Genomic DNA, 69,803 nt, shown 5'->3' on the forward strand with positions numbered 1-69,803 from the left:
TCAAAGCAGGGATTGTCTAGAGGGATTGTCCATCCTCTCCCCTTGTGCCCTTGGGTGAGCAGTGGATGCCTTCTGGGGAAGGCAGGACACAATGCTGGGGAGGCAAGTGCTCCCTCCATTCTATTCCAGTCCTCCTTTCCACAGGGCTGGTGGATGCTCTCTGGTGACACCATGACCATCCATGACCATTTGGCCCTGCTGTCACATCCTACTCCCTGTCCGGGTGCTCAGCCATGGCATCCATCACGTGCAGCCTAAGCACTCCTTCTTAAATTTTCTTTGGAAAATCCATTTCTTAATGGATTACTGCTGGGCCTGAAATGGTGGTGCAGGCATTGTGTTTAATTTCAAACATAATCGTATACAACTATTCCCAAAGTAGCATCAGAGTTTCACTTAGTTGCATTTTAACCTCCAAAGCCCCCAGCAGTGCCTGACCCCCTCCTGGCTGGAGGAACACCCAGAGCATCCCCGAGGGATGAAGGCAGCCCCGTGCCCGTGGGGGTGACGAGGGCAGCGGGGGCCGCGTCCTGGCGCACGCCCCGTGAGGAAGCCGTGGGCGGTGTGAGGTGACTTATGAAGCTGAGCAGCCTCCCAGCGCCACGACTTCCCCCTGCACCCTGTCAGGGAGTGTTTCAGCAGCCTGTGACGGCAGCCAGGCCTCCATGGCCTGGCACTGAGCCCCCTGCATCCTCCCTGTCTCAGGGCTGGCCTCGCTGCTGCTCCACCAGGAAAACACCAGGTACCAGGGGAGGGAAGCGGGGCAGCTGGGCTTGTGCTCAGGGTTTTTGGTGGTGACAGCAGGCAGGAAGGAGAGGGACACAGTGGAGGGTGCTGTGACTCCTCAGGCTCCGTTCCCCTAACCTTATTCCCCTCTCCTCCCAGCCCAGGAGCTACAGAAGATGATGTGCCTGCCCGCCTCCCCACCGGCGCTGGCATTGAGGACATGCCTGGGGTTCGGGCTCTGCGTGCTGCTCTGCCTTGGGATGGGTAAGCAGGAGCCAGGATGGGAGTGTGGGAAGGGGCTGGGAACCAGCAGCAGCACCCATGCGATGGTCAACAGGGGATGGTGGCCCTCAGGACACTCCTGGTGCCTTCTGCCAGGGCTGAGCCTAGGGTTTGGGGCAGCTGGCACTTCACTGAGGAGCCCTCAGCTCTCAGCTTCCCAGGCCCATTGCACCAGGCTGCTGGCTCCCAGACAGGCATGGTGATCTCCCATCCCAGCCAGGGTGAGAAAAATGAGAGTTATCTTGGTCAGCTGATGTCTGTGGGGAGCACATGGCACAACCCTTGGGCTTCGGTTTCAGTGGCGGCGTGGTTTCTGCAGCTTTTTGGGTGGCTAAAAGTGGGTGCATGGTGGAAAAGACTGGCAAAGGTGGTAGCTTGGAGTGCTCTGCACCTCCCGGGCAGCTCAGCACAAAGCAGAGTTCTTTCTCCAACAGCACAAATCCCCATTGAAGTCCTGCCTGGGCTGTCCCCTGTCCTTTTCTGAGGACGTGCCATAAAGCTCACACAGATCACTCCTCGCCTCAAAAGGCTTGGGATGAGTCTTCTCAGATGTGTGAAATGTTAACCTGGAAACCACACAAAATTCACTTCTGAGCTGGAGTTCATTGTGGATGCAAAATAAGTTGTGCTTATTGGCATTTTAGTGTTTCATTCCCGCTAAGGATGCTCTAGAGCAAACCTGGGCTGAACTGGGGCTTTCATTAAAAATCAAATGATGCAAAATTAGGAGCTTTTCATGCTCCTATTGTAAAACTGGGAGGTATTTGATGCTGGGTTTCAGTTTGAGTTTCAGTCTCAGAATTTTAAGATAAAACTTGGAGAATTTAGCAGGGAGTGAATTGCAGAGCTCACTTGTAAAGAAAGCAATGACCTCAAATGTCGCTCTGGGATCTCTGCTCTTCCGTCTTCCCCTCACTCCTTCCCCTACCTCTGTGCTTGCAAAGAATCTGTCAAGCACAAATATATTTTGCTTGTATTTGCATCAGGCACTCTATCATGAGCAGAACTGTTTCTCTCACAGTATTTTAAAAGCTTGTGGTATGTTAATAATGTAATTACAATAATATGGTAATTTGCCAGTCATGTAATTTCTCTGAAAATTATTCTGGTTCCTTGGCTAAAGAATGTATAGTTGGATGTATAGTTTGATGCATACTAATATCCACTACTAGAAATAGGAGTTTGATAAAAAAACTGAGTGTTCATCTAGTTGTATTTTTGGGGCACAATTTTTAGATGCTTCTCAAGCAACAAGTCAGTGGAAGTCCTGGTGCCTCAGGAGCAGGTGCTTGGCAGACTGATAACAGCAGGACAGCTGATGCACTTACTTTCCTTTCTGTCTGTACTCTCACACACTCTGAACCCTTTCTCTCCAAAGATCAGCATTCCTACATCAGTGCTTCTGGAAAATACATGGTGCAGTACCCACTAAGGATTGGATTTTAAAAGCTTTACTGGTGCTTGTGGGTGATGCCTCCTCAAGGCTGCCCACAGGGACCACAAGGACCGAGTTCTGACCTTGTTGTGGCAAAATAGTGGAGCCTTGGGTGTCTGCCATCAGCCTGGCAATGACTTTCCACGCAATACTGAGTGAGTCACCACATTTACAGGCCTGACCCCACATGGGACTGCTCATGACCACATCAAGGCACAGTCAGGGCTGGCTCCCAGACCCCGTGTCCTTAGTTTGGCCCAGGTGTCCTGATGCTGGCACACCTCCCTGATGTAGCACTGCAAAAGGTCAGGTAACATTCCAGGATGGAAACAAGTGCCCTCTGTAAAGCCCATGTGAGTAAAATAGTAACAGAGGGATGCCAGCCTGAATTTTCATGTCATAGCAGTGGAAAGCATTAATGGGGGGCTTAATTAAAAGGGATTTAAAGGTTGTCTTTCATCAGAAAGGTTGAAGGTTGATTTGAAGTTGTCTTTCATAGGAATTTCATGTATGTGCAAATACCCATTTATTTTCCTTTGAATTGAATTTTGCTACTCTGACATTGGCCTGAAATGCCAGTGTAATTTAGAGCTGCTTCTGGCATGTCATCTGCTGCTGGAGACACTGACATCCATGAGCACCCCCTTGTCTCAGCAGACAGTGGCAGAACAGCTTTGGTTAACAGCACAAACTTTTTTATTTATTATCTGAATGCACTGCTGGTATCCCCATGGGCTTGGTTTTGTCCTGCCATTGCACCTTCACACCTACCTACAAATTTTAGGATGTTCTCAGTCCCAATTTGTTATCCTAGAAAAATATAGCTTGAAGTGCCTCAGTATGACCTTTCCCTGCCCTGTGTGCAAACAAAGCATAGGCACTGACTTCACGGACCCAGCAAGCCCAGCTTTATGTCCATGGAGTATTTAAAAACTTCCCTGGAGTCTTTTCTTCCAGCTGGGGACCACTTATCTCTTGGTTTCTTCCCAGGGGTGAAATTTTTTGAGAAGTTTTGAAGAAAATTCCCTACAGCTTTTCTAAGTTACTGGAGAGTTGGGAAGGGAGGGGGAATATCCACTTCAGTCAGCGAGCAGTGGCTCACAAGTAACTCATTCCGGGAATCCCCTTCCCTTGTGTTGTTCCCAGTAAAGAGCTCGGAGTGGAGCTGGGTTTCAGAAAGGGACAGTGAGGGCTGAGAAAGATTCCCTGTTCTGTGGCCACCCCTAAATACTGAAGTGTCTAGCAATGAGCTTTAGGTGTCTGATTTCCGTGCCAGCTCTGCTATGGGCTGTGCTGGGGCAGATTTCACGGTGGAGATGGCAGAAATTTTTCTTTACGTTCCGGATTTGCCCACTTGATCAGTGGATGCAAATTGAGTTTCTGACTTATTCCTCTTCATGCCTTCATCTGTTGTTTTAATTTCTTTTTCGGATGAGTTTCTGTCTGCTGTTCCAGACACGTGGGAAAAAAAAGGTCTTTCGAAACCAAGGGCAGCGGATCTAAGGAACTCCTTTTTCATCCAGAGTGAAACCTGCTGTAAGAGCTTGTCTGGAGAAACAGAAACCCACCTAAAGCCTGCTGCTTTTTGCTTCTAGAGACTGTTTTACTTCTTCTGTTGAGTGCTTCTTAGAGGAAAGAATTCTTTAGGAAAAAAAGCACAGAAAATTAAACTTAGACAAACTACATTTTTACACACAAAATAGAGTTAAAAGCATAAATGCCAAGTTTGTGTGGCTATGGGTCAAATGTTCCTTTCACCCACATCATTTCCTTTTTCCAGTTAGATTGGAATGAACCCAGATAGCTGCAGTGACCTCATGTTGCTCTGACTGCAACAGCTTTTTTGCATTTCTTGGATCACTAAGACATTTGTATCCTTGTTGCCGTGTGCATGTTGGACATTCCTGCATTTAAACATGCAAGGTTTGGAGTGCACACTTTTATTAATTGGGGTAGATTAGCAGCAGAAGATGCCACCCTTAGGCCCTCTCACCTTTCCTGTTCATCACTGCCTTGATTCTGAGCTCCAAGTGTGGTTTGATGGGGGTAATTAATCTGATATAAATGACTGATGTTATCCCTCTGCCTCTCTTGTGGTGAGTTAGTTTTTTTCAGAACCAGTTTGCTTTTACACCTGTGCTGTGCGCCCTGGAGGGGGACGGACGCAGACGGGAGTCACAGTTGAGGGGTACAAACAGGTCATTGCCACCAAGAGATGCAATCCTGCTCCTCTCTGACTGTGTGATCCTCCTCTTCTTTGCACATGTCTGATCCCTGGATTATCTACTTCACCTTCCAGCTTAGCAGAAACTTTCCTTTTTTTTTAAGACTGATATATTGAACCAGACTCTGGAGAACCCTGTAAGGGAGAACATGTGGGACTGGAAGGGAAAGGGGAGCCAGATCCCTTCTGCTTGCATGGGGAAGGCATGAGATCATTATGAGTTTGTTGTCTGGCTGCATCCTGAGGTTGTGCCAGGCTGGGGGAGAATTTCCATATTCAGAGAAATTCTCATGGAATTACAGACTTTGTGTTGGAAAGGACCTTAAAGCTTAATTTGTTTTAACCTCCCTGCCATGGACCTCACTTCCACTAGATCAGGTGGCTCAGAGTCCTACCCAAAATGGCCTTGAACACCTTCAGGGCTTGGACATCCACAACTTCCCTGGGCAATCTGAGCCAGCACCTCACCCCCCTCACAATAAATAATTTCTTCCTAATATTTCATCTAAACCTTCCCTCCTTCAGCTTGAAGCCATTCTCCCTTGTCCTATTGCTACATGCCCTTGTGAAAAGTTCCTCTCCAGCCTTCTTTAAGCTCCTTTTAAGCACTGGAAGGCTGCTCTAAGGTCTCCCTGGAACCTTCTCTTCTCCAGGGTGAAGGTTTCTCCTTCCTTTTAAGCATGTGTTTCCCAGTATAAATGCTGTGCACATGTGGATGTGGTATCTTCTGTAGGGTGGCAAGGCAGATGTGCTGGATGCAGTGAAGTCTGTTCACTTGGCAGAAGGAGGTCAGTTTTGTTTTAAAATAGATTAACTTTATGTTTAATTGTAGCTGTTCTGTCCCCTTTGGAGGGGCATCACCATTGGGAGTCTCAGGAGTTCATTTGAGAATATGTAAATCGTTCCCAACTCGGAAATGCCACAGGCTTTGCTTCTGCTTTTTCACTGTTATGCTTTTAAAATATCATTGGTCCCAGGGGACTCCCTGACTGAAAAGAAAGTGCTGACTGATGGCTAATGGTGGCATTTCTACCTGCCCTGAGCTAAAAGGACATCCACCTTTTGGTGAGCTCCAGTTTTATCTATCACATAAAAAGTTGTTAGAAAAGACAACTGAAGGAAGTCTCTCTGCACACCACTGCTCTCCTCTTAGCAGGTACCCTCTGGTGTCCTTCTGAGTGCCCTGCAGACAGGGATGTGATCCCCGTGGAAGTGCTTCAGAGAGAGCAGAGCTCGCTGTCAGACACAAGTTCCTAAAAGGAGAGAGCCCTTCCCTGCCCTGCCCTGCTCTCAGAGCTCCAGCAGCCCCTGCCCAAGGCTCTCCTTCCTCTCCCTCTACAGCTTCTGGAGCTTCCAGACCCCTGTGGGCTGCTCTGCTCTGGTTTCCTGAGGGTCCCAATGGTTAATTACCATTCTCCATGCCGAGCTCTTATCTAGGGCTGTGTCATCTCTCTGACTGCCGGGGCTGTCTGCAGAGCATCCGTGAGTCACAGCCTGAGCACAGACCAGTTTTTCTAACAAGATAATAGCTGGCAGGCCTGCAGCGTTGGTAGCTGCACTGGTTAGTGTTGCTATGGCTGTGGGCAAGCACTTCAGCAGGAAAAAAAATTAAAATTTGTAATTTTTCGACTTTGAAGTGGGCTTATGTGAGAGGTATCATACTTGATTTTCCTAGTTGCTGGCTACTTTCACCTTCTATCAGTTTCAAGAGAGGGCTGGCTGCTTGGGGAGCATGTGAGACAGAGATTTAGTAAGCACTGAAGAAAACTACAGCCTTAAGCAGTGGGGAGGACCTCAATTTCAGAAACTGCTGAGAGGACAGTAGCATGCATGGCAGTGGTACTGCAGGAATTAGGAAAATTATCTGAGAACATCTTCAGCTGGAAGATAAATATAGAGGAAGTACAAAGTGATCCTGTCAGCAAGAGACAGAGACTGCAGGGGAAAAAATTAACAAATTTATTTTTGTCTGTCTTTGTGGCAAATCTCCCCCACCAGCCCGCCTTACACAAATGCCACATCTAGTTTCTGCTCCCAAACCAGGAAACCAAAAGAGTGCTGAGCAAGATGTAGGAATTTGATCTCTAAAGGAACCAAAATATGCAAATTTTCTGAGGACATCCAGATTTAGGGGCCATCCCAGCCCTTTTTTATTCTAGCAGGGTCACAAGGGCTGGGAATGGGAAAAGGGAGAAGGTTCAGAAAGTCTCTTCTTTTGCTCGTTTCTCCAAGTCAAAGACGTCCTTCTGTCCCCACGGCCGTGTGTCCCTGCTGGTTTGCAGGGGACAAAGCGAGCTCTCTATCCTCTCCTCCCACTCTGCAGCAGGGAGAAAGCTCTAAAACATGATCTAGTCCCCATCTCCGAGTGATTCTGGTTCCATATCCAGCTCCTCGCTTGGATCTGACCTCCTGGCTGGTGCCAAGCTGAGGAAATTGCCAGTGATTTGTGCAGAGTCGCGATTTTACTCATGTAACAAGCACAGCAGACTGGACATACCCGGGCAGGGCAGCTGGTTTGTCCCAGGCTGACTCAGAAAGCAGATTTGTATCTCCTCAAGTACCGAAACCTGAGCTGGAGCAAGAGGTGTCAGCTGGCTGGAGCTGCCCCAGTGAGCCCCTCTGCCAAAGTATTTCAGATTTCCTCTTGTCTTCTCAGATGCTATTGAAGATCACCCTCTGGTTTTCAGAGCCACTTCATGGCTTCAGGGATTTCTTCACTAAGGTGAAGATGTGCAAGCACACACAAAATAAAACAGAGTTACAATGGAATGAAGGAGTGGGACACCAAAACACCCTGTGAGTGTTATAATAACTGCCAAATCAACAGTACAGAGCTGGGAAAACCAGGGTTAATCTTTTGTTTAGAAGGAATGTGGAAGCATAAAGATGGGAAGTGCATAAAACCATGTCTGGGGTATCCCAAGGTTACAGCACAGAAGAAAGCAACAATGAACTTTTAGAAAAACTTGTTCAGACCATTTCCCTACCTCAGAGCTGCCATGCCATCATCATGCACTAGGATTAATCCTGTCACTTAACTGCTGCAGGCACACTTGAGTAGTGTGAGTAGGTACAGGGAATTCAGGGGAATCACTGCCAAACAAAGTTCATTGCTGGTTTCCTTTGGGACGCCTTCTTTTCTCCTCCCCTCTCCAAACCACATTTGGGATGCTTAAGGGAACTTGACCTAAACAAAGCATCAGGATTTGCAGCTGCTTTCCTTCACCAAAGCAGCCCAGAGCAGCAGCAGGAGGCCTGTGGTTTGTGATGAGATGTTGGGCTTGGGGTTGTGCAAGGGGAAAGGGCCACTCCTCCTTTCCGTGTCTGCCAAGACCTCTCTTTGCATGCCTGAACTTGCTGGATGGAGTCTGTGAAGAAGGAGCCTCAGAGGCTTGCCAGGCACTCATGCCTGGGTTAATCTGCAGTCACAGACTCTGTGAAGAGGACAGGCAGCAGGGCCTTAGAGCACCCACTTTTCTCTGTTTCATCCCATCTTCCTTAGTGCACAGGGTCTTTTCAATGAAGCACGTGGAGGACAGTGGTTTTATGCACTTCTGAACCAGTGTCTCCACATAGAGGTTATCTGGGCATCTAGCAGGGTCTTTCTGTCATCAGTGTGTTCCCAGGAGTCACTGATTTAAACACAAAGCTTTTCACGTGTAGCACAGGACATTTGCTGGCTTTTGGCTCCATGGAAAGCCTGGGGAAGGTCTCATTCCTCGTTGGTAAAATCACCTGGGATAAAGACAAGATCAAGGGGGAGTGTCTAGTCTTTTAAGGATTCAGCTTTTCAATATGTCTTGATTTTTTGACTTGTTGTTTGTTTTGCTTGGAAATCCCTGTAAAAAACTGCATTGCCCTCAAAGGATAAATCATGCAAGTTTGAGGTGAATGTGCTGTTCACAGAAAATGAGGGGTATGAGCTGCAGAATTACCTGCAGAGTGGCAACCCCAGGTGCATCGTCCTAGGCAAAGCCAGTGATGCCATTAATTTGCAAGCAGAGATACCAGCTGCTGTTGCAAAAATAAATAGGGGACCAGAAGGAAAAAAAAGCAAAGCAAGGCTCAGAAGGGCAGAGAAACAGGGAATGCAGGGGAAAAAGAATGGCTTTGGAACTTCTGTTCACCAGGACTTATCTGGAGGTTTCCAACAGTTTGAGGGTGCTTCTCCAGGGCATTGCTAGGTCTTTAGCTGCCTTTTACTGTCAAATCTCTCTGCAAGACTTCTGTGCCAGAGGAAATCTGCTCTCATGCACTGTCTGACTGCATGTGTGGTCAGGATAACTCTGTGGCTGGGGAATTTCTGAGTCAAGGCTTGGGCAAAGAGTGCAGGAAATAAGGTTACAGGCTCAACAGCTCTCCTGACTCTGGGAGCTGACAAGAAGGAACAATTCTCTTCAAGACTCCTTTCTGTTCCAGTTAGCCCCGCTGTATGGGGCATCTGCAGCACAGGCAAACTTTGAATGAAGAAAGCTTTTCTGCCCAGGGAAGAGAAAGTCAGCCCTTCCATCAGTTCAGCATTGCCATGGGCTTCCAATGATGGAGTGATATGTGTCCACAGCAAGAGAGTGGGTGGGCTTCAGAGGGGTGGGAAGAGGAGGGATCTTTTTCTAGAAAAGTCATTAAAAATGATTTCCATGGCGAATACCTTCCCCACAGCCTGGCTGCAGAGAGCATTCAGCACAGAAACAGCACAGAACTGGATTTTCATTTTTGCTTTGCAGTTCACCTCTAAAGTGAAAGGGGACTTTTGTAGGGCTGAATGACTCTTCATGGACTTTGGTTCCTTCAGGCTTGCAGCAGTCAGGTTGCAGTTTCAAGGGTGCAGAGCCTTTTAAGGGTAGTCATGACATCAGCAGGAGTTTCCAGCCCCTGCACATGTACTCCCGAGAAAGTTTTTGTTCTCCTTTTGGTTGCAAAGGAGACTCTGAGGGGCAAGGTAGGGAGAACCTCATGCAACTCATGATGTGATGTCACCCTGACATTTACTATACACCTACTCTTCCCCTATTGCTGCAAAAGGAAATAGAAAATGATCTTTATCAGTCCCAAAGTTTGACTGGATGTTTGACTGGCTGCTCTTTCGAGTCTCTCCAATAATAGTAAGAGCTGCACTGTGACAACAAGCGAAGATGTGGTCAAAGATAAAAACACATGTACACACAAACACACACAGAGGTGCAGGAGAAGCAACTTCAACAATCACAGCCTGAGGTGGGCTGCTTTTCAGGTGAAAAGAAGGAAATTCTTTCTCACACAGCATGTAATCAAACTGCACAAGTCATTGCCAGAGGGTGTTGTGAATGCCAAAAATATATGTGCATTCCTGAAAGGGCATTGCTGAAAGGGCATTCCTGAAAGGGCAAGAACTCTTCCTGTAGGGTAGGTCTAGTAGTAGCAATTTAAATGCTGATGTCAAGAAATCCTGAATTTCAGGCTCCAAAGGTTGGCAAGACAAGGCAGATTTTCTCCTGCGTGGAAGAATTAGTTTTTCTCTCATTTGGTTACCAGTTGATGGCTGACAGAGGTCAGTCTGCTGAGCAGCTCCTGGCCTGCCCCAGCTTGGCTGCTCAGGATCTGCAATGCATTAGAAGGGAAAGTACAGTAAGGGGGGGAAATAATGAACCTTTCCCTTTGGAAGGCCACTGGAGTGGCTGAATAGAGGGAAACCCGTTAAATAAGAAGTTGCTAATTTAATTACGTATTCTATCTTATTTAACTAATATTAAAACATTCCATAGTGTCTACAGGACATCCACAGTATTTTTTTGTGTGTTTCCTACAGATTTAATGTCAAGTATGCAAGTGGTACAGGGGTGGGTGTGCAGCAGGGGAAGGGAGTGAAATTTATTTCACAGAATCAGAGAATCATTTAAGTTGGAAAAGACCTTTAAGTTCTTTGAGCCCTTTAACTCAGTCCTGCCAAGTCCATCAATTAACCATATCCCCAAGTGCCACATCTACATGTCTGTTAAATGTTCTGTCCCAGGCTTTGTGTCTGGGCTTTACTCCAGCTGTGGAGAGGCACTGGCTGAGCATCTGCTTGTCTCCCTCCAGCACTGGCAGCTGTAGGATTGAGAGCAAGTCACCGGGCTGTGCCACAGGGGTCTTGCTGTGACAGTGGCCCCAGGGTCCGTGAGTCACCCCAGGGTCTGTGAATCACTGCTAAGCAAATGAGGCCTGGCAGGCAACCAGTGCATGGCTGCCTTGGCCCCCGGCTGAACGTGAGAGCTGCAGCATCCCGGTCCCGCCGAGAATGCTGCTCTCTGCCTCCGGACAGCGTGGCTGCAGTTAGGCTGGGACTATCAAGAGTGAGCCAGCATCATGCAGACTTTGCTGGGGCAGTGGCAGTTCTGAGGCTCAGCTTTGTGCACTGCTCAGCTCACACTTCAGGCTTTGCACGTGGGCCCTCCCCTACCCCAGTGGGTGATGCTGCGTTGTCCCCATCAGTGATACACCGTCTGTCAGGACTTTCCAGCTTCCTCTCCCAGGTGTGTTAGCTGACGTGTGTTCTGCAGGGAAAGAAGAGGGAATCTGAATCTTTTCTGTCCTGAAGACAGCTATTTCCTTGTTTTTCTGCTCTCAATCAGTGGAGAGTAACAGACTGATATTGATTGGAGATGAGTGCTAGGGCAGCGAGGCCGAGGCAAGCAGGACAGAGAGCAACCTGATCTTCTGGGCTAACAAAGCTGGGTGCACATCATCCCCAGGCTTGCAGTAACTCAGGTGCAGCACAGGGCTGTGTGTCCATGCTGGGTCACCTTTCAGCAGCAGCAGGAACTCCTTGCTGGGCTGCTCCCTCGGATGTGGAAAGAGGAAGGAGTGGGAAAGCAAGGTGGATCACGAGAGCAGGGTGCTTAGTAGGGGAATTACTGCTCACATAGTCAAAGCTGTACCTAATTTCACCCTGCAAGGGTCTCAACTTATTGTTGTCAGCACATGGCTGTACTCCAGGTATGGCACCAGCACAGTCACTGGCCAGAATTCGGGAATATCTGTGCTGGTTCCAAGTCATCCCATGAGCTTTCACAAAGATAAATTTGCTCTGGCTAGACTAGGCAAAATTGTTAATTTGCTAATGCTGGAAGGTTGATGATAGTGTGGCTGCAACCTTTGTGTATCATTGTAGGGTTGATTCTATTTTCTGGGATCTTGAATGTTTTGGGGGTTTTTCCTTTACAAAAAAATAACTACCAAAAATCCCCCAGCCCCCCTGAACAAATAGTCCACTGTGGCCCTGTTAGGCATGCAGAGAACCCAGTGGAGAGTGACACAGATTTTCCAAACACCAGGCTCTGAAAAGGGAGAGCAGAAGAGATAGCAGTTTGTGCCTGTGTGTTTCTATCCCTGTTTTTAAAGGGGCCAGCAAAATTTCTGTTCAGGTAAGGACCTCTCCTGCCTTTGCCTTCAGCAATCCATGCAGCAATCCAGGTGTGCCCGCTGGGTCATGATCCTGAGTAGGAGTGGAGCATGATGTGCAAGGCAATGCCCAAGGATGGCTCCCCTCAGTGCAGAGCTGAAGCTGTAAAACAGCTCGGTGGCTGATTGATGAGGGATGTGAGCAGTCAGAGCCAAAAAGGGTGAGCTTTAGGCAACAGGTCCTGGCACAAGGTTGTACCACTCACTGACTCAGTGACTTTTGTTTGCCCCTCCCCTGCAGGCCAAGCACTGGAGAAGAAAGTAGTGAAAAGCAAAGTGGGGGAAAAGGTCAGCCTGCCTTGTTGCCATGAAATTCCCAGCTCAGAAAGCCTACAAAAGTACCGGGTCTACTGGCAGAAGAACATTACGGATGTGGTGCTGGCCTACTCAGAGGGGAATATGATCTCCCAGCATGAGCGGTACCAGAACCGGACAGAGATGGACCCCTGGAACCTCACCCTGTGGATCTCACCCACGGAAATCCTGGACAATGGCTCTTACCAGTGTGTGGTTCAGCGCAACTCGGTTCTCATGTGTAGCGAGTCTGTCATCCTCTTTGTGACAGGTAGGTGGGTTGCCTCCTGACGCCTGAGGCTCTCCAGTGCCAGCTTCTGGGGGTGAAGGATGCTCTTCCAAGCCTATTCATACTGTAGCAGATAGACTTTCATCAGGAAGCTTGAAAGAGTGTTAACTGCTTCCTTTCCAGCAGCCTCCCTTCTTACCTTTCTAAAGCTACCCCAGGTACAGAAATTTTTTTCCCCACCACTAAACCCAACCTCCTCTCCTTGATGTCTTCCTCTTGTGAAAAGATCCCTCCTGGGCTCATCCCCAGGTACCACAGGTGGTGGGTGCCTGAGGAAACCCCTGCTGTCTTTGGGGCAAAACAAGACCAAGCCCTTAATGCCTGGCAGGCATTCAAGCTGAAGGAGAAATAGGGTGGCCATGGCAGCATCCCAGCCCTGCATCCAAACCCCTGTGGAGCTAGCTGCGCTGCAGCTCCACACCCTAGGGCTGAATTAATCATGGAGCTTTGAGGCTTTTTACATTAAAGAAACCGAGTTCTTTTGTTCAAAATGAATCTGAATCTTCTCTTAGATTGGTAGCCCACAAAAAGTTCCACTGACATTTTCCATTTCTACTGGTGTTTTTGTGGCAGTTGATCTCAAACAAAGACAGAGATACTGGTGACATATATAAATATGTACATGCATTTGAATGCCTTTAACAGCAGAGAGTTACATGAATCTTCCAGACAAGTCAGTGAAAGAACATTCCTCGTCTGGAAGGAGATTTGCAACAAAAAAAAATACAAGCTGCTGAGGTTTGGCTATTTCCTGCTGGTCTGAGGGCATATGTGCAAGGAGACAAATTTAGTGATCTTTCTGGGAACTGGCATGAAAAAAGGGAAGTGTACTGCCAGCACCCTTTTTTAACCATGAGGGTTGAGGACTTAACTGCATAAAACCCGTAAAACTACGGATCTCTTTTCCGGTCCACAAATACTCCAGTTTCTTTCCGGCCAGAAATCCCCTTGCTGTCTTAACAGGCCAGCTGAAATAATTATTGTGGACTTCTGCTCCCTTTGGTGAAGTGGGATCAAGTTATGGTGGGGATCAGGAAAGGGAAATGCTGGAATCAGGCTGGGACATCTGAAGGGATTTTCCAGGCTGGATGGCAGAGTGGTATTGCTGGGACAGTGGGCCTGGAAGGAAAACTGTCTCTCCTTGCTTGCCACTGCTCAGCTACACAGCGTTGAGCAAGTTTCTTTCACTAGTGACTGGTTGCTTGGTATCCTGGCCCACAGGCAGAAAAAACTTCCCATGGTGAATGTCCTTCAGGTGGGGGAGTCTTTGATTTGGCTGTGGGTTTTGGGGGCTGCAAACCTTGCTGTGGCCTGACAGAATGGTAACCAAACCTCTCTTGCTGCAGCTGACTTCAGCAAGCCCAACATAACAGCAGAAGTGTCCGCTGACTTTTGCGACTTGACTGAGATGGCAATAACGTGTTCTTCTCACGGAGGTTTCCCCAAGCCCAAAATCTCTGGAGCCCTCAACAACATGTCCGTGGAGTGGAATGCCAGCTGGGTGTCTGAGTCCAGCTTCAGCCCCTACAATGTCACTGGAAAACTGGTGTTCAACGTGACCAAAGACGTCAACATCACTTGCTCCGTTGAATACAGTGGCTTTGCCAAGTCCTCCAGTTTGCTTCTGAGTATGTTTTATTCATGTTTTTTGTAACAAAACCATTTTGTTGAATCTGCTGAGTTGCCTCTCTGAGAATGCGGCAGATTTTGTGCAAGTGTTCATGCAAGGATCACCCAAGGATCCCACCTGTGAACTACACACCAAAATATTTTAGAGGCTGGAAGATAGCTGGGGTGGGAAGGGAGAGTTACAACAGTGACTGACAAGCAGAGGCAGCTCTGTCTTCCTGCTTCTCTGCTACAGCTGTACTGAGAGCTGAACTGGATCCTGTTGTGATCTGCTAATGTCACATTTGGTGGCTCCCACATGCTAGTGCTGTCACCATCCTGTGCCACTCCATACCAGCATGGTCTTGCTACCTGCTGTGTGACACAGACCTGGTATTTGAACTGAGGGACCAGAGAAACATGTGTGCTTTAATAGCCACAGGCTGCACTTTAAAAGAATTTCCCCATTTAACAAGCATATTTGTCCCTGCTTCAGTGAAAGAAGCTGTCTGCTGGGGTCTAGAAAAAATTCTGCTTTCAAATGTAACATAGGGTTAACTCATACGAAAAGAATTCCATCACTGAGCATGGCTTAGAAGTGATGGCATAATAGATAAGTCTGTGCTTTGAAAAGCTTGAGGCACAAGTGGAAACAGCATGAGGGAAGGCAGCACACTACATTCCAGATGTTTTGCAGTAGAAGGGGATTTGCAAGAAAAATCGTAAAACCAAAAGGATTATTTTTTTCATATTGTTACCAAAAAAGTATTCTGAAATATCTCTGGGCCTGATGTTTTTACTGTGGAGATAAGGGCACCTTCAAGGGAAGATAAAGAAGCAGCATTTTTCCTAGGGAATTGTACCTTATTCATCAAGGTAGCTTATTCATCTATCTTACTAAAATCAAAGGGGCTTGTGGGGAGAGGTGCCGTTCAGCTTCAGAACAAACGCCAGGAACTAGTGCTTTATGAATATTGGCTATTGCTGGATGTAGAGCATAATGTCCCTAATGAAGGGAGAATAAGTTTATGAATAGCTCACTACATGGAAACAGAGAACAACAAAAAAGAAAAGCAGTAATCAGAGGAGGGTGCAGTGACACAGCCACAGCAGTCACAAACTCCCCACTTTTTTACTTTTAGGATGTGGAACCACTCCCATTTTGGTATAAATTGTCCTCCAAACAACCCTTTCATGAGCCCTGAGTTACAGACAGAACAGAGCCTCTGGTAAATGTAGAAGGCAACCCCTGCAGAGTTGGAGGTTTGCATCCCCTCCTGAGGGAAGGACTGAACAGCAGATCAGGCTAATTACTGTCTTAGGAGGGGAATGATGCTTACCTGTGCCAGACGCAGATGGTGGAAGAACTGAAGGTCTGTGCACATAGGTCTGCAGACCTATGGATGTGCAGCAAGTCCTGTCCTATACAAGAATGGCCCAGGATCTACTCTAAAATCCCAGTGGTAGAATGGGATTTTCCACCATCTCCAATGGTGAAAAGCCAAAGGCTCCAGACACACTGGGACTGAACTCTGCCACAACACTGTTCCTGCCATGCAAAAAAAAAGTCTATTCTAGACTGTTAAATGCATTCTCCCTTACCTGTGAATCCAAAAGGAAAAAAAAAAAAAAAAAGTATAAATCTGATGAAAACAGTGAGGAAAACTGCAGAGTACCTTTGAGAACAGAAATTTTCTAGCTGTGAACTTGTGAACTCAGACTTTTTCACCAAGCCTAGCTAACAAACAGCTCATGTGTCTCTAAATATTTCCTGTCTCAGTCCTGTTCTGGACAAGGACCCAGCTTTTTACATTCTGTGAATGTGTTAAAAATTTCAGCCCATAGCAAATGTGGGTGAATGGAAGAAATTTAGGTGCCAGCTTTGTTTGCTTGTTTATTGAGCAAATCCAGTTTCAGGCTGGATAGCTGAGTTAAGATTTGGCCAGAACCCCTGAAATTCCCTGAATACCTGCTCTTCCATGAAAATGCCAATATCCTTTAAGGCTGTTTATTTATGTTTTATTTCTCCTGTCTCAGAAAAAACAAACAACTGCGTTGTCCCTCCTGTGCCTCCACCTTATAATGTCATTACTGCTTCAATTATCATCGTTATCATCTTCATTCTGGCTATCACCCTGGCAGCAAGATACCTCCCAAGGCATGGTAAGTGCAGCTTCTTTTCCAAGAAGGTGTCTCTTAGTGCCAATGAAGTTTCTATGTAGGATACACATTTATAGAAACTTCACTGTCACACTAGGTATTTCTGTACCTTCTTCTCATTTTCTTTTTTTTTTTTTTTTTTTTTTTTTTTTGCCCTTTAGCATCCACTGTCACAAAATCTAAAATCTAAGCCTAGCTCATGATTTTCCTACATTTTATGTGCAGGAAACACTTGAGTTCAGATTTGAGAGTGAAGAGGCAATAGGGAGTTTTGACAGCAGATCAAAATATTTCCAAAATCGGGGATAATGAAGAGGTTCACAAAGGTTCATTTTAATGTATTAAGATGCTTTAAGATGCTTTAGGCTGCCAAGAATCTTGGTGATCATGATAGATACAGCAGAGCACTGAGAGCTTCATAACTGGATCTCTCTCCACACCCCACATCATCCCTCAGAAAGTCACTGAACCAAAGTAGCAAAAATACCTAGTGTTCGGGCCACAGGAAAGACTTCAGCAGAGCAATGTCCCATTTTTATGAGAACACCAACCAGGAGAGTTAGATTTGTATTCTTTGTATGGCCAAAAATGGCACAGGTAAAGTGTCTGGTCCTATCTTATGAAGCCTTCAGTAACTCCAGCCAAGTCTCCAAGAGTTTTTCAATGGCAAAGGGGACCTCAAATATCTCAGGGTTAGTGGACAGCTGAGTAATTTACTTTTTAATCTTCAGAAAAATCCTATCTGTTAGCTGTTGCTCCTAATCCTGTCTAAGCTGACCTTGCCAGAAAGTCCCTGAAGATATGGGCAGGCATTCGATAGATTTATGAAGGCAGGTAGGATTGAAAGTCAACAGCAGTAGGTGCCTTACCCTGTGAGCAGAGCAGTCATAGAGAATGACAGCAGGCCTAGCAAATACATGAGGATAAATAACACCCAGCTGAGTTCTGTCAGGTCACTGGGGAAGCCACCTCTGGGGACAAGAATCCCACACTGAGGGCTCTGTGCTCAGGCCACTTACACCACCTGGCCATGGTATTCCCCGTTGGAAAAGGTCATTTTCTGGGCAGCAAGGGCTCAGCCCACTCACAGACACCTGTAAGTTTGCCATGCTTGTGTTTTCTGCTACCTCGACTTCAATTTCAGACAAATTCACTCCCAGGTCAGATGTGTGGAGGTCTCATTACTATTTTTCTTTTCCCCTCCTCATCAACCACATCCCTTCAAAAAACAACGTGACCATTGAGTCAAGCTGGGCTAATTTCCTTTCAGTGTTTTATTACAAAGAAAGGAAGTTTCTGGAAGGCTGTGACTCTGGGTCACACCTGTGCACCTCCTCATTTTCCACCCCTGTGCCCTTATGACACCAGTGCCAGTTCTTCTCCCCTGCTGTTCCCTGGGGCTGTGTCAACAGGAAAGCAACAAGCAGGCTGAAACCAAGAAAATCACAGTTGATCACAGCCTGTGCTGCATGTATAATGAACTTCTAATTTTAGGAGAAAATGAACTGGAATCGGAAGATTTGGCTCTCAACAAATATAGGCTGGAAATTAAAAGGTTCCTTACCAATAAATTAGCAAGATCCTGGAGCACACTGAATAGCCTTCTATATAGGAACTGAGTTGCTTTTTAAAGCAGATGTAAAAAGCATACCCATGTGGTAGAATGCAATCACCTGCAAACAGCATGGCACATGGCCAAATTAACTGGAATTTCCCTTTTAGTCCCACTTCCATAATATGCATGGGGAGTAGATTTGCTGAGTCAGGTGGTGCTATTTGGTTCAGCCAATTTCCAGACCAGGCATGGAAGAAACTGTAAAAGAAACTGCAAGAACTGTAAGGAAATGAAGCCAGAGCTTCCATCCAGCTTTCCAGTTTGTGTAGCTGTCCCATTTCAGTGCTGCTGTGCATGGCCACCTGTCTGGGAGGGGAAGTATCTGCCCTAAGATGCTTCCTGTGGCTGCTGCTGCAGGTCACCTCTCATGGGAGCTCAGAATAGGTCTGAGAGTACCTCTGTTCTTCTGGGCTATGGAAAGCTGAGTCAGGAGTTGCTAAGAGTGGTTTCTGAGCTCGAAAAGGCATGCTTCAAAGAGCTGAAGTGTGGGAGGGAAGAATAGAAAGGCAGAGCAAAACAAAACGAAGAAAACGAAGAATTCTCAGATACGTGATTGTTGTGGTGGCCAGCACAATCAGGTGCTTCGTGGAGGTTCACAACCGCCTACTCTGAGGAGAGCACAGTCTATTTTGCAGTAATTTAAAACTGAAAACACAAAGCACCAAGATCAGAGGTCACCTAAAGAATAGTTTAAGATTCACGTGTCATAATTTGTGCTAGCACAATTGCACAAGATTCAACTTGAACTACTAAAATTCAGTCATAGATGGTGAGATATTAAGAGGATCTCCTTAATCTGAGATCCTCTTAAAGCACTGAAAGGGTTTGTTGATTTTAACATAGGCATTCTTTCACTCCATAGGTAAACTGCAATTAGTGACATGTAACTTCCATCATTATTTCCCTTCTGACCTTATCTCGGCATGTAGCAACCTGTTTTTGTGCCAGGCTGAGGTTATAGCCCTGTGCTAATGAGAGCAGTTTTATCCATATGACAGTGTATAGATAATATTTATTTGTAACAGAGCTTTCTATCAGGACTATATTCATATACTAACAAGGGATCTTCTTTTTCAGTTTGTTCTCACTGTTGTAAGCACCAGGATTCCATGGAAGAGGATGTGAAAGAATACACAAAGGCACCCATGAGCTCTAAAGTGACAGCTGAAACATCATCTGTATGACCAGATAGCATTTGCAGGTAGTTTTCTTCACTCTTCTCTTGGCAAAACAGTTTCTCAAATACCATTCCATGCTTGTGCAATGTTAGCTCAAAGCAGCACGTGTCATTCAGCCGTCAGATCTGCAGTGACATCCCCTGCCATTGCCCCTGTGCTCCTTTTATGGGCCTCCCAACTGGGAGTTGGGAGGCCCAACTGGGAGACTGGGCAGTCTTTTAGTTCCTGTCCTCCTGTTGGGCTCATTTGTGAGTTACTCATCACTACCTCAGGTGCCACGTGTGGCTTCACCCCCTAGAGGTTCTGGCTGATTCCCTGTGAGCCTGATCTGATGGGAACATGGGAACATCACTGATGATAGAAATTGAGCATTGACCAAATGGAGGTGAGGGAGGGGGAACAAAAGAACAACTCCAGCTTTCCCAGTATGATCAGACACACCAGTCCACTTCTGAGATATGTCCATTCCTTCAGCAGCTGGAGGAAGAGAGAAGGAAAAGTTTCCTCCCTCAAAATTGCCCAGAAAACACTCATATTTTAAAAGGAGTTACTTTAGATAATGGGTTGTTACAAAAGATGGGCTGGGGAAGTCTGGCTTGCCAAGGTTTTATGACTACAAAGGATTATATTTGCTTTGGCTAGAGAGCTCAGCAGTTTTCAGGGCTATGTCCTCCAAAAAGACATTTAAGTGAAGATTAGCAGCTAACTGTTCTTATTCACATCATTATCCAGGTGACTGCATTTCCTGCTCTCACCACAGCACGCGGAATTGCCAGGGTAATGCCTGCAGAATTGCCAGGGTAATGCCCTAAAGCAACAGCTGCGGGGTCCTGGAATTCACGACTTTGTTAAGCTGCGCACTGCAGAATCGAAAAGTTTAATAGTTTGGAGATGGAAAGGAGGGGAAACTCTCATTCAGGCCACTTGTCTCATTTCCAAACCTGACCACCCACTCATGTTTTCCTCTGGGGAAGGCCCGGTCTGGAACAGATACTAGAGCCTTGGTTAGCATGAATTTTGGGGAGTTTTGTGATGGGAGTGGCAGGAGTTCACCTACAGAATAAACCCATTTTCTTTTGTTATAAAAGTTTGCCAGGATTTTCCTGTAGGTGGCTGGTGCTTCCCGACTCCAGCTGTCTGTGGACTGGGATGGAAGCTGTGCTTCCTTCGTGGCTGACTGGCATGTCGTGATGCACTGGGCCATGTCCTGCTGCTGCTCAAGTAGGGAAGCACGTTCATTAGTCATCCTCACTCTGTTCCCAAGGTTTTTGCAGGGAGCGCTGGGCCAGGCTGCAGCTCCCTGCTCAGAACAGCTCCGAGTTTAGGGACCAGGAGCCCTCTTGTGGAGGGCTCTCGCAGGTGATACCTGTTTGTCGGCTCCGCAGCATTACAGGGCTACATTTAAGGCGTGAAAAACAAAAAAATCAGTGACATCTTTTCCTCGGCCCCCTCAGGTTCTTCACGCTGTGCATCCCGCACTGCAGACTCCACTGTTCGTTGTACTGCGATGCTTGCTGCATGGCCCCTTTGGCTCTCTGCAAGGGGGCGGCAGCAGGAGAAAACTCTGCTCACCACGGCTGAAACACGACCTCCTGTGGACGGATGCAAACCCCCTCCTTCGCCACCGAAGCTGTGAGGTGGCCCCGTTACAAGGAGGTCGCTGGAATTCCAGATGAGAGGGCCCTCCGTGTTCCTGCAGCGGGGCAGAAGGATGTCACCAGTGGCACACCAGGTCAAGACTTCAGCAACTTCTGGCTTTGATGCTGCCTCTGTGAGAACCAAGGGCTTGCAGAGCCCTAGCCCACCTACCCCTTCAGTAACACGGAGCTGCCCTTTGGGACACCCCAAATCCTGACATGAAATCTCGTCAGTTTGTGCCTCCATGTTGCGAGTGGGAGCAGCCAAAACTTCTTTTATATTCAGCCTCACACAAGTATCTGTTGTTCCTGCTGGAGGACTTTGGATTTGGACTCGACCATTACAGACACACATCCCTTCTCCCCTAAAGAGGAAATAGTGGACACATTTTTCATGAAAAAAAAAGACACCTTGGCAGTGAGTCTATGTGCCTCATGCTTATTTGCAGCGCTATGCGACTTTTTAGGGAATGATACACTGACAGCACTCCTAAGAGCTAATTAATATTGCTTACCTACTGCAGTGGCACAAGTTCTCATACCCTTTCTCTCCTGAAAGGACATCATGGCCAACTCAAGCACCGAGGCACAGCTCCTCCATTCAGCTGCTGTGTGAGGGCACAGCACCGTGCACACACATGGCCAAGCTTCCATGTGCATTCCTTCCCAGCCACACCTGTAAAGCCCCTTTGGAACCTGTGTGACAGCCAGTGGTGATCTTATGTATTATCTACTGTAATCAAATGTAACTCGGGGCCTTGCTTCATAAACGTGGGTCTGCTTCTGTGTGTACATCTGCCACGGGATACTTGTTAGGGAAAGCTCTGCAGATTTTTGGGAGTTTCTCACAGCAATGTGAGGATATTTACTTTGCACTGAACATTGCTGCTTTCTGCCAGTGTTCTCTCTACCCAGCCAGGACTAGAAGGAATTTCCCTACAGGATGTTAACATTGAACAGGACTCATGTGATCCAGGTGACATTCTTGCCTACTGTGTAGGAAAAAATGGCTTCTCATTTTGAGGGGAAAGGAGGAAAATGCCCCAACCCCCAATAAGCTTCCTAAGCAACTCTGCCCTGAGATTGACTGGAATGTTTTTCCCTTTTGCTCTGCAAGCTGTACCCATCCCCTCACTGTTCTATCCACGTTATCAGGCAAACCAAAGTCTGAAAGCACAGCGCCATCCTCTTTGTGGGATATGTTGTTACTTGAGCCGCTTATCTTCCTAGGACACAGCAAAGACATAGTCCATCCATTTCACTTTTTTTCTAGTCGGTACATATTGAGAAACTGCTGGAGAAAATAGGAGGATTAAAAGTAGTTTATAGGATACTGAGCTCTGAGATTAAGTAAAAAATAAGACAATGCTCCCTTCCTACTCCTGCAGAGTCACGCTGCGCCATCACCTTTTTACTGCTTTCCCATTGTGTCAAGTGTAATGGGAACTTCAGAACATTCTTACAGAGGAGTTTTAGACAGTGAAAAGGAGGTAAGCTGGGGGCTAAGGAAACAGTTGCACTTGTGTGTTCTGATTGCAAACAAAACACAAGTGACAGAAATCAGGGTGTTTTCAAAAGGCAGCCTGACCTTATTGCAGGACTTGGTGCATGAGCGATGTGTCTCACACTTTTCAGATTTCCTGTGCTTTCAGCCTGTGCTTGCTCCAGCACAAACCACCAGCTCCTTGCAGGCTAACCACCCTCTCTTGGATTCACTTCCAACTTTGCTGATTTCCAAGTGTTCTTCCCTATAACCACACTGCAGCTGCACCTTGCCAGCCACACCACAGCTCTGCCAACTGGACCAGCATGTTTTCCCTCTCACTATCCCATGCTTTCTTCTTCTGCTCCTTACCAGTGATTGTGCAGCCTCCTGGAGAAGGGTTTGTCTTTTGCTCTGTGCCAAACCTTTTCACATCCCCACAGACTCCAGTAACACTTCCAGTAAATCCTTCTAAAGGAATCCAAAAATTTCACTGACAAGTATATCTAGCATCAGGTTATTTGGTTCATTTTTCATTAAGCACTAATACTCTGGATCACATTTTCTATTGCCTTATGCTGTATTCAGTGAGTTGCACACAAATGGTTTCTGTGAGACCTTCTCAGCTTCATATCTGTGTCATTGTAGCAAGTGAGCTGCTCTGTTTACCATGGATGGTTTGTAGATAATGTTGTTTCCTGGGGTTCCTCCTTTAATTGTATTTAAAAATAAATAGCAAACTCGGTTTCCTTTCCTTAGTAATAAAAGATGTCTGTCTATGCACTGGGTAGAACCTCTGTTATTCACATTAGCCACCATTTCACAGCATGCAGGTAGGTGATGCAGGTGTTGACAAAGCTGTACCAGGTAAAGCAGGCATCAAGCCACAGCTCTGTCCAGTGCTGACAGCAAAGACAAAATGACACTCAGGTAACCCAACTTGTGACTTCCACACCCCTCACATCTCTGTTTGCCAGGGGTTAGCTGAGCAGCCCAGCCACAGATCATCCTTCTCCCTCCAAACAGGAGGTTCCCTGCAAAAACAAAAGCCAGTGTAAGGTGTTCTCACTGTACCCCTGCTCCTTGGGTTACCTACCCTGAAAGTGGAGGGTCAATAATTTCAGTGCTGTGCTTTTGCTGGGGGTGGAGGGAGTGGGGATGTGAAGAATCCTTTACAAGGACTGTAAGAAACAAACTCTGAACCAATTCTTCATTCCCCATTCAGGAGTCAAAAAATAAGGAAGTGCAGGGAACTAAATTCAGCAGGAAACTGATAAACAAATGGCTGCTAATCTTGAGTGTAGCTCGAAGTCTCTGCTTCCCCTGGCTAAAAGGCAGCATAAGAACATGTAGCAGCCCTCCCTTCCACAGAGAGAAAATCCACACAACTGCTACACCTTGGCTCAGCCTTCCCTCTCATGGAAGAACATCCCTGCATCAATGGTCAGGCACAGGAAAATTAGTATTCTTTAGGCATCACATCAAATACCACCAAACAGGAATGGAGACAGAGCAATGACACAGCTAAATGTCATCAGAGCTGCTGTACAGATAAGAGTGAGATATTGGGTAGGGATGTAATAGCAAGAAGAAAGAAGATAAAAAAGAAGAAGATAAGACATCGCTGTGTATGCACAATGGCAAAAATGTGACTTAGAAAAGCCTCTTTTCTTTTTTTGGGTGGGGGCAAAGGACACCACCATTACTGTCACCAACACATACAGCTTAAAACAAGAAGAGGGAAAGATACATCCATACCTCTGCTTATGCAGATCATTCACTTACACATAGAAAAGGAAAATCAGAGCTAGCTGATGACAACCCTGAAATACACGTTTCTTCAATGGAAAAATGAGCTACACTGAAGTGTTTAAAAAATTAAATGATTACTTCAGGAGTCAGAAAACACAACACCTTCTTGAAAGCAAACTGTGCCAAAAATCTGCTTTGGGTGGGTGGAATGCACTCTGTGGGATCGACTGTTCATATTTCAATCAACACTAATTATCTGGAAAAGCATTCAACCAGAACAGATTCTTTTCTTATGAGAAGAACACACGAAAATCCTGCCTGAATGTAATTCCTTTTAGTAGGAGAACAAAGAAAGGGAACAAGAATTCTGACCTCCTGCTTTGGGGGAACAGTGATGGGCCACCTCACCCTTCTGAGTACAGACAATGGTCTGTACAGTAACTCCAGCACCACCCACAGGTAACAGCTGTGACTGAAGAGTTCATCTCTGGAACAAAATAACAGAGCTGGCACTCTCCAGGCTCTTGCCTTTGTTACTGCCTGGGTAGAGGAATGTCTGGTGGGATCTTGGAGCTCTTCTCAAGGAATATCACTCAAGGATGTACCAACACTGTACTGACATAAAGTACCAGCTGTACTGACATAAAGAGCTTATGGACACAGTCACCAGTGCTGGATGGCTTTATTGAGTCTCTTGAACTACAATTCCCCCAAAGGTCATCCCCTGGTTTCAAAATTGCAAATGAAATTAGAGGCTTTCTTATTGTTAAAGCTGTCCACAATGCCAAGCCTTCCACCGTCACCACCAGAAATAAGTCATGTTTTCTGTGGCACCCTCAGCCCAGCTCCTCCACCCCTCTTCCACACTGACTGCAAAATACCCAAGTACTGTAGGAACCAAGTAAGAAACCACCATCAGCAAGTTGTTCAGGCACTGTCTGAAGAGCAGCTTTCACCAGGGCATAATTAACTTTTGGATTCAGGGCACCTTTAGCACACAAACCATTCATAGGCTCCTTTACATTGAGTATTTCTGCATCACTGGTGGTTTGGACATTTTCAGCAGTGAAATGGGTTCTAGATGAAGCTCTGGAACCCTCACTTCCTCCCAAACCTACACGATGCTTCCTGGTCTGTAAAGTCTGTGTTTCCACTTCTCAGGTGGAACAGGTTTGGCCCTTCCAAGCTCTTTGTGCAGTGATATCCATCCCTGAACAATGTTTTCAGCAAAACGCTTTTTCACAGGATACAACTGCATTCACAGACAACTTCCACGATCCCTTGACTGAAGGATCAAGCAGGATCAAAATGCTGTGTAGCTTCTTACAACAGAGATCTGGGGAAGACTCAGTAGCTCTTCAATTATCTTGCTCTCTCCATCTCTGGCCTTTCCTGGGCATTGCTTTCTGTTTGGCCTAAGATTTCAGTCATACTGAGCCTGGATTGCCTAAGGAGAGAAGAGAGTGCACAGCAATGTTATGCCTGTATTCTCCTGACAGAGACATGACTGCAGAATCCAAGCTCTTGAAAGTTTTTTCTAGAACTAGTGAGTAAGTTTCAGTAATTCACATGACCAGTGTCATGACCTTTTTTCCCCCAAGCCTCCAGCTATCCTCCTTCTTTCCTCTCTTTAACAGGGATGGAAAGAAGGCAGCAATGAAGGAAAGACTGGGAAGACTAAATCAGCATTTCTAAGGCTGGTGTGTGAACAACACCAACAACCAAGACAAGAATTGAGGTTCTAAACCTAGGAGAACTACATTTAGAAAGCCTAGTGCATCATGGTTTCTCTAAATGTTTGAACCCACAGGCCCAGACACCCTCCTAGTCCAGGACTGGAAGGGAAAGAGCTGTTCCTCACCACTCTGCCAGCTTCTGTTCGTACAGCTCCCTGCGCTCACGACTCCTCTTCTCCTGCAGGGTCTCACCAGCCAAGCCATACATTGCCATTAGGAGGCCTCCTGCAGGAATCCTGAAGGAGGAAGCAGAGAAGTCACCAGTCACCCAGGGGACACACAACAGCAATAACTTACTGGCATCAGCAAAAGGAGCATGCAAGGGCCCAAAACTCACATCACACCACAGACTACAGTACTCCTACCACCAACCACCCTCCTGTCACCCACCAACCACAGCCTCTCTTCAGATGTGACTCACTGGAGACCCAGTGATGACATATTTTGAATTTACTCATTAATTGGCACACACAGGACAAAGGAGTGGAAGGATTTATAGTGCCCAGTGAAGATCCCATAGAACACCTAAACCATATTTCAGACAGTGATATCCCTGCTCAGCTTCCATCCAGCTCTGGAAGTACTTGTGTTTTCACTGGTAAAGCTCCCTAGGCTGTTTCCAGGTATGCTCACAGCTGACACCATCCTGAAGGTACCAAGCAGCACAAATAAAGCTCATTCTCTTTTTCAGGTAGGATCCTCAGATTCACTTGTGAGGATATTTACAGGTCAGCACTTTGAGAAGATATCTCAGTCCTGCTTGTAAAGTCAGATTTCTCCTAAATTAGAAGTCATTGTGCAGAAGCACAGAGCCTCTAAGACAGAATCATGGGCTCCTCCATGCCCCAGGGAACTTCAGGAGATTCATGACTGCAAGACACGTACAAATACACATCACCTTACAGTCCAGCCATGCAGCTACTCCCTCAGTGTTTCCTAATGCCTGCTAGTTCACATTTTAGCTTTGGTGGAGCCTATGTTGCTCTCTCTAATAAGCAAACAGTAGCAAATAAGATTCTCTACTGAGAGCACCGAGCTCTCACTACTGAGAGAGTAGCAAAACACAAAACAAGAAGCAAAGAAGAAAAGAAAAACAGTTTAAAGGTTGAAAGAAAAGTGATCGTCATGAGGGATACAGGAAATCCCTCAAGGCAAGAGAGGAAGGGAAGCTCCTGTAGCCCCACCTGTGATTCCAGGCTCGGTGTGTGCAGCAGTCACAACTCACCCAAACGCCGTTCCAAACACGACACCACCTGCCAGGCCCGCCAGGCCCAAGTGCATTCTGAACAGGGCTCCTGTGAAGGCTAAAAACAGAACAAACCCACTGAAACTAGAAACAGCCCTGCCACAGACATCTCACACCAACACAGGGAGTTGCTTTGCTGCATTTCTCTTCTCCATGAGCTGACATCTGCTTTTAACAGAGCAGAAACCAAGTGCCATGGCCAGTGGGGCAGACCTTCACCACAAAGTCACCATGGTCTCTGCACTGAAACACTGCACAAAGTTCCTTCTGCTTCAGAAAAACTGCCAAAGTTTTTGCTGTATCATAGAAGTATCTATGAAAGTAAAAGCAAGCCCTCTCTATGATCTCCCTCATTCTTTTTTCTGTTCAACAACAGCTAATAATAGTAGCTGCCATGTAAGGCAGAAAAGATCAGTAAAAAGTGTATCCAACTGTAAGGGCAGTAAAGCCTGTAAAACTGAACAAGCAGATCACGTACCCAGAGCCCTGTTGCCAAAAGTGGGCATGCAAAACTTAGCATGAAAAGGGCAGCCTATAAACAGTGTGCTGAATTGTCTATTTCCAAGAGTGGAAATAAAAAATGCTTTCCCTGTTAAATAGGTGCTTATGAGAACAGGTTATGCACTCCAGCAAGTACCTTGAGGATGAACTGATAACCACAAAACTCCCCAATGGTTTCAGCAGTGCATCAGTATCTCTGTTACAAATAAAGGCACGCAGCAGGCAAACATCAGAGTAAAGTCAGTGGAACAAGAAGAAAAGCCCAAGAGCACAGAAGCTGCTCAATCCCAAGGGATGTGGATACTTGCTTAAGCTTTTCTGCTACAACCCTTGCTAACAAACAGAAGCATACAGGTTGCAGCACTCTTACCTCCTGCTGCAGCAAAATTACTGATGGTGGTTTTATCTCGGTACGCAGACAGGCCCGTGCTCACCACGCTGCAAAGGCAAAGCACAGAAGTCAGCAGTTGCACATGGAAAAAGAGGTGTAGCAAAACACAGCCTGAAATAAAGCTGGATTTCATTAAGCCAGCCCTCACATTGCCTCTAACTGCCTGGCTGCCCATCTGTTTAGAGCACACACATGCCAGCCATGACTTCTGAGACTTTACTGCGGGCAGCTGCACAGACACAGGCCAGGGAATATTAGAGTTCCTGAACTGGATCTGAGATACTCTTTCTTTTTTTTTAATCAAAGTTTTTTCTTTCCTATCATATAGAATCATAGAATCAGAATGGTTTAGTTTGGAAGTGATGTTAAAGGTCATCCAGTTCCAAGCCCTCACTGCAGGCAGGGGCACCTTCCACTGGAGCAGGTTGCTCAGAGCTCCATTCAGCCTGGCCTTGAACACCTCCAGGGATGGGGCATCCACAGCTTCTCTGAACTACCTGTTCTAGTGCCTAGGAACATGTAATATAGTCAAGGAGAAAAGAGTCTGAGCAATAAAAAGGTCCTATCAGTCAGCCAGTCCTGATGTAGGACATTTACCCCAGAAGCTGATCCATGTGTCAGTAAGATCCTGCCTTGTAAACAGTCCCCAGTACAACAGCCTAAGTCACACTCATGACATCAGCAGGGTCACCTGCTCTTGTGGCATCAGATTTCCCTCTGGGGTAGGTAAACCAACTCCTCCTAAAACATCAGCTAAGCCCCAAAACACTGTTCTCAGTTCAGCTGCCACATATTCCCCAGCACCCTTCATGACACTGACAAGCCAGCAGCAATCCTCCTCTCCTTCCCAACACAGATAAACCCAAACAATTTGGGTTTTAATTGTGAAACTTAAAGTTTTCACAACTGCAGGACAAAATTTTCAACTTGGGCTTTTCAGAAACAACGTTGATTGAGGAGCAAATAGCTTAGTTCAGAACCTTTTCCAAAGGGCTGGTGAAAAGGGGGCTGATCTGACTGCAGGGGAGACACCTGGTGGAAGATGACGAGGTTACATGTCAAATCCAAAGAAATCCAGAAAACCCAAAGAAATCAAAAACTCCAGGAGTGAAAGCAAACAGCACGCTAACTAAGGCTAAAAACAGAGACTGAACTAAAAGGAGCCACAGAAACCAAGAGACAGTGAGGAAGAAATTCAGAAAGGAACAAAAATATTAGGGAGACAGAATTATAAAGTAATGCCAGTCAATACTGTGGGATCTTAAAAGCAGAAGGAGAACTTAAACAGAACACACCTGCAGAGAAAGCCAATGCAGGTTTAAATTTATAAATTTACTGGTTTGAACAACAGGGAAGGAGATATTTCTAGTTTAAAAGGGCTTTGCTCAGAAGACCATGCTTAGTTTGATGTACTATTGTCAGAAATGCACTGAAGCACCCAAGGAAGAAAATCAGGGAAAGCAGAACACTCTCTGCATTGGTTTGTGTGTGTAGGAAAAATCTGAAGGCCAAAACAGGTACATGGAAGTGGTAGGTCTGACATTCAGAAACTGCTCAAGAACAAGACAATCCCCTGCAAGTTTCTGAGGACAAGAACAAAGAATTGTGAGTAACACCAGTGTATACAAAGCAGGAGTAGTGACAATTGTGAGTACCACCAGCATATACAAACTGGAAGTAATGAGACATAGCAGAAAGGACAAAAATCAATGTGGGTTAGAAAGCGCTTCCAGAAACTGCCAACACACTTTAACACTCCCTCGGAGAAAAAGCGCAAAAAGAGATGAAGGAAAAGCAGAAAGCAGCTGTCAACAAAGAACAGTATTCAAGTCAGCAACAGATGTACAAACAGGGCTTTTCCACATTTAGGGTTTGTGTTGACCCATTTGAAGATGAGAATTCTGGGGCAATTCTACAAGATTAAACCCTCCTCATGCTCCTGCCTGGTCAACCAGACTCAGGTTAAGGCCACACCAGGAGCCTCAATCAGTCACCAGAGCTGTGGGCACTGCTGGCAAGGACAAGCACCAGCACAGGGAAGCTCTGCTGCCCCTGCCATCAGGAACACTCACTTGAACATGGTGGCGAAAGCCGCGACCCTCCAGCTCCAGCGCCAGCCGTAGCGGATGAAACTCCGGAGACCAGCACGGTGTGCAGATTGCTGAGGGGACAGAGAGGACATGTCACAGCTCACAGCTCCCTCCTCCTGCCAGCACCCAGCAGGCCAGGTCACAGGACTGATGGTACCCCAACTCTGATCAAGTCAGCCACCCTCGGAGGAAAAGCTGCTCCCAGCCACCAATGGGAAAACCGAGAATCAATTCCAGTTTGGAATGTCAACTGGTCTTTCTAATCCGGCTGCTGAAACACATCTGGGTGGACTGGGAGGGCTCTTCCTGGACAGGACAGGAAAGCAGAGAAGAAGGGAGGAAAAGTAGGAACTACATTACTATGACTTCATAAGTATTCATAAATAATAACCATCAATAAATAAGAGTAAGTAAATAATAACCATCTACATTTAATGTTAAGATACCATCAAGCTCTGCAGTTTAACATTGGCACTTAAAAGTTTGAAAAGAGGTTTTTTAAAATAAGTGATTTACACAAGCTTCACAAAAATTTAAAATGTTGCAGTTAATGCCATGAAAGTAAATAAATTTTCTCTTCCGGTGCTTGTGGTGTACTTATATCTGGGTTCAGATATACCGCAGTCACCAGAGTGAAGCCAGGCAGTGGTAGTTTGCAGGTCACCACATGAGAGGCCAAATCTAATTGTAAGTGATGCAAAATTTACATCAGGCCGATTTTTAAAAGGGTTTTCTTCCTCGTAATCCAGGTAACCAACACTTCAATTGAATAACAAACACCCAGAAGTTCAAATACATCTATAAAATGTCACACACGTTCTTTGTTGTGCTGTTGTTCTAAAAGAATTTTAAATGGTCTAAAAATGACTCGCATTAATAAGACAAGAGTACAATCCCAGTTCGATACTATGAAGTCTCCTGTCAGCACATTAAAACTTGGAAGCAGAAAGCCTTTTCGAGACGTATTAATCAGAACGGCAAACTTTGTTGCCAACTTTCTCTGTAACGAAGGACACTTTTTTGAAGCTAACCGCGGCACTCGCTGATTCCCGCAGCAGCTGACCTGCACGCACTTGCACACTCCCAGCAAACTTTTTGTCCCAGAACCGGGCAAGCACACGCGTCCCACAAACACGAGGCCGCCGGGCCTCCTGCGGGCTCCGGTGTTACCCCACACCGCGCCTCCAAGGGCAACTTCCCCGACCGGCGCCTTCCCAAGGCCGAGGCCTCCCGGCGGCGGCGGTGCCCAGCGCTCCCCCCCGGGGCCCGTACCAAGGCATCGGCGCGGTTCTGGAAGATCTCGCCGTGGCTGCCCTCGATGAAGGCCTTGCGGGCGCTGACGAAGGCGGGCAGCCCCCCGTAGAGCCAGCCCACCACGCCCGCCGTGAACGCCGACTTGGCGATGTTCAGCGTCTCCTCCGGGAACCGCTGCTGCTCGCTGCAAGGCAAGGGCAGCGATGGCCGCGGGGCCGGCCGGGGGAGGCACGGCGGGACCGCCACCACCCAGCTCCGCCCGGCCCGTCCCGCCCCGTCCCACCCGAGCCCGGCCCGGAGCTCACTCTCGCCGCCAGAGCTCGCTGAGCCGCTCCCAGCCCGTCTGCGGCAGCGGCGCGGGGCGGCCGAAGCTCGCCCGAGCGCCGGGGAGCTCCGCCATGGCCGGGCCGGCGGCAGCGACGGCGCCGCGCGGGCGCGACTGCGCCCCCTGCGGCCCGGCGGGGCACGGCACGGAGCGGCTCCGAACCGCTCGGCTCGGCATCCATTGCTGATTAATGACTCCAAATATTTGCCCGTTCGTGCAGGGCCAGGTTTGTTCCCCCCGCGAGAGAGGAGCTGAGTTTTGGGGGCTGTGATGCCCGGTTTGCATAGGACAGAGGGGGTGCAGCCCCCGGGCTCTGAGGCCGGTAAGAGGCAAATGCTGCATGGCGAGATGGTGCCGCTCATGGGGCTCATTGCCTTCCCTAGAATAACTCCATCTGTTGTGGATTCCTCCTTTCGCCAAAGCAGTGAAAGCTTTCCACCAGGGGAGCTGCCCGGGCCTTCCCACCGAGCCTGAGCATATTTTAACCCATGGGACTTGAATTCCCGGGATTCTTCCCCCATTCCTGCCGAACCATCACTTTGGCCAAGGGCCACCTAAGCGGCAACTATCAAGTCTCATTGCAAGATCTACGGGTGGAAAAGCTGGGGCTCTGCAGACCTTTTATTACTCTTCTGATGAAGCAACATGCAGCCAGCAAAACTGAATTTTTGTTTGTTTTATTCCAAAAAGTACTTCGTTACAAATGGTTTTAAAATATCATACAGAGCTGTTCAGTTTCTTGGAGTGCTATCTCTCCATTGGATAAAAATAGAAAACCAGAAAACCCTTTCCACTCTGGCACAGTTTTCATTAGAAACCAGGTTCTTTTAATGCCCCATTCTCTTTCCTTTGCTGGATGGGAAAGCCCAGCACAAAACCAACACACTGCCCCAGCAACCAGCATCTGATCAACAGGGCCAGCTGCTGTGTCCCTGTACCAGGGCTGCAAGGCTTCTGTGAGGGCACACATAAACTTAAATATTACTGTTCCATGCAATTTCCTTCTTCCCTGATCCACACTGACTGCAGAAAGGCCTGAGAGCTGTTGCTATCATCCTCTTCCATTATAATGTGCTCCTCTCTCAGCCTTGAGGCTGCTTTACCAACAAGGGTGCTCCCCTGGGAGGCTCCTGTGTCCCTCCTGCCACCCCACACTCTTCCTGTCTGGGTGCCAGAGAAGATGCTGCTGCCTCCCAGCCTCTCACCCTAGGGGGGCACAGAGCATTTCAGGAATTGCAGTCCTTCTTAGCCAGGAGGCTGTGGTGGGCATAAACACAGCGAGCACAAGCAGCCTGTGACCACCTCAAAATGGGTAATGTGAGCAGTAGCTGCTACTGTGTGACTGAAGACATTCCCTCAACCAGGCTGAAGGAGATGAAAAAAGAAGTGGCACAGCTGTGGGGAAGAAAAGGAAGTACTGAAGTGAGCAGATGTATTATCAGTCTCAAAAAAAAAAAACCAAAACAAAACAAAAGACCAACAACAACAACAACAAAAAACCAACAAAAAAAAAGCAATGTCCAAGTCAGCCTACTGCTGACTTCTCTGTAGTTCTGCTGTGAAAAGTAAGTCTAAGAGAGCAAGAAATAACTTAATACTGATCTTCAGATTTCCACAGTGATCAGTTTGAGCCAAAGAGAAAAACAGAGAAGTCTCTACAGTTCTGTTTTCAGCTGTCCAGAAGTGATCTCGCTGTAGCTCTTCCTCCTTTTCACTTTGTAAGACAAGATTTGGGAATATTCAGACAGCAGATGCTCCCAGTAGCAAGAGATGTCCTCCATCTCCAAGTGCTCAGTGATGAACTGACGTCCCCTAGAGACACACAAGGCACAGTCAGGCCTGTTTCCCAGTTCCTACAAGAGTCATTAGTTTTGGTTTGGATGTATATCAACTTTCACACTTCCTTGTTTCAAATGAGAAACAACACACACTGCTCTGTACCGTCTGTTTTAATTTTACAATTTTCATTCATGCTCACAGCTCTGACGTTGCAGTGCTTTTTGCTATCCTCAGGATGGTATTTGCTATCCGGGATAATAAATATCAGATTTCACTTATCCCATTCAGCTAGAGCAGCACTGATGCATGCTGCTTCACACCAGCCTGGATAGATAATGTTTACAGTGCAGACACAGCTCCCAGGAGCCAGCTTGTCTCATACTGAGATGAAAGCTCCCAACCTCTGCCAGCTTTCCATGGGGTTCCTGACATGGGGCACACGTGAACCAAAGAGCTAAGCACAGCGCCCTGCTTTCTGCTTCCCTCTGCTTGCTGTCACTGCTCCAGCCCTCCTGCTGTTACTGCAGAAGATCAGTTATACTGCACCCTACTAATATTGGGTCGTCTTTGATGGGCACCCCCTTCAAAAGCAGTGTAAGAAAATGTTTTGGAAGAAGACTGCCTAATAGCCAGGAAGGACATACTGCTTACCTCTCTGAAATTTCTTGTGCTATGGCATCATTTTCCTTTACAAACTGCAAGAGCTCCCTAAAATGAAGACACACACAAAAAAAAGCTATGAAACAACTGGCTCAGTGGAGAACATCACCCCTTGGCTAAATTGTTAGAGAGGGTGAGGTTAAGAGTCTACAGGTGAGTGAAGGTGCTGCTCACCTCAGAGCACAGAAGAAACTTCTCTTCTTGATTGTTTCACATCAATTTTGGACAACATCCTGAAATCTGGGGGCTAACACATTTTTGGCCCACTGATAAGTTCTTCTTCCCCCTTATCTCTGCTGCCCACTTGCAAATTTAAGTGTCTAGTGCCTGCTGATTTCAGTGGGAGTGAAAGACTTACTCCAGTGAAACTGTACTCCCCAAGAAATATCAGCAAAGGATTCTTTGGGGGAAGTGATGAAAAGACCATCCATGAGCTCCAAGAGTCTTTGCCTGATGCCTCGGAGTAGAGGCACTTCATGGCCTAACACAAACCACTCCCCCTTCCCAAAGGCTTCTCCATGGTATGGAATGCTCCATGGAGCAGCCTCAGGCCCCACACCTGACGTCAGAGAGGTCTGACCGCACTGGGATGTAGTGGACCCAAGGCTTCAGCTGGGGGTAGAAGAACTCCAACCACTCATCTCCGACGTGAAAGACGAGCGAGCTGCACAGGAAAAGGTGCTTCAAGCGGAAACTGGCCGCCACTCCCCGGAAATTAAACAGGTACCTTTAAAAGGGTGAGCAAAGAGAGGGACCTGATTATACATTCTGTAGGGACCTGATTATAGGACCTGATTATTTCCTGTGTCAGGAAATGCACTAAGGTGTGCTGGTGTCCAAGCAGCAGTGAACCGTCCCTGACAGGCAGCAGCTGAGCAGCACACTGGTCACTAAAACAGAGGAAAGGTATTCAACTGAAGCTGCTCACAGGAAAGGTGAGCTGAAGCTAAGGTGAGTTTCTGAATTTCAGTGAGAAATTCAAAGTGTGAGGCTTTACCTCTGATAAAGGGACCTGCCTGTGACAAACCAACGAGGCCTTGTGGACAATTGCCAGCAAGGCACAGAAGGTCACAACATGGATTCTGTGACCCTGAAGGGTCACCCAGAGGCTTTGTCAACCACAAGGAAATTTTTCCCAAGTCTCTCCTGCCTTGCAGTGAAGCTTTTCTGTTCACTGTTGTGCTTTGGCACATCTATCTCAGGTTATTTTTTCCTCTAGGATTCTGCTTTAATCTGAATGTAATTGTTTCATATTAACTTGGGAATGCAAGCATAGGAGGTTAAATGGGCCAGCACACAACAGATGGACTTCGCAGATAACAAAGAATCCACAATTTTGTTTTCAGTATTTTCTGCCAAGTTAGTAAACTGGGCTTGAATGTGGCAAGGGGATATTTCTCTTAGCAAACTGTATCTCATAGGGATGTTTGTTTGCTTACTTGTTTTCTTTATCAAACCCACATTTCTCCTATTATATGGAAAGCTGTTTTTCCTACGGGTAAACCTCCCCAGAACATAACTGATCTTTGAAGTCAAACATTTTGGGCTGGAGGAAGAGAGTTCTTCCTTTAATGAAGCTATTTTGGGTGAGATGGAGCTTATATATTATATATATTTTGGCCAAGATGGGAATTACAGCTAAACTTAGTTCAGCAGCAAATAACAAGGAGTAAATCTGAAATTACTTTGCATCCTTTGTACTACCTAGGATCTCAAGGCAGGGACAAGGAGCTCACTGTATTAGGAGCTCAACAAATACATGTAGAGATGTAACAAGAATGATGGTCTGGAAGCAAGCAAATGCCTCTGTCCAATTCCAGACACAGCTCCCACCATCCATGACCTCAGCCTGCTGTAACACCTACACCGAAAGGAGCAGACAAAAGTTCATGTTGACCCTACCACCCTGGGCTACAGCAAAAGTGTGTGAAAAGGCCTCAGCCTACACCATATGATGGGCTGGGGAGCATCAGAGTTGGGCAGTGTACGTGTAACAGAAGGGAGAAATCTGTGCTACAGTCTAGTGAAATACAAAATGAGACAAGTCAATCACATTTGCACAAAAACACAGATTCAGCCAAATGACTGAGCTCTTATATCAGCAGATTTTGGCTGGCAGAATCACAACTAGCAGAAGAAAAAGCAAAACATCTGACACACAAGTGCATACACACTAAGAGTTTATATTGCACATAGAAACCTGTGAGAATGTTACACCAAAAAAACCCTCATTAAGTAGTTAAAACCTTTGTAAATCAAAACCACATTCTCCTAAACAACATAAAAAGTATGAATTAATACTGGGTCTGCTCAATCAGATTTAAGGTTCTCTCTTTTACTACATACACCCAGTGGCAGCACTTGTCATGCTAAGCTCCCAAATTTTCAGCTGTCTTATATCTGCTCACAGCCTCTCATAGCTACATGAAGCTGGTTGTTGAATTAGACCTTAAAATAAAATGAGACCCTACACCATGCTAGGAAAGACTAACCCATAGCCCTTGAACAGCTTTACTAATCAAAACTCTTACTTGTATTTGCAGTGATCAACCAGTGGAATTTCTTTTGCAGGAGGCTTTCCTAAGGTGTCCTTAAAATAAAGAGAATTTAAAAGCAAAATAAAACAAAACAAAACAGTAAGCTTCAAATGGTGATTTAAATTGTTTTCCTTCTCAGTTAGAAACAAAGGTAAGGTGTCAAAAGCTTCCATTCCCACTTCTGAGAAAACCTTCTCTGGTGGGCTGTTAAAATGATTATAAAGAATTCCCAGCCCTTCAAACATGAAAAAAGCTCAGTAAATTACACACTGCCTGTAAGTGAATGCCAGCACAAACACATTAAATGATAATGTTTTGTTGGCAGCTACAGAGTAGAAAACAGCTTGGGACAATGGACTGTGTGAAGCCACGTGTAACTGGATTAGCCAAGACTGTCTGGAGAGAGCTGGACTGTAGACTAAGTAAGAAACCAAAAAAGTTATCAGCAACAGTTATCAGAAAGTTATCCACAATAGGATCAAGAAATGGAGCAAACAGAAAAAGGTTTGAAGACTGACAACACCAGAGAGGCAGCTCAGAGACAAGAAGGGGAAGGGTTGGCCAATTTTGTTGTTGTTGGAGAGGAGGAGATTGGCAGAGATTAATTTTCTTATGTGTTCTCCTTTCCTCGAACAACAAGCGTGGAAGGAAGAAAAGTGTTTGGCCTGCCAAGCTCTAGAGACTCCTTCCTTTCATCTGTCAGAGAGGTGTGGCCATCAAGAGAACTACAAACCTCCCCCACTCTAAAGGATCACCCACAACTCTCCAACAAGATGTTTCTCTCCCATCAAAGCCATCTTGCAATGCCACCCTTTCTGGCCTTCATACTCAGAAGACAGACAAACACCCACCCACCTTTTCAGATTTCCAAGCCTGGTTTTTAGTGTACTCAGCATCAACAAGTTCCGGGTTTTCTCGGGACAGCAGGATGAGGGGATCTCTCTCAGGGCTTGTTCTGAAAAAGAAATGCTGTCACTAATTGCCAATCCTCATGACTCAACACAGCTAACAGACTACAGGACTCAAGGCACTGCCTCTTTCTGAGCCTGACCTCCCTGAGTGCCCCCAAAACATTGTGAAGTGTGTACCACAGTGCATTTCTGTCCAAGGGTATATTAACAGAAGAGAATGAGTTATGGGTACCAAGATTATTTGACTGATTATATATTTAACAGTATTATTTAAACAATTCCCAGGACAAATCCTGCTTCCTTTATCCTGATGAGTGCTGAATGCTTTAACTCCTACCCTAGAGAAAGTTAAAAGATGCTCAGCATCTCAGCAGTGATCCCTCTGACAGGGCTTTAAAACACTGCTGATAAACAAGGTTATGACATCCCTGAGACACATTCCTTATCAGCTGCTGAGCCTACTTGGAAAGCCATGAAATCCTTCCCTATTGGGGAAGGGGAAGAAACAAAGTATGAGGTTTAACATTGTTTCACACTGTCACAGGAGAGAGGCCAAAAAAAAATCTTTTCTTATCCCCCACCACTCAGGTAACTTGAGGCCAGAATACTTTTCATTCAGTGCGCAGCACTTGCACAGCAAATAGAGCATTCACCTTGGCAGAATGCATGAACAGCAATATTAAATCTTTAAATTTGTATCAAGCACCTGTAGTTCCCTTCACAGAACAAAACAAGCGGGCTCCTGAGGTGACAGTTTTAGTCATTAAGAAATAATGTGGCAAATCCATCACAACTTCTGTTTCCAATATTAGGTGATTATAATAAACTAGTTGCAAATGGCAGTTCTTGTGGAGAATAACTAATAGTGCAATGCTGTACAACATGTCTCACTTTCCTTACTTTTGGAAAATACACTCTGAGGTACACTTAATTAGGGTTTAGGTCTAGGAGACATAGAAATTTCTACATACAGAGAGCTGTCACAGCCCCTGTTGGTAGAATCTTCTGTTGCAGGAAAAAATGCTCACCTGGATCCTCGGAAATATCCCTTAGAGATTTTTTTCTTCCATGGCCATTTTTCTGCAGATCTGAAAATATTTTTTACACATGGCAATAAATGATTTAATGTAACCATGAAACAACACTTTCATCAGATTTCACAGCATGGTGTCTTTTTCTATTCTTCATTTTTGATGGAAATCACTTTCTTCATTATAGCACAAAAAAAAACCTCTCAGCCAGCTCCAATGAAACAGGTTTTCCTGTAAATATTGTGTTTAAGGCAACATAATATAGGCTACTTTCCAGAACACCTTTCAGGCCAAACAATGTATTACACACAGCTCCCCACCAAACCTTGAAGGTTATTAAAAGTTTACCTAAGCTTTGAATCCACTTTTTGTGCTGTGGCTTTATTTTGCTGTAGTGAATAAGGATAGTGAAAAACTACTAGAGTTTCTAATCAGTCATTTCCCACTACAAAACAAAACTACCAATCAAGAAACAAAAAACCCACCCAGTGTTTTGCTCTTAAAACACAAGAGTTCATTGTTTTTCCTAATCACTTCCATTTTAAACCTAATCAAGTCCTTCAAAATAGCTGTTCACCTGGGGGGGGTTTTCTGCCAGTGCAGTCACCTGCCTCACCACTTCTCAGGGAACTCTGCCAGACTTTTCTGCTGCACCTGGAACACGCAGGTCCTGACCCCCAGGCTGATCTACCTGTGCAGGTCAAGCTTTGCATCTCCTTATAGTGAAAACACAAGCACAAGTAAATGCTTTGCACCTCCATTACACAACAATACATTAAGCTTTAGCTATGAATAATCACGTGGGTCTTCAGATTTTGAAGAGTAAAAGATTAAACTTTGCATTCGGATGTCAATTACATAGAAGTGGTTTTTGCTATTTTGTTTCTGTGTTCACTCGTTGCACACTTGGTTTGTCACTCTCCATGGGAAGCAGCCCCTTACTCTGCTAACAAGTCAGAAGATCCTGCCAAAAGGAAGACTCTCAGAAAGAAATGTCTTCTGTTTAGCCCAGTAGTGACTCTTGAGTCCTAGGAATGGTTCCAGGTTTTTCTATTGCACAATGACACTCAAGTAAAAGCAGAGCTAAAGAAGGCTTTCCTTTAGCCTTCCAGTAGCTTATACAAACATCCTGGATCATCCCTGCAGTGAAAAAAAAACACAGCTTCTAGAGTAGTTGAAAAGAAAGAAGAATATTTCTGTATGTCAGGGGAGATTTCTGCAGGCAAAAGATAACTGCTACTTTATTGACAAACCTGCTCTCCCCAAACCTGATAGCAATCTGGCCCTGACAGCATGAAGGATGTCCATAGTTTGTCCTCTGCATTCCTTACTAAAGGGTTGCAAACAGAGGAGCTAATTATAACTTCCAGTGACATCATCCAAGGTTTCCATGGAGAATTCCCACACAGCAGTTAGGCTGTAGGTAGTTAATGTGAGGCAGCAGGACAGATCACAGGCCAACAGACTTAAGGTCTTATACATCAACAGTGGCCCAGTGCAAGATGGATTTTTGTCTTCCATGAAACCGCCCCCCACACATAACCATTTCCAAAACATACCTTCTGAGGTCCTCTCTCATGAGGTCCCAGCGCCCTAAACCTGTTGGGTAAATTGGCCAAACAGCTGGTCCTCCTTCCCAAAATGTCCAGGCAGGATACATGATATCATTGTATTCAGACGTCTGGAGAAAAAGGAGAGTAATACAAGAATGAGAGTAATATTTACTTTGTTTCACTGACTGAGCCCACCAGTAACAAATGTTCCTTTTGGGAGCTCTGTTGGCTTTCTCCATTACTCCAAAAGAGGCTAAAAGAGCTTTGCAGTCACCATTTGCTGGGCTTACAGAATCACAGAATTATTAGGGTTGGAAGGGACCTCTGGAGATCATCCAGTCCAGCCCCCCCTGCCATGGCAGGGTTACTTAGAGCAGCTTACACAGAAAGACATCCAGGTGGGTTTGGAATGTCTCCAGAAAGGGAGACTCCACAACCTCCCTGGGCAGGGTTCATATGAAGACAGCTCAATACTGAAATGCTTCAATGATTTTTAAAAGGCCTTGTCTTGCTGTGTGATGACACAGGACTTTCATGTAGAAAACAGCAAAACAGATCCATGATGCAGTTGATTAGTAAATAGCAAAAGACCTGAGCTCAACTCACCTTTCTAAAGGTTTGTGCCTATGTGTAGCTACAAATGTTTTCTTCAGATGATAAGTTAAGAGGCATTACCTCCTCAGAGACAGAAGCACTTAGAGACACTTTGACATTAAGGTTTCCAGCACTTCAGTTCATTCCAGACTTCTTAGAGATCACTTAACAATTCACTGTAACAAATATCCAGGTAATGTAAGAATTCCAGTTCCTCACTCCAGTTTGGTTGCTTAAGTGCCCATATATTATCAGAGGGAAGACCAGCACTTGAGACTAAACCCTTCCATGAAACCAGACTATAGGCAACTTCCTTGCCCTAGTAGTAAACTTTCTACACAATTATCCATCTGTCTGTCACCTGGAGACACTGGAGAGTCCAAGCCCACTGAGGTAGTTAGGAGGTTAGTGCACATGACTTTCCAGCAGGGGCTGAGGAATGGGTTTGTCTGTACACAGGAAGAAGAGGCTTGGGGGAATGTAAATGCCATCTCCTACTGCCTAATGGGAGAGTTCAGAAGAAGGCACACTCTTTTCTGTAGTGCAGAGCCAGAATGACTGGCAGCAGGCTTTGGTTGCAAGAGGAGGAATTCCAGTTAGATAGTGGGAAATATGTTTTCATTAATCAACTCTGTCTGTGGATGCCCTGTCCCCAGGTATGCTCAGATCTGAGCAGGATGCAGCCCTGAGCTGTTCCTACTCTGAGCAAAGGTGCTGGACTGGGTGACCTTCTGAGGTCCCTTCCAACTTGAATGAGTGTGTGCTTCTCCATCTTCTCAGTCCTGCAACAACCAGGCACTGGTAACAGAGTGATGACAGCTCCATGATCAACTTTCTGAGATGCAGAACAGGACAATACTTCAATCCCTTATACTTTCAGCTTTAGAAAGCACATGGGACCAGCACCCTGAAGTCTTCCTAACACTGGCTGCTGAAATGTCAATGAGCTGTGCCTGGGTCACTGGGTTTTAATTAAGATAGGGTTGAGGCTACAGTTCAGATACTGGACAACAGTGAGTGCAGAGCTCACTTTTTTGCAGGGATTTGCAGGGCACTCAGGGGCAGAATGATGAACACAACTGCAAAAATTGCTTTGCAAAAACTTGGGTTCTGCTGCCTAGAGTTAAGATTGTTCAATGGTCAAGGGGAAAAAACAGCTTGGCTTTACTGTTACATCCAGCAGCGAACATGGTTATTGCCTGTAGTGAAAATCTAGAGAGAGTCTTAGGATTGCTGTGAAGTAGGCAACAGTTATGGATCATATTATGGTTCAGATTGCATGAGCTGAAGACTTAGGTTCAGAGTAAGATGCTGCAAATTAGCAGAAACAGAGCTGGGTTTGAACTAGCAAGACCAAAGAGTTCATTGCTTCTCCCTGAATCTTACTGCCTGCTGGACTTCAGCCAAGAATAGGATTTGTCATGAAAGTGCAAGATTTGGGCATACAGGGCATTCACTAAGGCAAAGTAAGATTAGCCAAAGCTTGAGGTGTAAGAGCATTTTGCTGAAAAGGATGAGACACTATGCTATAGTCAGGTGTAACAGTGGGAGAGGAAGGAAACATGCAGGAGGGCTCTTGAGTCTGGGAACAGAGAAGCAAAAAGCGATTGTCTCCATGCATGCGTGCACCTCTGCATATGTGTGCACATTTGCAGATGGAAAAGGGAACACGAGAGAAAAGGGCTCACAGAAGGTGACAAGATTATAGAAACACCCATCTGTGGCATCAAAAAAGGACTAAAATATTTACATTAAATGAGATTACTGTATGACCACTGACATCAAAAATCCTTAATATTGCTGATAAAGTATGGCTACAATTTTAACAGAGGTATTGTAGCAAATGGGAGGAATACTGGGAGGAATTCCACACAGGTGTGTATCATTCCACTGCAGCAGAGGTACACTTTTTGACCTGGAAGAGGAGTTAATGAGACGAAAAGATGATATATCAAATCTACCTGCAGGTCTGTCTGTCAGAAAACTGGAAACGAAAGGAAACAAAGGGCAAGAAAGAGCAAGCAATTCTGATGCACAGAAAATCTGCAGAGAACCATCCTCAAAAATATGTTCCCAAGAGAAAGAAGGACATGCACGTCTTGGAAATGCTCAGCTTTTAAAGGTGTGTGTACCTTGCTGAAGGAGAAAACTGGGATAATGGGTTTCATCCACTTGGGAACTTGGGGGTAGTCTCGCACATTGATCACCATTTCCATGTCAGGGAGGCGGTGGATGATCCCCAGAATGAAGTGCTCAACTCCACTGCATCTGTGGAGAAATGACACATGGCAAAAGAGCTATACAGAGGCAGACTCCTGCAGTCTCTTGCAGGCCTTCCTCTACACAGAGGCAGAAGAGATGGTGAGCCTAAGCCATACCATGATGCAAACTGGGAACTGCCTACAGCAGCCTCCAAGTCCCACTGCAGTGGGGACACCAATGAGGCAACACATTCTATAAAATCTGGCCTGACCTGAATTTCTCTGGGATTCCACAACCAACCCTTTGTACACTGAAGTGCAACAGTGACACTTTCCTATTGATGCATATAAGCCTAATAGTTTATTTTCTGGGCTCCAGCTCTGGAAAGGAATTCAGACCTCTGAAATATTGTTGTACCCAATAGCTGCCAGCTTGGCAGTGTTGGAAGTACTCTTCTGTCCCAGCTAGGGAGAGCAGATCCTCTGCACAGCTCTTACCTTGCAGGGAACATGCAGTCCTGCTCACGATACAGTTTGTTTTTAATTATTTGGTAGTGGGTCCCGAGCTTCCGGCTCACCACATCTGACATTGTCTCCTTGGAAATGCCACCCCGAAAAGGAGCCAGGTCCTGCTTCCAGACACTGAAACAAAACCACCAGACACTATTATGTACCACAGGGAGGATACTGCGCATTACATACTGCAGTGTGCAGAACAGGCTTCTAGCTAAAAGAAGCTTCATGTAGCTTCTGGGAGCTCTGGTGTGAGAATTTAAGTCACTTGGAATTTCCCCAGAGACTCATAGGTCCAAGCTTCACACTTTTACCTATGTGCTGTTTGCCTGAACACAAAGCCCAGCACAGGACAACTCTGGTCACCCTCTCACAGAAGTACCTGACATTCCCAGGCATGTTTTGGGTAAAACCCTCTCAGCTCACTTCACCCTTGTGCTCTGGCTCTCCGTAAATGATGGGGCACACCAAGACCAAATTCCTCACACAATGTTACGCTGTGTAGACATTAAAAATGTAGGTAACAGTCTAGTTGCATGAATATCATCACCCAGGAACACTGGGTGAGTGAAAGCTGGCCCAGGAGGACAGGCACATATCCTGTGACTTCTGCACACCACCAGCGAGCTCCAGGAACACAGCATGGAAGCACAAACCTAATGAATGTAAGAAAACACAGAAGGGGGATGCAACTTATATAAAATTAGTCTATAAGTCCTATGATCTAACTGCTTGAGCATGTAATAGACACTGTCAGATTGTAACAGCCAAGGAAACATTCTTTGCTTTTAGGTAGACATTGCATCAATGTTTCAGTTTAAGAAAACACTGTCAGGGTGATCCCACTGTGTGAGTGGCCAAACACTAGCACTGGTTGCAGAGAGAGGATGTGGAGCTTCTTTGGCATATTAATGTTGAGATATTCAAAACCTGACTGGTCACAGTCCTGGCAACCCTACTTGAGCAGAAGGGTTGGACTTGATGATCTCAAGAGGTCCCCTCCAACCTCCAGAATTCTGCTATTTCCTAATCGAATAGAGAGCAGTAAAATTGTGTCAGGAATTGCCATTGTGCAGATAGTCTGACCACAACAGCATGAGCAGTCTGGTAGGGATGCAAACAGGATGAGCTTGAGAACAGGAAGAGTTGCAGTGCCATGGCACATTCACAGCCACCTTCACTTCATGTTACTACTGCCTGTCATGTTCTGCAGCACATTTAGAGGTTGTAACCACTTGGGAAGGTGTTTGGCCCAAAGGTGGGCAGGAGCTGATGGGGTGTATGTTTAAAGATTAGGATATGTCTTTAGGCTGTATCTGGATTGGAACTTAGGAAAGACTGGAAGGCTCAGCTAGATGAGACTTTCCCTTATCAATATTTCAAGAGCAATGAATATCAAAAACTCCAAACAGAGTGTACAAACAGTAGCTCAATATGACTCATCTGATTTTAAAAGCCAATATAGCACTCAAACCCCAAAATGAGTGAGCACATCTGATACTTTTAAATAGGAGGCTTGAAGTTGGGCATCTGTGTTTTTGCATCTGAAATCCTAACTCTAAAGGCAGAAGAATATGGTAACTCCTAAACTCCTTCTCCTCCAATAAACAGAAATGGTGATTAAAGGTCTCAAACCCCCCAGTCCTACTGAGTGAGAAGGCAGAAGTGGGCTATTAAGAGAAATGTCACCGGCTATGTGTATGGTTGATTGTGCGGTCTATATGAAATGCCAACACACTGTATGTTCAGCTGCAGAGGGTAACAAGGTGTGCGGCCAGCGGCGGTCCCATAGCTGCAGATGTGACACCTTTGGGCCAAAATATTCCCTGGCTTATCCCCAGTCCACCAGTGCTGCCGAAAGTATTCCCTCCTGTGTCCGGAGACCTGCGCACTCGAAAGGAAACCAGTCTCACCTTTGGTGGCAGCTGCAATTTTCCTTTACACACGGCTCATAGGCTTCCACAGCTTTCTTAATTTGGCCAGTTATCGTTTTCCACTTGGCATCTAAAACACACAGGAAGGAAAAGCCAAAGCGTTCGATCCATCCGCCAGCAGAATGAGCGGCGGGCTGAGGAGGCGGGGGACAGGCAGCGCCTCGGGCGCGCCTTCCAGCCCGCGGTCGGCCGCGGGGTGCTGGGGGAGCCGCCCGCCGGGCCCCCCGGCCCCGTTCCGCGGTCCCGTCCCTCCGTCCCGCCGCTCACCTGCCGCCAGGGCGGGCTGCGGGCGGCACAGCGCGGCCGCCACTGCCCACAGCGCCAGCGCCGCCCGCCCCGCGGCCATGGCCGCCCCGCCGCCCGGCCCAAGATGGCGGCGGCGCCCGCCCCGCGCGGCCATGGGAGCTGTAGTTCCCGCCCGAGCGCTGAGGGGGCGGGCGGACATTGCCGTGTCGCGACAGAATTGCCTGCCGGACATTGCCTGCCGCGGCGGGTCGCGATAGATGGGGCCGTGCTGCACTAGCAGCCGCTGCCCAGAGGAGCTCTGAGCGTGCAGCTGGGATAGCCCCACAAGTATCCTCCTAGCTCCGCCCTCAGGAGCCCCGCCAGCCGCACACAGGTCTGGGTGCCTGCCTGCTGGCCCTCGCTGCCTTGGGCGTTTTGGGGGGAGAATTCCCCCAGAACGCCTGGATTCATCAAGCACTTGGTCCAGCCTGAAAGAGGCTCTTTCTCCTGGCCCGAGCACTCGCTGCTGCCAAGGCCTGCTTCAGTTTGTACATCTAGAGTAAAGTCACAAATCTCATCGTTACTGTATAAAGGTTCAGGCTGATTTGTATAAAATGTCTTTGCATCTTCAGGGCTGTGGGCTGCAAGGAGTCATGGAATTGTTGGATGGTTTGGGTTGAAAGGAACTTTAAACATTATTTAGTTCCTGCCATGGGCAGGGATGTTTTTCACTAGACCAGGTTGCTGAGATCTCCATCCAACCTGGCCTTGAACATTTCCAGGGATGGGGCATCCACAACTATAGGCAACCTGTTCCAGTGGCTCACCACCCTCACAGTAAAGAATTTTTTACCAAACATCTAATCTAAACCCATGCTCTTTTGGTTTTAATCCATTCCTCCTTGTCCTGTCACTACAGGCTCTTGTGAAAAGTCCCTCTCCATCTTCAGGTACTGGAAGACTGCAATTAGGTCACCCGTAAGCTGTCTTTTTTCCAGGCTGGACAAACCCAATTCTCTCAGCCTTCCCTTGCAGGAGAGCTCCTTCATCCCCATAGTAATCTTGGTGGCCTCCCATTCCAAGAGGTTGATGTCCTTCAAGGATTAGGTGATTTTTAAAGATCCCTTCCAACTCAAGCTACTCCATGGCTCTATGAAAGAAGATAACTGAGAACTGGTGGTTGAGCACCATCAACATAACGTGTAGGACTTTCACTTTGCAAAATGGTTTGTAAGAATGCAGTATTCAAAGCTACCCTCCTCTTAGTGTCTGGTAGTTGAGTTTGGGTCAGCTTGGTCATATTTGGCCATCCTTCAAGCAACAGGCTTATCAGCTGGGTGCTAGATATTGATGATGCTGATAAGCACCCAAATGAACACAGGTTAGAGGGACTGGGGATAAGCAGATACCATCCAAACATTAATCCAGATGAGTCAATTAATTTTTACTTCCTGAGGCTGTATGTGGGAAGATCTGTCCCAATTTCATGGGGTCTGTATATTCAAATGTGAACACAAAACATTCATTTTTCCTAGCTCAGTGGCTTTGGATTTCAGGCAGAGGAGATGTGCTTGCTCATTAATAGGAAGGAGCCACATTTACACTAAGTTTCTATAGAGTGAACTCTGATTAGCCACAACAGCCTCCAACTCCACTAGTCATAAAGGCCTCTTTTGTGTGGAACTGAATTGGTCCTGTAGGTATTTGTAGATTTGGGTGGAGAAATGATTACCAGAAAACAGACCAAAGAGGAAAAGCATGTGCTGACAAGGAGCGTGAAAGTTTCCCAAGGACTGCTAAATTCCAGAGACCAGTAGTTCTACTGAATTTGCAAGAGCTGATAAAATCCAGGCACCAAGTCTGCGCACTCTGTGCAAGGCCCCAAGTGAATATTGGGATCAACCCCCGGCTGTGTGACCGGAGGGCAGCAGCTCCCACAGGCAAAGCCTGAGGGATCCTGTGTGCATCCATTGAAATAAGTCACTTTGAGGGAACTTTCTGAACACCTGCTTGGAAGGTGCTAGTGCCAGCACAGCCCACTTACCAGGGTTGTCCCTTGAGAGAATAAGGGAATCTTTGTGTATTATCTGCTATTAATAGTAACAACTTCCTAGAGTGAAAGCCTTGAGTACTTCTGGCTCCCTCATCCTAAACCCTTGTCGCACGGCCAAACATTTTTTAAGCAAATCAGGAAAATTAATCCCTTCTTTTCATCTTCTCCTCGAGATCCTCTGTGTTTCTTTTAATTTCTGCACAGGGATCTGCTTTCTTTCTTTTCCTCTGCAGTCCTTCTTAGAACTGCAGTGGCCACAGATCCAACTAGAGGTTGGTCTGAAGACTCCCCCAAAAGTGTGAACCTTAGTAAGGTAAAAACAAAAAATTGTCAATACTTTTAAATATCTATATTTGCCTCCACTGGCCTCACTCAGTCTTAGCCATCTCTACATCACTAATCCACCCATTAGTCCTAGCAAAGTTTTCTATCTTCCCTCTCAGGTTCCAGACCAGATTTTCCTGCTTCTTTCTTGGCTGACTGAATAGAAACATCAGCACACTCTTCCAACACCATTTCTGTTTGTTTCTCACAGCTCTCTGCTAGTCTCCTACTCAGCCAGTAGAGCTGTAGTAGTTCACTCTGTAGCAAAGGTTATTTCGGGTTCTTTCTCTGAAGCAAATAGTAGGAGTGGTAGTCAGCATAAATGTTTAATAGGCCCTGAGAGCTAAGACTTTAAGATGAAGCTCCTTTTGAAGCTACATTTACAGCCTCTGCTCTCCCAGGCTTTGTATAATGAAAGCACCCCAGGCCACTGTGGTGTGGTTTTGGCATGTGCTGTAGTTCCCCCCAAGCACCTTGGATGGTTGTAAGCCTCAGAACCCCTTGACTCTCACTTCAAACACAGCCTTTGCCTCACCTTCTCTACCTTCTTAATTTCCTGTAAATCCAGAGCTCCGTGCAGGAGCAGCTGGCTCTGATCTTTGATACCCTCCCTCAAACACAGCCCCTCCCTCATTTTTTTTCTCTGCCAAATCAAGCATAAACACCCACAAATTTACTTTCATCGTGTTCCATGTGCCCAGAGTGGAAAATCTCTTGGCTGTAAATCTGGTGTCCTTGCTTTACATATTCAACATAGGTTAGAAGAAGGGTGTTCCAAGCTGCTTTTGAGATTGAGTTGAAGAAAACATGCTTCCTACATGTTGGGTTTCTCTCAGAGCTGTGGTCTAGCTTTTCTTTGCTGCTATCTGCTTGAGCAGGGGTGGCAGTGGGGGCTGTTCTCCTTTAATTCATCCTTTTGTGCCAAATGGAATTCCTCAAATAATGGGGAATATTTCCTGTGGAGAATGGCCATCTCAGCAGAGGGAAGAAGGAAAATGTACAGGCTGCTGAGCTTCAAAACCTGTGACTGACATTACCAAGGCTTCTGGGGATGGGTCCAGTCTTTCTCATAAGAAGCCACACAGCTTCTGGAGAGTCAAGATTGTTTCCTGTTGTTGAGATCCTTGTGGAGCTTCTTTTCCCCATGGCTCTGAGCTGTGTCTTATAACATGCAGCCTTGTGGAGGTGTTGGACCGTGGCTGTCAGGATTCAGGGCTGGCCACATCTGCAGTACATGGCTTGGGGATGTTTGGTATTGAATATTCAATTACTTTATGCAAAGGAGGGGAATTATAAAAGTGTTACAACAACTGGAGCACTTCAGAGAAGTGTAGTGCCAGAACAGGACACCCAGTAAGGGTTGGGGTCATGAATGAAGTCACAGACTAAGACTCTGCAGGCTCTGCAGAACCTCGGGTTTGGACTGGACAAAACAATGCTGGAGACCCCAGAGTTCGTTTTGATGAAATCCTATCAGAGGGTGCCAGTGAAGGAAGTCAGTAACCCATCCCTCAACCCAGCCTGAGGATTTGTCAAGGCAAAGGAAACAATGGAGCTTCCAAGAAACAGTGGGAAAGGCATCTGTAGCTCAAGCCCAAGGTCAAAGTTTAAGTAGTTGTGCATGCTGTGTGAGCAACACAAACCAACTACATCTGGTGCTTGGGAGAAGATGCAAGAACTGCACTGGTTTCATCCCTTGAGGGAATTGTATGTGTTGGAGAATTCCTGTGCTCATGACAGTGATGACAGTGTCATAAAATTTTTTTTCATATTGGCAGCCCCAAAGAGGAAGAAGGACACCTATTTAGTGTGAATTGAGTATGTAAATACACTTTGAAATATTGGGCCAGGAATATATCTAAGGCTTTATTTGTACCCCTTAAAACAGTACAGATAAATCCGTATTTCTTAGAGGAGTTTAGAAAACCTAGGACTCCTGCACAGAAGGATGAACTGAGTTCTGGTTCCTCCTAAAGACACAGTACTTGTCACTACCACTGTCATTGCTGCAGCTACTGTTTTTCCTGAGGGCCACCATTACTGAAGAATTCCTAGATGTTTGTGACTCCATCGACATTAAGTCATTTGAATTGTTAAATTATCAAAGCATGGAACTGTAATTGTGAGCATCTTGTGAACTGAGGGACTGAAGTCACCAGCACCCCTGCACAAACCAAAAACTGGAAAAGACAAATTTGTGGTGGTGGAGCATGGGGGGGATGTTTGGAAAGTAAAAAGCCCTTTGTCTCATCAAGAGGATGTATTCAATATTTGTACCCATTTGCATTTTGCTTTTGAGTCACAGGACATCACCACAAGCTGAAATTGAGCACACTCCTATAGAAAAAGCATTGGCATTAGGCCATGGCTGTAAAGACTTTTAAAAATCTGTTTGAGAGGCCATGTTAACTAAAAGTGATCATAAATCACTTTTTGCCATTGCCATTGGGGATCTGGCAAACACCTTCCTGCAAACAGAACGTCTCTTTCTTTAGCTACAGTTGTATAACTTGCAAATTGAATGCGAACCTGAGAAAGATTTAGTAGTTGCAGGCACACTCTCTAGAGCCTTTGACAAAAATTCTGTGGAACAAAGTCCCAGGCTAGATTATGGATATGTCAATTGGGGAAAACAAAATAGAAAAACCCAGCCTTGTCAGTTTTCAAATGAAATGCAGAATTTTATTGCTGGTGGTTTGCTGAGGACGAGACACTGCAGGATGTAATTAAGGTTCTACTAGAAAATGATTTGCACAGCTTACTCTGTCCCTGCTTCAGTTTAAAACGATTTAGATACCACTTCTCTGAGGCATGAAGAAAACTGATCCTTGAAGTGTTGCAGGAAAATAAAGACACAGAAAGCCATTTAGAGCCTGAAGGCAGCGTGAAACATCTCTGCCTCTCTCAATAGTCAGAAATACAAGCGATGTGAAATGGAGGAGTGCGTGCTGGTGGAAAACACTCACCCTCTGGAAGGAAGTTAGGGAAGCAGGCTGGCATCAGCTTGATGTGGGAATCCTGAGCAGCCATTTTCATATTGCAGGGTAGTCTCTGAGGGAAGACACTACAGCTTTGTAAGGGAGCAGGTCGCTGGTATCTCTTAATAGTGGATTTCATGTTCATAACAACATGTCTGTCAATGGACTGCTGGTCAGTGCAGCTTTATGGGTATCCCAGCTAATCCCCGGAGCCTAAATTTACCACAGCAGTGGAAAGCAATGCCGAAGCTCTGCCAGGAAGGGGGCAGTGTCAATCTGTTGCACTCCTGGCACTACTCAGTTGCAGTGGATTTTCACATCTGTGCTAGCAGAAACTGATATCGCAGTGAGGGTCGGTTTGTTGAGATGAGCAAAAAGTGGAAAAGTGGAACAAAAACCTGGTGTGATTTTGCAGCCTGGGATTGGCAGGGTTTCACAAGTGATAGAGACGCACACTAACAGAGAGACTCAACAACTGAAGATGGGGCATGCTCTGTGGAGACCTTGTCATCACCTGAAGTAGGTTGTTGTAGGCAGTGCATTCTGTGGAGGAATAGATTCCCTTTCCCCAAATTCCACAGGCCAGTGGGAGAGTGTAAATTGCTGCCTTCCACACTGGTGGTGTCACCTTAGAGTGGCTGTAGTCTAGAGAAGTAAGCTTTTTAGTGGGCTTTTTGCTAATTGTGGGATGGATTCTCCAGAGGGCATGGGTTAGAACATGGGACATCTCTGGCAACAGCACACTTCTCAGGTGAACAGAGACCTTGTGTGTACTTGTGGCGCAGTTGAACCTTTGTCCCTAGGGAAGCTTTGGGGATCTGTACCTTTCAGAAGCTCTTGGAGGAGGTGCATTGGGGCAGCTTGTGTGAACAGCACCGACCAGAGCTCAGACAATGATCCATGCAGAGCTCCCTGGGATTCCTGGTTAGGAGGCATTCCTGGACAACATGGAACATGGGAGTTCTCCCCTGCTATTTCGCGTTCAGGTACAATGTGCTGAGCAATGTGCTGGGCTTTGTTTCCTCCTAAAGTCCCAGTGCTTGTCACTGCCACTGTCATTGCTGCATCTGCTTTAGTTCCTGAAGGCCATCATCGCTGGAGAATTGCTAGATGTTTGTGACTCCACACACATAAAGTCATTGAAGTTGTTAAATCATTGAAGCATGGAACTGTAATTGTGAGCATCTTTGTTACAACTTTTTTTTGCACAGCTGCACAAAATTTGTGCTTTTCTCTGTCCTAGCATTGGTTGAATGTAATAGAATTTCCTTCTGCTAATAAACTGAGGCATTAAGTTTCTAATTTAGGGATGGGATAAAATGAGTTGTGCAGTGATTTCTAATCATGGGAGAACTCTTCTAATGCGCACACATTCAGTGTTTGTTGTATAAAAATGGTTCCTTAACAATGCCCATTGCAGCTAATTTGTAACTACACAGTGTAAACATTGATTTCTAAAGTTTTTTAATAGATCCCCAAGCTACTTAATTATCACTTACTGACCCTTGTTTTCTAATGGTGATTAGTTTAGTTTCCTCAAACTTTATAAAAGCTGGATCTCAAGTGGCAGTAATATGGACAATTTCTTATTCCATATTTAATAGGATAGAGGGTCTCCAAAGCACTACTAGATCATGTCTTCCCAGAATTAGGCTTTACCCTCACAGTGATAGCCCTCTTAGCTGGACATTTTGAATGTTCTTTCTGGTTCAGCTAAAGCTTGTATTTAAATCAGGGAGAAGAAAATTCAAACCACAAATTTGGGATTTAAAAAAATGTGGTTTTAAAAAATCACAAAGTCTTGCTTATAGTAGTTTTTTCCAGGTCTGGCATAGTTTTTGATCTATAAACCTGTTGGATTCTTCAGCACTCATGTCTATATGAGTTGAGGAAAGAGACCAACCTGGCTTCTGAGAACAATTTATCATGAAGAAAGTGTGTAGGCTAACTTAATCTCTATGACTCGAACAGTTAGCAGAGTTGACTCGAACAGTTAGCAGAGTTGAACTTCTCTTTTATTAGTCTTGGTCTTCCACTGCACCCTGCATCCCCCTACACTCTTTAGCACTCATCGGCTGTAAGGCCAAGAGAAAAGCTGCTTTTGAATCCCCTCAGGTAGAAAGATGGAGAAAGGTTCTTCCTGATCAGAGAGCAGAGCTTCTGGAAGAGGCTTCCAAAAGCAGAAGCTGTTTTTTTTTGTCACTTCCTATCATCAGAGAACTAGGTATGTTTTAAAAGGGGTACAGGTCCAGAGACCCACCAGCCTGAAACAAGCAGTGAAACTTTTCTTCTTATCAAATAAATATCACAGAAAAGTCAGAAAACAGGACTGAAGGGTGCATTGGGATGACTTCTAGTCCATTCCTCTATCCGACAGCATGGGTACCTCTGTCTGCCTTTCCTGACCAACATTTGTCCTTTTCTTAAAGACATGCAGTGATGGAGCCGGCTCAGACTTGTAGCAGTTTTGGGCTCATTTTGGGCTTGCTTTCCTTGTGAGTTCAAATCCTGCCTTCCAGTGCTGACACTGTAACTCCCATGTAGCCAGTCCTGCCACTGTCTACTGCATTTGAATAGCTGATTTTTCCTAAGCAACTGTAGAATTTTACATGTCTTTTTTAAATTCCATCCTTTTTTTCTTCCCAGACTTCCTCAGATAATCAAAGATGTTTTGAATACTAAGTCTGTTTTCCAGCATTTTCAGCCTCTCCCAACAAGGTGACATCTAAAAGTTTAATAAGCTCAGCCTCTGTTTCTTCATTCTTGTCATTAATGAAAATATTGAATAATACAAGTTCTGGGAGAGTTCTCTACAAAACTCTTGCTTGATGCATGTTTCCTGCTTGATGGAAAAGGAGCAGTAACTTTCCTGGATATGAAATTTCCCTGTCCTCCAACTCACAGTCAAGAACAATAATTTTTGCATATTGTGAAACCTTCCAAGTTTCAAATATTTTACTAAGGAAAGTCTCCAAAGGCTGGGCAAGCACAGAATGCCTAACAGCAGAATTTATTCATAGACTGGAGAATCTGTGCTCTAGACATAGTCCATAAACATTTAAAGGGAGATGATCTGCTCAAGTAAATTCTTTAAGTATTTATGGTACCCTGCTAGACACCTAGCAGGACAAGGCACCTCCTGGTCTTAAAGCTGGAGTGTTACAGAAATAGTCTCAGCAGACTGTTGAAGAAAAGGAAAAAAAAACCAACCAACAACCCACAAAACTGTGGATTCAAGCCTTTTGGAATGGGCATGACCTCTATAGAACGCTTGGAAAATCCTTTAAGGTTTTGTTACTTTGCAAAAAAAGCTCTCATGGTTTGGTGGTTTTGACCAAAAACCCTTTTGGTTTGCACAGTGATCTCATACTGGTGGTAAAATGATCTCCATGGATCCTTCTTAGGATACTTCTCAGTATCCTGAGAAGGATCCATGCAGTCCTTCTCAGACATACTTCTAAGGGTGCTTAGACATTTAAATGGCTGACAGAAAGGCTTGAATTTTTCAAGATAGTGATGCCTTGTACCTTCCAGATTTAAGCCAACCTTCAACTGTTTGGTATCAGGGAGACACTCTGCAGAAGGCAGATTATCCCCCAGTGGGGGTCTCATGAAGTTCTACAAAGTGAAATGCCAAGCTCTGTGCCTGGGCAGCAATAATCCCAAGCCACCAGAACAGCCAGGGACTAAGAGGCTGGGAAGCAGCTTTGCAGAGAAGGACCCATGGGTCCTAGTGGACACCAAGCTGAACACAAGCCAGCAGTGTGCCCTTGTGGCAAAGAAAACCAACATCCTGGGAAAACATCAACAGCAGGTCAAGGGAGGAGTCCTTCCCCTCTTCTCAGCACTGATGAGGCACATCTGGAGTCATGCCCAGTCCTGAGCTCCTCAGTACAAAACATATGTGGGCTACTGGAACTGTTCCAGCAGAGGAGCAGGAAAATAATTAAAGGCTTGGAGCACTTCTTAGGTGGGGAAAGGCTGAGAGGGCTGGGACTGTCCAAACTGGAGATGGGTGTGATCTTATCCATGTGTATAAATGCCTGATGGAAAGAAGACAGAGACAGACTCTCCTCCATGGTATATAGTGAAAGGATAACAGGCAACATGCACAAGGTGAAACTCTTTTTTTGTTTTTTAACTGTGATGATGAGTTGAATACTGGAACAGGTTGTCCAGAGAGGTTACCAAGTCTCTGCACACGAAGGTAGTAAAGATCTGACTGGATACAGGCCTAAGCAAGCTGCCCTAATTGAAACATCATTGATCAGGGTTGAACCAGGCAATTTTCAGAGGTCCCTTCCCATCTCAATGATTTGGTGTGTCTTGGGGACACTCTTACATATTCCTCTTGAGCATCCATGTGTGGCATCATCAGGAACAGGGCACTGACTTGAGCCCCAGATTGCACAGAAGTCCAAAGGAGGGAACTCACGTTTTGATGTAAGGGAATGAGAGAAAGATGTCTGTTCTTTGTGTCTCTCACACTTAGCAGAGACACCTCTGTGTGTGCCAGCTGATGCCAAATTTGCATTTTACACATAACTGAGTCTGGAAAGGCAAAAGGAGGCAGTCAAGAAAGCCCTGTGTGATGTCAGTGCACACCTTTCCATGTGTACACGTCTGGATCCATGATCAAGAAACCTCTCACTCCGTTGGACACTTCATCCTCTATTATCATAGTTAGTGTTTTATTATCATTACATTTTTAATTACAGGCATAAATGGATATGTAAATCATCCCCCATCTGAACTAATGAAGAAGCAATTCATTTTCTTTCCCATAGTGGGAGAGGACACTGATGAAGCCACAGCCCTGACACAAGGTTCAAATGACCTGTTTGAAAAATATGTGATAGGGAGCTGTGGAGCTGCCACCTGGAAGATCCATGGGAAGATCTGGGAGCATTGCCTAGTGAGGAACAAGAGGTTGCTCCAGAGGCAGACTCCAATTTCTGTACAGGGAAATCACATTCTTTGTGTATTTCTACAGGGTGTAGGGAAATGGGACTGGAACAGAAGACAGAGGCTGTGTATCAAGAAAAGCTTTGCTGCTGCAACTGATGCCTTCTCCACACAGAAGCAACCCAGCAGAGCCTGGGAATCTGGGCAGTGAGCAAACAGCATACAGGATTTTATGTAAGGTGCACTAACAGTGTGTATTGTTCTCAGCTTCTCAGGTAGAATATTTCCCTTTCTGTCTTGTATTTTATTTCAAAATTCTTTTTCCCCAAGTTGTACAGTCTTGGTGTGCACTGCAGTGACACTTCTGTGGATATAGGATATCCTGTGGATATTCTGTCCAATAGGCCCTGATTTGCAGTTAATGCTGTTTTCTGAAAGCATCTATAGGATCCTGAGAAAGAAATAATTCTTCAGTGCACAAGTAGGTCAGAGGGCATTATCTATTGCTTAAATATGAGATTCCTCTCCTGCTGTGGGCTGCAGAACCTAGTGCTCCTACTTCAGGTTGTTTTGTGACAGAGCTCCTTGGGTTACCCTGCAACAAAAGAAGGCAAACATTGTGAAAGAGACATTTTAATGGTACCTAAAGTCTGATTGGTGTTTCCATATCGCTTCTCTATATCTCAGAGCAGTGGTCCAACCTTTCTGCACTGACACAAAAATTCTGGACTGGATTTGAGGGCTGGCCTGATACTGGAGTGTAACTGGTGCTGTGTGAGGGAGAACAGCAGATGCATCACTGCATCTGGATGCCACACAAAGTTCCTGCTGTCAACAGCTGCCTCTGTAACCAGGTGGTTTGGACTGGAGCTACAAATGATGTTGGTATCAGCATGTTCTGGCTGCAGAGACATCAGCCCCTGAGTGCCACCTTCTGTGGAGCAGACCTGGCTTCCTCTGAGACCATTTCCAACAGGATCCAAGATGCAGTGAACAACAGCTGTCTGCCACTGTGACACACAGCCAGCTCTCTGTTGTATTCTCTTTCCCTGGCACAGCTGGCTGCTGAACTCTCCAAATCCCAGCCCTGCCATCCCCACAGGACCTCTGCAGTAAAATAAAATGGCCTGCAGGTCTGGGGTGAGGCTGCTGGAGCTTCTATTATCCCCGATCTGAGACTCCAGGAAGAAGGAAGAATTTCTCCTTCCCAGAACAGTGTTTCTAATTAGTTTTAGTTTCAGGCAAATAATTTTTGGATGAACCGGCATCCTTCAGCAGGATAATACTTAAATGTGGTTCTTTTGGGGCCCTGTGCATTGTGCATTAATCTCTCCTGCCTTGAAAGAAGAGGTGTCTGTATTTACAGGTTTATCTAGACAACACTGTATCCACATGGAGTAGCATACACTGAAACTTTAAAATGTGCCAGACGCCCTGGTTTTTTGGTTGGTTTTTTTTTTGGTTTTTTTTTTTTTTTTTACCCTTAAGCCGGAGGGTGTTTCTGATTTATTCTTTACTGTGCCCTCTTTGAAAAGGGGGAATGTTGTCTTGCAGCCTTGGGCAAGATGTGGTTTGTCATTCCTCTCACCAGCTCAGAGGTTCAGTGCCAGCTCCGGTGTGCTTTACCTTGCTCTCCCCTCCTGTCCTTTCCTCCCTCCCGAGGAGCAGGGAGGAAATGCTGCCCGTCATTAACCTGTATCCATTCAGGAGTCCTGCCATGGTCTCCAGCAGAAGTGGAAGCAGCCCCTGCTGCTGGAGCATCTTCAGCTGCAGCCCTGTTGAGGCACCCCTCCTGCTGCTGGAGTGTAAATCCTCTTTTAGCCACCCTTCTCATGCTACTTGAAAAATAACTTTCTCTTGTCATTAACGCTGATCTATAGCCGCATTAATGTGTGAAATCACTGGGTGTGAAAATAGTGTACTAACCACTACTTAATGTAATATTACCACAGTAATGTCTCTAAAAATATCTTGTCCACTTGATTGCTTTCATTGTGAACTAGAGATAATGTACCACTTACAGCTGATGATTAAAATTCATAAAGCTTTGGTTCTTAATTACAGCAACTTGCAATCAAAGTGAAATGTCAGATCCTGAATGTTGTTTATCTGTATACAAATTCTCAAAACCAAGAAAATATAAGGATCGTCTACACAACAAAGCTGAGCTGCTTTGCTTTAAGGTTAAGTAAAATAAATACACATATGAGTATATACTGAGACAGGCTGGAATCAGTGAGCATGAGTTCTTTGACAAGGCAGAACTCACCTCATATGAAATGCACATCCTTGGAAAATGTGTTGATGAAGATGGAATTGTAAACTTCATAGAAGACTGTTGTGGATGGATGGAAGTAACTGTTTGATGTGCTGTGAATAGAAATTTGCAAGTCAGGCTCAAGGTTAAACCAAAGATGCAGATATCTGAAAATGCAGAGATGGATTCCCACTGCCACTGGGAATTACCATGGTGGCTGGCAGGAGAGGGCAGTGTCCTTGGTTTCCAATGTCAAAATGACCTAACTATAATCATGCTCTTGGTCAGCAGTGGCACTGCATGACAAAAATCACTTTCTTTTGGGTGCCCTTAGCACTGCATTTCCAGAGATACAGTAATTTTTTTTTCAAGTTAATGCTAAGCCCTGAGGGTTTGCAGTGCTCTGAGTTGTATCTTACCCTAAATTTACTAACACAATCCTTAACTCCCTGTCAGCATAACTTCCTCCCTTTTTTTTTTTTTTTTTTTCTTCTGGTATGTGAGATACAGGCATAGCTGAGTGTAGGAACTGCAGTTCTATTCCATTTATAGTCCTACTGGCGTTCTTCATTTGTTGCATCTGTCCTGTGCCAGTCTGGAAAAATCCAAACCAGAGGGAGCCAATTTGTCATCATCTTCCAACATCATTAAAACAAAATCACATTAAAACAATAGGATCACTTCCTTACCAAATCTGAGTAGGTCCATTTATTTCTTCTGATTCAATGTCAATTTGAAGGAGATCTGAACCATTATTTGTAAACTTCTTTAGAAAAGCTTTTTTTTTTTTTTTCCCCACAGGGTACTCCCACTGTCTCCACAGTGATTATTTTTTGCCAGTAGATGAAAAAAAAATCTTTGCATGAATGGGAAATCAAAGCTTGACAATGATATTCATTTTCTGAGGGTTTCCATACCACGTCTCCCTTTGGGTGTTACTCTTCCTGGCAGTTTTGGGCATCTTTACAGTGACTCTGATGAGGAAAATGCTCAGTTTAAGAGCTGCCCTAGTGTACCCAAGTGCTATTGCCTTGGCAGTTTGTTCCATAGGCATTTGCTGCTTGCCTCCCTCTGTTCCAGCTCCACCTGTGAAGGTTTTTGAAACATGGGAACCATTCCCTCCACTGGCATCAGGCAGCTCTCATTCACTGAGACTCACCCTGGCACAGAGTGGTCCTGCTGGCTCTCATGGCTTGTGATGGTTTGGTAGCTCTCTGCTGGTGTTTACACCACTTGCACATCTTGAACAGCACAGTGAGTTTGCAGTGGGGAAGGATTTGTCTGGCTGTGTGGCTCGGTGAGCTCCTTGGTACGTGCTCTCTAATGCCAGGCTTAGCCACCAACAATTCCTGGCAGCTCCATACTTCTGCCACTGCTGCTGGAGCTCTCCTGCTCACACAGCTTTTCTCCACATGGATCCTGCTTTAGTTGGAGTGAGCCTGTTTCTGGATGCCCTTCTGTACCTGTTTCATGGGTGCCATCCAGAAGACATGCTCAGCCACAAACAAAGCAGAAGCCTCTGAGCAAGCAGAGAAAAATTAAATCACCTTCTCTCCCCAGTTCTGCCCCTTCCCAACTTCAGGCTAACCCCTTGCTCATCTTACAGGGTCCTACTTGAAGCTTTCCTCTACTCAGTACCTGATCCCTGTTGTGGCACGTTAGGTGTGTGTAGCAGTCCAGGCCAAAAATGAACATTCTCATAATCAAAAAATACTGTCTTGTTCCTCCTTTTGACATTCCAGACAGAAAACAAGCAGCAAAAGTCCTGTTCATTTTTATCTTGCAGATAACTTGGCCCCTCACATCTCAAGCAACAAGTTTGCAATATATTATTTTCTACAAAATCTGTAAGACCCATACTTTCTACTGCCAGCCTCTAGTGGTTTATGTCAAGCAGCTTGCAGCTGCAACCAGCAGCTGCATGTACATTTTAGTCAGCTCACAGAGCTCCTGGTCTTCTTCCAGAGCCTCCACAAGCTCATTTGCAGGTATCTCAGGTATCCCTTCTGTGGCACTGTATTCCTCTCAGCTTACTTTTCAGTCCCACTCTTGGGACTGTTCATGGTCCCTGGGAGGTTTAGGTGCTTCTCTTGGGAGCTCACAGTTGCAGTGAGGATGTGAAAGGAGATGTCCTTAGCTAAACTGTCTATGTGGAGCACAGAGGTACAGATAAATGCCCCAATTTTCACGCTACAGTTGCAGCAGGCAGAATGTGGCACAGCAGTGCAGAGACAGGTAACCAGGAGCTGCCTGGCTTGGGGGAGGAATCCAGGATTTTCTGAGCAGTCCGAGCCCACTGAGGAACGTGTCCTCTAGAGGCAATGTCTGACAGTTATCCCACTCACACGAAGCACCACATGTTGACAAATTTAATGTGAGCACAGTGGGCTAGTTTTGCATTTCACCTGTTGCCTCCTCACACTTCCCAAATGATGCAAAAAGGTCCAGGCATCAGAGGGAAGGCAGCCCCTGGCAGTCATGCTCCGTGCCACTGGAAATCCTGCTGGTTCCTGCTGCCATATGCTGCAGGTTGCTCGGGGAGAGAAGGCTCTCTTGTGCCTCTCAGGTTAGCCTTTTATTCCTCGTAACAAGTTCGAGACTGGTGACGACAGCTTTGCTCCTGAGGGTGAGACAGTTAATTTAGATTGGGCACCTGTTGCTTCCCTGTCCTCTCTGGCTGAGGATACATCTCCTTTAAATACTGTATCCGTTAACTACCCAGTGAACAAGAAATCAGACTGTGCAAAGGAGGTGAAGAGGTACAACATGCAAAAAACATGTCCTCCCACTCTCCCTTTTCCACAGGATAGGCGATGTTTGACTTCACACTCCAGGGAGCAGCTGAGAAATCCTTCAGACGGTTAAACATTTCAAATGGTTTGGATGGCTAAATGTCCTAGATTTTTAAAATTTCAGAGAAGTACTTGAGGTACAAAGTGGACCATGAAATGTTTATAGAGATGTTCTTACCCTCCCACTACTGACATCAGAACAAATAATGGAGTAAGGAACAGGAGGTGGGAATTTTAGGGTAACAGGATAGTAAGTGAGTGATGCTAGGTTACAAAATTGATTTCCTATCCTTATAAAGGAAAGGCTACACTAGTCCAGTTTTCGTTTCCCTTGTTTCAGAGAATATCTCATTTCTGTGAAAAATCTGTCCTTTTGATTTAATAGCATTTATATTTCAAGTGAAGCTTTCTCTCTTAGAGGGCTGAGGTTTGGTTGATCCTGGGCTGAGGCTTGGACTAATCAACAGTCACCAGGGGATCCAAAAGGGAATATTGCCAGTGCTGGTAAATTACCATTTACTAAGAGGCAAATGTGTATTCTGGAAATAGAGCTTCTCATTCAGCAGCATGAAGTGAGCGATTTTTCTTTCACTCTGCAGTGAATATGATGCTGGTGAAAGGTCCTGGCCTGAGCACCCTGGGAATTGAGCCCTGTGTAAGCCCTCAGCAGAGAGGCAAAGGATCCTGGCTACAGGCTGCTCATCTCATCCGGTTTCAATGATGGAAGAGGAAACTGAGTTTATACAAAACCTAGCCCAACCCCCAGAAACATCTTGCTTTGTTTATGTTCAGAGCAAAGCCTGCGACTCTCACTGTTAGGAAGAGCTATCCAGACATTTCTCCATCTGACTGACTTCACATCTATTCCTTGATCTCATCGAGAGATCTGGCTTTTAGCTCCCGCTCATGACGTCCCACTTTTCTGTTTCTCCCTCTCTCTCTCTCTCTCTGCTCTCCAGAGTCTGAAAGATCCCTGTATAACGTGATTATGCAACCATGCAAATGGACACGGTTCTTTTAATTTACTGCAAACCCTGCTTCGTGTCTCCCGTTAGGAAAATAAAATCCTCTGTGAGAGATACGCCGTAGAAGGAAGGGAGTTTTGTGCGTCTGGGTCTGAATGCTTAAAGGTGGTATTAGAGATGGAAACAGACTATTTGAAGCAAACCGGTGTGCCACCATCACTCCGCAGGAACCAGCATCAGTTAATAGACTCAGACAGTTCTCCTCTGAATCCTTTCCCCCTAGGAAATGGCAGATACTCGCCTTCCTGGTTGTTTTCCTCAGCTGGAGGTCTCCCCCCCGCTCCCGCCCGAGCCGAGCTGCAGGGAAATGCGCGGTGCGGCTCTCCCCGAAGGCCAATTTGCACCCTCCCACTGTAAACAGGCAGCTGCTTCTCCACTTTGCGCCCAGGCGGGAGGGCCCCGGGGGGCACTTAAACACTCCCCGCTGCCGCCGCCGCTGCCGCGCCCGGCGCTCGGCCAAGGGCTCCCTGCGCCCGGCCGAGGCTGACGGAGGACGAGGAGGAATGAGGCAGTCCCTTACACGCGGAGGGAAGGAAAAAACGCCCAAAGCTTGTACTACTTGGTTAAAGATCCAAGACACCTCCAAGGCCACCCCGTGTTTTCCTCAGAAGTGAGGATGCCCCTCTCCACTGCGGTAGGAGTACGAGCTGTTCAGGTCTGGTGGCCTTTTTCAGCACTGTGATGAGATGTCCCCTGTCACCCCAGTCCCTTTGCCAGGGGTTTGTGACCCTTATCCCACGGGAGGATCCCATGGGTCGTCCTTGGATTACATGTGCTAAGAGCAAAGGTACGGGGCAGGCCGAGGTCTGCCACTGCTGTGGGCTGCAAGCTTGTGCCCGTCTTCCTCCGGCAGCATCTTCCTCACTGCCTGGCCGTGGTGCAGGGGACATATCGGCTCTCTCCGAGTCTCTCTATCTCACTGCCACTTGAGGAGGGTCTCATCTATCCAGAAAGCTCCTCTTATGGAGGAGACAGGGCTCCCTCGCAAATTGGGGCAGCAGCTAGCAGCTCCAGCGTTCTGACAAGCGGCGGGAGGGAGGGAGGAAGGGCTGCAGGAGCGGGGCCGCCAGACTCAGAGAAGGCACTGAGCAGGGGTCCCTCGCAGGGCGGGGCGCTCGGAGAGACCCCCCGGGATGGGGCGGGCTCGGAGGGACCCCCGTGTTGGGGGAGGGCTCGGAGGGACTCCCTGCATAGGGGAGGGCTCGGAGGGACCCCCGGGTTGGGGGAGGGCTCGGAGGGACCCTCCGCATGGGAGAGGGCTCGGAGGGACCCCCGGTATGGGGCGAACCCCGGGGGTTGGGGGCTCGGCGGTGCCGCCCTGCAGGGGGAGCCCCGCCCGCAGTTCCGCGCCCGGCCCGCAGGGGGCGCTGTCGGGCCGGGGCTCCCGCAGTGCCCGAGCGCGCATCCCTCGCCTTCCCTTCCCTCCCTCCCTCCCTGCTCCTACCTTTTTCCGCCTTTTCCCCTTTATTTTCATTCCAGTTACACCCCCCCCCCCCTTTTTTTTATTTTCTTCCCTTCCTTCGGGGGTGCGTGCCGTTGTTGCTGTCTCTCCCCTCGAGTTGCATGCGTCTCTCGCTGCCCTGCTCTCCCTGTCGTCCTGCTGCCTCTGTCAGCTCTGTGTAGCCTGGCGTGTTTCTCTGTTCCTCTCCCCGGCACTCAGCCCTCCCCCTGTGCAGCTCTCTCCATGAAATGGAGCTGAACAATTGCACCGGAGCAGCTTTTTCTGTTCGTGCCATATGTCCATGTGCCGAGACACCATTGCTCTTGTGGTATTTTGGATGCATTCGTGCTGGAAATACTAGGATAATAACAAAACTATGAATTTCTGCCTGCGCCTTTTTGGATTCTAATGAGATTTGAAATCCAGCGTGAATGAGATGTGATGGATGGCTGTACTGATATTTTGAGCTGGTTTAGTTCAGAGTCATCTGAGATGCCCAGGCTGGATAAAGGGGAGCATGGCCCTGGAGGTTACCTGCCATCCAAGCACCAAGAGGACAAACCAAGTCGTTGAAGTGACATTATCCTTTCTCTCTCTTTTTTTTTCCCCTTTCCCTTTTGGAGATAAATATGGTTCTGCCATATTTCTCAAAGAACCAATCAAAGAACCTCTAATGATTGCCCAATTCCTTAAATATGAAAAGATGATGCCTGAAATGACAGTCTCTGCCATCAGTGCACACTGCCCCATTCACCTGAATACAGTGTTAGCTGAGGCTACCTCTGTAGCAGCAGACTGTCTCCCCTTATCCCCTGATCCTCCCCCTTGAAATCCTTCCTGGAGCACCTCATAGTTCCCTCTCACACACCGGGAAGCACAGCCTTGGTTCCTTCTTCTGTTAAAAAGGGAGCTTTGAGGCTGGGAGCTGTGCTGCCCTGTAATTAATGTACACTCAGCCTCAAATATGCAGTGACAACAACTTAAATGTCAACATTCCTAGTTAATCCCTTGCTAACAAAATGTGCCTGGAAAGAGATGGTTCTGCATAATCTCCAATGAACAAGATCTTATTTTAGCAGTACAAGCACTTGGGAGATTTCCCCAGTTTGACCAATGAGACCAAAAGATTGGCTTTGATAATCACAGCTGTAAACGATGCGTTTGATCCTCTCAAGGAAGGGAACAAGCTGCATGTGGCAGAGCACACAAACCCTGCTCTGCCCAAGCCCTCCTCCAGAGCAGCGGCAGGCTGGCCTTCCTGGGTGGTGTCTGTCTGACAAGGGATGTGATTTCTGTTCTCTGATGTTCGCTGCTCTCCCCTTATGTTCAGGGAGATGTCCACAGCCTCTGCCTGAGTCATGTTTTCCAGGCTGAACAGCCAGCAGCGTTAAAAGGGAAGTTACAGGGAAAATCTTATTTTAATACATAAAATGCTCCTTGTAAGAGCATTGAAGCAGGGACAATGACCACAGATACGGTCTTTGGATTCCTCTCTGTGTGCTGAGACCAGCCTCACGTTTATCCTGGGGAGCCCATGCAGACCCTGAGAGTGTTGGTGTTGTCTCCCTGTGGCTGTTTTAAGCCTTCAGTGTAGGCAAAAGGCAGAGCACCCAAGGTGAGGAGATGAACCTCCTTGTTGTTCAAAGCAGCCTGACATTTTCAGCGCCCTGGCTCCCTGCAGGCAGGATTCCTGTGCTTCCAAGGCTGGCAACCCCATACACAGATCAGCAGGTTCCTCCCCAGCAGGCTGTGGGAGCAGGGGGGCACTGACACAGGATTTCTTGCCGTGGGTGGATTGCTGCCTGAGCTCTAGGCCCAACCCAGAAACACAGTAGGAAAGGTGGTGGGCCATTCTTCTGGGCATCACCCCAATTTAACAGGCAGTCCTTGCATCCCCAGGTTATTTGTGCCTGTGGTGTGCAAGCACATGTAGAGGAATTTACCATTCTGCCTGTGCTTTTCAATCACTGGGTTCCTGCACAGCAGCATCCCCTCATGCTCAGTGATAAAATACCCACTTCTTCCCTTTGCATTTTATGGGTTTTGTTTTTTCTTTTTCACTTTGTCACTTCCTTTCTGAAGGATGTCTGAGGGGTGCTCTCCCCACCATTATTTCAGTCTCTCATTTCAGCCTGACTGTGTTCACGCTCTCTTCCTTACACCGCCTCTCTTTTATTCTGCTTTGTTCTTCTACCACCACCTGTCACCAAAGCCTCTTCCTTCCCTACTGTATCTTCTAGAGACCTAACCGTTCCCTCTTGCTCCATTCCTCACTAATCCCCTCCATTATTTTCTAAAGTATCTCCTTTGGCTCTCTCTTTTCTGCCTGGCACTTGCCTGTGCCTTCACCACCCCTCCCCAGCTCCCCACCATGGAAACTGCTCACCAAAATCACAGTTCCTCTGTGCCTGTTGTACACCACAACTGTGCAGCAGCACTGCCTTCCACAGCCCTGCTCATGCTCCTTTGGTGCTCTGCATGGACAAGCTATGCATCCACTGCCACCCCTGTGCAGGCAAGGTCAGCTCATGATGGGAGGATTGTGCCTGGGAAGGCTGCTCTTGTCCTACAGCATCTCCTCCCGTGGCACTTGGAGACAGGTTAGAGGGCTGCCCAGAGCTCTGAGCTGGCCCAGCACAGCTGTGCTTAGGGGTGGAGCTGCCCTCCTTTCTGAGTGCCCCTCCTGCAATCCCTCTTTCCCTGAAAGGAATCCTTCCCCACGGATGGATTTGCCCCGGTGTTCCTCATCGCTCCTCCACAGGGGCTCTGGGGGCTGCACTTGTTGTCCCTCTGCACTGCCCCTGCTCGGAGCTCTCCCTCTTCCTTGTCTGCTCCTCATCTCTGGGGCCCTGAGCACTGCTAAGGCCACAATGCTGCTGGTCCCCATGATGCCGGTGGGATGGAAACACAAGGGCCTCGTTCAGCTTCAGCCAATGCAGCAAGATGTGACTTCTGGGCTAGGATGGGCTCCCTGATTATTGAGTCTAAGGTGTTTGAATCCCAGTAACTGTTAGAGATGGCTTTGTGTAGCCCTGAGCCACCCTCTTTACCGTCTTGCTGAAACAAGTGTGCTGCAGGCAGATTCTGGAGATAACTGGACATTTTCAAAACCTCCATTCTTCTGCAGAACTTGTAGTGCTTCCATCTTTCCCTGCCCTTGCCTTATTCCTGTCTCTTTCCATCTACTGTGACTGTTTTCTATTTTTACTCTTGACAAAGGGTTGTGGGCTTAGAGGCTGCTCTTGTAGCTGTAGATGTAAAATGCCTGCTGTGTGGTGTTTGTCATGAAAGAACCGCTCCTGGAAATAAACTAATTCACAGACCTAACTCATTAACTCTGCAGCCGTGGAGCTGGGGAGGAGCATCTGTGTGATTTCTGTACCGAGGGCACTGGGCTGGGGGAGAGGGACGAAAGGGAGGTGGAGAGACCCCTGTCTGTGATCCAAGCTCTTCTCCTGGTCCGTGCCATGGTTAGCAAGTCATTTCCCACCTCTGTCCCCCTTTCCTGTGCCCTTGATCCTTTCTGCAGTTCAGCTGATCAGGGCAGGAGCTGTTTCTCATTGCGCCTCTTCGGTGCCTTGTGCAGGGAGGCCTTGACCTTGGTGGGGGCACTAATCACTCCTGTTGCAAAAACAATAAGTACTGGAGAGACAGAGAGTTATGGAGGCAGATAGCTCCAGATGTCAGTTTGTTCCCATCTGGATGTGCTCCCTTTACTACCCCTGCCTCCAGGAGGACGGCTGCACAGCTTTGAGAAGCACAGGTTGATTCCTCCTCTATCTCTCCTCCTTCCCTCAGGCCCAAACCCAGTCCCACCTGGAGCCAGTGGCAATATTCCTAGCAGAAACACACTGGAAGGTTTTTCCACCCTAAGCAGCACAGTTTTAACATCAACTCACATGCTTGGAGTACACTGGGAGCCAGATGAGGTCACTCAGACTATTTCAAGGCTAGATGTTTGATAGGAGAGGTTTCCCTCTGTGCATCGTCCCACAGAGTCCACACTGCCTGCCCTGGCTCACTCGTCCCTCCGTGCATGTCACTGGAGCTCCCTGGGGAGCTCTGCTGGCCATCTCTGCACCTGAGGATAGAATGAGTCCCAGGGGCCTGCTGAGAGACTGCCAGGAGTTTCCCTGAGCCACAGGAGAGTCACCCCTCCTTCTGCCAACAGCCCATCCCCAAGCAGGCAGCACAGTGACCACGGCTTCTCCTTGCTGGGATGGTGGTTAGGACTGGGGCTTGCTGAGTAATGCACAGCTCGGGTGCTTGGGGCTGGCAGAATGTGCACACTAAAAAAACCCCATTCTGGTGAGTCCCAGTGGGTTGAGGTGGTGACAGCTGGTGCTGTTTGGGATCAGGGATCATGCCTGATGTTGTGGCTGTGTGTGCTCCCAGCTGACACTCAGGGCTGAGCACTGCTGGGAGGGCATCCAGCATGTGCCGAGGCAGAGGCACTCAGGCTGCGGACCTAGAATGAGGAAAGGAAGCAGAATAATTGCTGGATGAGGAAGGAGATATATTCAGCTCCTCTATTTAAGCATGCCTTCCCTCAGGATTGCTGGGCTCTGCTTGCCAAATGTGAGCTCTGGCCACCAGGGACAAGAGAGCGGGAGCTTTTCTGGCAGTTGATGGAAACTCGAGGAGAAGGCTCCGAGCCACGCAGTGCCCACTGAGAGGAGGGTGATGGTGGCTGCTGCACTGGGCTTATGGGGGTGTGTGTGCTGAGGCACACCTGCCACTGGGGCAGGTGACAAAGCACACCTGAGAGCACCTGGGATGAGCTCTCTGGATTCCCCAGCCAGAGGCAGATCTCCTGATGTCACTCATTCCTCCTTTTGCTCCCCCTGGATACTGCAAACATCTTCACACAGTGAAAAGTGGTGCAAGGATGTGCTGCCAGTGAAGACCCAAGTCACTGTGCCCGTGCAGCACCAGGGAGCCCTGCGGATTTCAAAGCTCTGGCCTTGATCCCATGAAGTCGTGGCACCTTTTTGGAGCCACTCACAAAGTAATAAGGGTAAGGCTTGCTGCAGAAGGCACACTGCTGAACTGAGGAAGCAGGACAAGGACTGGACCCAAGCCAGCTCATGTCCCATGAGCTCTGCTATGCCTGCATGCTCTGGTACAGATTTAGCAGCAGCAGAACCGTGTGCTCTGTACTGCATAGGTGTCAGGGTCACCAAGGTGGCAAACACTGTGGGACCATGCAGACTGGCTCTGCAGGGCAGTGGCTGTCCTGCCAGATGCGTGAGGCGCTTTCATAAGGGCAGCCTTGTTGCCAGGAGTCATCCCCATCACTGCAGAGGTGTATCCAACTGTGATTCCCAAGTTCTTTCAGATCTGCCCCTGCTTTTGGCAACCCTGCCTTGCTTCATAAGGATCACTCTGGTTATTGATGTAGTTAGGGATTGTGAACCTGTAGAGACCCCAAAGACAAATTAAAGTTATTGGAGTGTTGAAAGTCTCCTCTTTGCAACTTCATCCTGCAAGAATTTAAGGTTTTGTCAGAGCAGATGGTCAGATGTCAACTGTAAGGGCAGAGCCAGAGATGAGAAGATGTAAGGATTAACCTGGAAAAACCACTATCTGTGGTTCAAGACTTGTGCTTTTAAGTCCTGCCAGGCTGCCAAGGCTGGAGGTGATGTCTGTCTCCTGTGCGTGGCTGGCATGTGACCTGTAGGCTGCACTCCTCTGCACACCAGATCTGCCAGAGGTCTGGAGAACCAGCTACGCTCTGGTCCTTCCCATGCCCACTCAGACAAGCTCTTTCTTTTGTCCAGTGCTCAGAACTGTGCATTATGCCAGTCTGAGCTTGCCCCTCAGCACCTCTGCAGTCACCCAGATGGTCTAGATACAGCTCATGCTCAGTCTGGAGCAGGTAGTTCAGAAGCACAACAGCAGAGAGCCTTTACTGCAGCAGAGGGTTTTTTCCAGCAACTGCAGTTGTTAATTTGCCTGATATTTGGGCAAGAAAAAGTCAACAATCAAACACCAATTAGCAGGAAAACCATAGATATAACCTTTTTGGACATCAGCATAGCTTTTGATAGCGCTTCTCACAGTTTCCTTCAGGACAAAGTGTCTGGCACACAGATGGATAACTGTTACACAGTGGGGGAGCAACTGGCTCACAGGTCAGGCACAAGTTGTAGTGAATGGGGGGACATCAGGCTGGTTCCATCCTGGGACCAGTGATCTTCAATATTGGCATTAACAACTTGGACACAGGACTGACAGGAATACTGAGTAAATTCACTGACAAGACTTAATTGGGAGGAGCTGTTGAGTCCCTCAAGTGTATACAGGGCCTGCAGAGAGACCTTGAGAAATTAAGAGATGAGCGATCACCAGCTGTATGGAGATTTACAAGGGCAAGTGCCAGACTGTGCACCTGGGACAGGACAGCCCTTGCTGTGTGAAAGCCTGGGGAATGAGAGGCTGGAGA

General features: G+C 46.7%; 3 protein-coding genes and 1 long non-coding RNA gene across 5 annotated transcripts; 1 reads left to right on the top strand and 3 right to left on the bottom strand.

Annotated features, from left to right (window-relative positions):
- The first annotated feature begins 592 nt into the window (after positions 1-592).
- LOC119704490 (T-lymphocyte activation antigen CD80-like) lies at positions 593-21,263 on the top strand. 2 transcript variants are annotated; one of them, XM_038145835.1, is made up of 7 exons: positions 593-742; positions 886-990; positions 12,328-12,651; positions 14,016-14,297; positions 16,315-16,440; positions 19,130-19,253; positions 20,685-21,263. In XM_038145835.1, exons 2-6 carry the CDS (start codon positions 903-905, stop codon positions 19,234-19,236), a joined length of 927 nt encoding a protein of 308 aa, XP_038001763.1. In that variant the 5' UTR covers positions 593-742; positions 886-902; the 3' UTR covers positions 19,237-19,253; positions 20,685-21,263. The 2 variants fall into 2 exon arrangements, with proteins under 2 accessions (XP_038001763.1, XP_038001771.1); XM_038145843.1 differs by having other exon boundaries at positions 598-742; positions 891-990.
- A 3,502-nt stretch (positions 21,264-24,765) lies between these two features.
- On the bottom strand, positions 24,766-31,760 carry TIMMDC1 (translocase of inner mitochondrial membrane domain containing 1). Its single transcript, XM_038145856.1, has 7 exons — positions 31,626-31,760; positions 31,339-31,504; positions 30,049-30,137; positions 27,956-28,023; positions 27,064-27,142; positions 25,964-26,074; positions 24,766-25,549 (listed from the first exon to the last, which is right to left on the bottom strand). Exons 1-7 carry the CDS (start codon positions 31,718-31,720, stop codon positions 25,465-25,467), a joined length of 693 nt encoding a protein of 230 aa, XP_038001784.1. The 5' UTR covers positions 31,721-31,760; the 3' UTR covers positions 24,766-25,464.
- A 1,400-nt stretch (positions 31,761-33,160) lies between these two features.
- POGLUT1 (protein O-glucosyltransferase 1) lies at positions 33,161-45,922 on the bottom strand. Its single transcript, XM_038152535.1, has 11 exons — positions 45,626-45,922; positions 45,338-45,428; positions 43,410-43,553; positions 42,843-42,978; positions 40,123-40,244; positions 38,561-38,620; positions 37,477-37,576; positions 36,616-36,674; positions 34,644-34,811; positions 34,076-34,132; positions 33,161-33,457 (listed from the first exon to the last, which is right to left on the bottom strand). Exons 1-11 carry the CDS (start codon positions 45,834-45,836, stop codon positions 33,301-33,303), a joined length of 1,305 nt encoding a protein of 434 aa, XP_038008463.1. The 5' UTR covers positions 45,837-45,922; the 3' UTR covers positions 33,161-33,300.
- Positions 45,923-55,676: 9,754 nt separating this feature from the next.
- LOC119704063 lies at positions 55,677-63,497 on the bottom strand. The gene is made up of 3 exons (XR_005257832.1): positions 63,362-63,497; positions 58,113-58,213; positions 55,677-56,438 (listed from the first exon to the last, which is right to left on the bottom strand). It is a non-coding gene; the product is annotated as an uncharacterized LOC119704063 (long non-coding RNA).
- Positions 63,498-69,803: the final 6,306 nt, after the last annotated feature.

Source organism: Motacilla alba, chromosome 1 (assembly GCF_015832195.1).
Source record: "Motacilla alba alba isolate MOTALB_02 chromosome 1, Motacilla_alba_V1.0_pri, whole genome shotgun sequence".
Classification (NCBI taxonomy): Eukaryota; Metazoa; Chordata; class Aves; order Passeriformes; family Motacillidae; genus Motacilla; species Motacilla alba.

Coding starts and splice junctions, on each gene's coding strand:
- POGLUT1 (XM_038152535.1), bottom strand. CDS start 45,836: ATGTCCGGCAGGCAATTCTGTCGCGACACGGCAATGTCCGCCCGCCCC. Junction 45,429..45,625: donor GCAGCCCGCCCTGGCGGCAG/GTGAGCGGCGGG, acceptor TGTGTGTTTTAG/ATGCCAAGTGGAAAACGATA. Junction 34,812..36,615: donor GTTGATCACTGCAAATACAA/GTAAGAGTTTTG, acceptor ACCCTTTTAAAG/GTACCTGTTTAATTTCCGGG.
- TIMMDC1 (XM_038145856.1), bottom strand. CDS start 31,720: ATGGCGGAGCTCCCCGGCGCTCGGGCGAGCTTCGGCCGCCCCGCGCCG. Junction 31,505..31,625: donor AGCGAGCTCTGGCGGCGAGA/GTGAGCTCCGGG, acceptor CTTGCCTTGCAG/CGAGCAGCAGCGGTTCCCGG. Junction 28,024..30,048: donor GCTTTCGCCACCATGTTCAA/GTGAGTGTTCCT, acceptor TTGCCTTTGCAG/CGTGGTGAGCACGGGCCTGT.
- LOC119704490 (XM_038145835.1), top strand. CDS start 903: ATGATGTGCCTGCCCGCCTCCCCACCGGCGCTGGCATTGAGGACATGC. Junction 991..12,327: donor GCTGCTCTGCCTTGGGATGG/GTAAGCAGGAGC, acceptor CCTCCCCTGCAG/GCCAAGCACTGGAGAAGAAA. Junction 14,298..16,314: donor GTCCTCCAGTTTGCTTCTGA/GTATGTTTTATT, acceptor CTCCTGTCTCAG/AAAAAACAAACAACTGCGTT.